The sequence below is a fragment of the Marmota flaviventris genome, chromosome 3 (genome assembly GCF_047511675.1).
Source record: "Marmota flaviventris isolate mMarFla1 chromosome 3, mMarFla1.hap1, whole genome shotgun sequence".
NCBI classification, from domain to species: domain Eukaryota; kingdom Metazoa; phylum Chordata; class Mammalia; order Rodentia; family Sciuridae; genus Marmota; species Marmota flaviventris.
In genome coordinates, this window is record NC_092500.1 from 141,604,091 (window position 1) to 141,676,179 (window position 72,089).

The following is a 72,089-nucleotide window of genomic DNA, read 5'->3' on the forward strand; positions in this document are numbered from 1 at the left end:
CTATCAATGAAAACAAGAGCACATGTCACCTGTCTATAAAAGAATCACATAAGCGGGAAGAAATGGGTTGGCGTCGGAAGGAGCACACTGTTGATCAAGAGGCTGAATCAATTGTCACCCTCAGAGTGGCCGAGGCAGAATACCAAATGGTTGAAGTGCAGTGAAGTTGAAGCAGCTTTTGTCTTTGTGTTGTGGTCTTTCCTCTTCCAGTAGACTGTGATCGCACTCCCTGGTGTTTCACCAAGTGCCTTGAATGTGAAAAATGCTCCAGAAATATTTTTCAAGATAAAGGGAGAAAAGTGGGGAGGGAGGGAAGAAAAGAAGAAAGAAGGAAAATGGTTTCTTGCTGAACAAGAAATAACCCCCCCAAAAAATAAAAATTCTCTTGTCTCCTGCTGTTGTATGAACTTCCTCCAATTCTTTGGTTGTACCATTTTTGTTTCTTGTACTCCCTTGTCCCCTGCCTGGCACTGCAGGAGTTCCAGTTCTCATAAAATGCAACCACAAGACTTCCTCTTCTGGAAAGCTTTTACCACTTACCCCATTCTTGCCTAACCCCTAAGTACAAGGTTTTGATTGACATCTGAGAACACCAAGCCATTAGATCTAGGAGGGGATATAAGGTAATTTAGTCCAACTACCTCATTAAGAAAAGAAAAAAATGGAGAAATAAAGAGACGAAATGGTTTTCCTTCTCTCAAATAGCCAGCTCATAGCAGAGCCAGCATTACAGAAAAAAAAAAAAAAAAAAAACAGATTTTCAGATTTTTTTTTTCTGTTTTGAAATATTCTCAAACTTTCCATAGTTTTGCTGTCTTGCTGCTCCATTATCCCCCAAATATTTTATAATGTATTTCCTATAACTAATATCTTTTCCTACAGAGCCTCAATATGAAAATCACAATATGAAGAACTTGGATTTTATATATTCTTACCCTCTAATCCACACATAGCATTCAAGTTTCACCAGTTGAACAAGAACGTACATTTTAGTAAAAACATCCTACTTGGTCTCTTTCATGGCTTTCAGTGTCCAGTCATTCCTCAGGGTTTGTTTGGATTTCATGACAGGGACACGTCCTTTTGAAGATGACAGGCCAGTTACTCAGAAGAATGTCCTTCACTCTGGCTTTGTCTGTCTCTGTCTCCTTAGGAATGCATTCAGGTTACATACTGTGGGCAGATGCTGTGTTCTCATGGCACCCTGAAGAATGTCATAAAATTTCAACATGTCCCCATTGTTAGTGGAGTGGTTACCTTGATCACTTGATTAAGTTGGAGTCCATCAGTTTTCTTCAATGTAAGGTTACTCTGTCCCTGTGCTGAGTATTTTAAGACAACATGGCATTCCTTATCAAACTTTCTACACTACCTGAGCATCCATTGTCATTTCTAATCTCAGTTATTATTATGATGGCTAACAAATTATTCTCTTCTTCCTTATACATTAATCAGCTAGCACCCTACTATAAGGAAGAGGTTTTCTGTCATTTGTCTTGATGCTAAAATTGTCCCCAATTTAGCTACCTGACTTCTATGTCCTTTTGAAATGTACTCATAATTTTTGGGGAACTTTCTTTTTAGCATAATGAGATGAACTATGTTTATTTTATGTTTCTGATCCATCCCTGGAATAGCCATGTCTCCTAAGACTCCTAGTTCTTCTGTTAAAAAATGGATTTCAGATAACCAATATCTGGATTCAAGATGGACTCAGTGGTGCTAGAGTGCCACAGTCTGGCTGGGCACAATTCAGGAGCCACTTGTCAAAAGAAACGAACTTTATTTTTAGAACCACACACCCCAAACAAAACAGCTCCTCAGGAAAACCTTCAGAGCCCAACTGCCACCACCGGCTTCCCACAAGCCTCCCAACCTCCCCCACTCCTGCTCTTGAGGCCGATTGGCTGGGTCGCGTGGGCGGAGCCAAAAAAGTCCCCCAATGAGCAGCTCCGTGGTCTGAAAGGGCAGGGAAACAGCCCAAAGAGCATCACCGCAGAGGAGCCAATCAGCTAGAAGTTGCTGGGGCCGCTGTGACCCAATCATCAGCTGGCAGTCTGAAAGTTTGCTGGGGCCCCTTTCAGCTGTGGCTCTCAACACTAGAGGGTCACTGCACTCAGGCCCTTCCATTGACAGAGCTAGTGAATATTGGCATGTGTGTGCATGCACATGCTACACATATAAATGTATGTACACCTGCATCCCTGCTAATATTTATTTACCTATGTGTAGCCCTGTCTATATCTACATATTCAAAACCTTGAGTTTAAAGCAATACCCACAATTCCAGTCTCACACCACAGGGTTCATTGCAGTTTCCACTTCTTCCCTATTTCCAACGGTGCAAAACCTGATCTCCTTTTTCTTCTCTGTACTTATTTACTCAATATGTCCCCCAAGGAGTACCAATTCCCCACCAAACCACCATCCATCATCCGTCTTCGAGTGGATGCTATCTTTCTCCCAGTGTTGTTCTGCAACACTCCTTGTACAAATGTCCACCTCATACCACTTGGGCTCCAGTATCCATGCTGCTGCTGCCACTACCTAGGTCCTGCAGGGATTCTCCCTCACCCACTTCTCAGGTTTATGATCCATGCTGGGTCACATCACCAGTAGCCCTCCCACAGCCACCCTTCTGCTATTCTTGGGCTTCAGGACTTCTTGCAAAATCATACACATGCTCTCTGTACCCAACTAGAGGTCCAAATACAGGGGTGGGGGAGGCCCCACTCCTCCCCTCTCCACAGGTGGGCTTTCTCCTCCACCTCAGTCATCCATCCCCACCTATCACTAGGCCAGCCAAACTCCTGCTTCCTTGTAAGAAGGACCTCTTCCCCCACACTGACTCTATGAACCTCTGTTAGCATCCCATGTGCCCCTCCCTGCACAAAAGCCCCACTCATCCTGAGTAGGCTATGACACTCCACCCAGTCGGCACAGATGCCATCTCAACTTGCTCAAGCAACTGCAACTGCACTGTGCCATGGCCTTCCCCACTTCCAGGTGCCTGTCTTACTCACCCTACTCAATTTCTTTTCACAGAGAAGTGGAGGAAGAGAGGAAGAAAGAACAGACTGTGAGCTTACAGGAAGTTGCAATATTTTACCAAGTTATTGTTGGCTTCTTTAAGTCTCCGTATTGATCACACATTATCAATATGTCTCTTAAAAATCTAAGAAAAACAATTAGCCTACCTATTCACTGGAGTATATATACTCCTTGAAAATGATACCAAACACACAAGGCATAATAATGATCTTCTGATGTTCTCAACCACTATTCATTGCCTGAAGTATATGTAAATGTATATATATATATATATATATATATATATATATATATATATATATATATATATATGTAAATATATATACAAAAGATAAAAGTCAATACACACATACACACACATATATTTCTGTTACCATATACATGGCAGCTAATTGAAATTGAACTTCACATAATGTTTCATGATGGCCATGAATTATATGTTGTGATTTATAATTAATGAATTAGATACATATAAAGAATTAAATGAATAAATTCAATCCAAGTGTATTTCAGCAATTGTTCACTCCATCTTTTTATGTTCTAGCTTGAAGCACAAGAAAAAACTCTTTTCTCTTAGTATTTTTAATGAAAAATCTATACTGAATAATGCTTTATTTTGAACTAAATCATTTCAATAGGCTGGCTGACACAATTGCGGCTGAAATCTATGCCATCAAGTTGACAATAAAATGTCCATTTTTTAAAATGATTTGATTTGAAACAGCCATAACTTTCATCATAATACTGATCACTTAAAGTGAATTTCTTCTAATGTCTTGGCATTTGCAAAAGTGAAGGGAAATCCATTTTTGCAATAAGTCCACACCAAAGGAATAAAAATTTGAAATAGTCAATGCCAATGGTTGGAAGCCTAAGTCAGTATAGGCTCCAACAATTTTATTTAATTTATAATTGAGTGTCTTCTAAAAGCTTTGGTTATGATTTGGTTTAATAGGGAAGTTTTGTGATGGTTTCTGTTGGTTTCTGATTACCTAAATACAACTAAATTCTCATAAATGATGCTCTGTATACACACATAGAAAATGACAAAAGACTGATTGCCTGTTATACCATTCAGCCTTTGAGGTGATTGCAAATTTTACACACCAGGAAATGGGGAAGGCAGGAGAACTAATGGAAAAACAATAGACTGTTTCCGCCTATCTACATCTTAAGCTAAAAGTAATTCTAGTGAGACTGAGGAACCATGCATTGGAGAAGATTTACATGATAATTTAGGGATGTGAATTGCACTGCCTTGAATTTGATAAAATAGGATTTCTCTCAACACATATTAGCATATCCTTTGCCTGCCTGTCTCAAATGGACATTGCTTAAATTGTGTGGGTCAGGAGGAGGAGAGTGCAGTCATTTTACAATCCTTCTACTTTGTAGGCTCTCTATGAATTTGAAACTTGGAGAGGCAGGGTCCTACTGCCTAAAATCTTGCTGTATTTGTGAAAGCACTAGAATCAGGTTTAGCTCCCTCTACCATGAGAAGTTATGGTTTTTAACACCTTCCTGGCTCTTCTCCATTCATTGATGATCCATAATTTTAATGGTATTTCTCGAGCACAATCTCCCCACACTGACAATCCAATAGCAGCTCCAGGTGTGCGTACCTTTATCAGCCATCTTTTCTGAAAAGATGGTCTCTGCATCTTTCCAGCCGTAGTCTGGTGATTTTCTACTATCCAGTAGCCTATAACAACGCACATTGTGATTCTAATCAGATTAGCACGCTTTAATCGTTATCTTTATTTCTGTGGCTTATTTTACACTAATTAAAGCTAGTAAAATATCCACTGCTAATTTAATTAACGCAGCAACTCATCCTTGTCAGGCATCATCTTTCTTGCTTCATGTACAAATTTAAACAAAACCTCATGCTCACAGGTGACTCGCTTAAATCATCATTCTAGAAGGCAACAACTATGCTTAACTCCGACCAAAGAAAACCTTTCACTTTCTCAGAAGTTTCTTCCTATAATGGCAGCCATGACAATCATCACTAAGAAACTAGACTCTCATTCAACATGTAAAGTGATGTGGACTTGGAATAACTTCAATCTGGTGGGTCCAATTTCATATCAACCATCCCACCATAATGCAACAAAATAATCATTTCAATGAACAAGCTTGTCGGATCAGGAGACAAACAAGGAGACTAATTCCACTGTATGCACGGAATTGAATTAATCTGTTAGTTTCGCTAAGAAGTCTGCCATAGTTTTCATATAAGTCCAGATTTTTATCTATATATTCTAAAATAAATAAACTTATATTAACCTCATCATAAAAATGGATTTTATTTGTAAAAATTTTTTGCTCAGTTATTTTTTTTTCCAATTTATACGTAAAGGTTGATAGGTTCTCCTAGTTGATTCAGAGTATATTCAACTTATAAATGCTGGTCTAGTGTAATAAACTGGCTCACCGAAGCTATACCTCTTGCAGTATTTCAACTCTAATTCCAGGGCTGTGCCCAGGCTTCTTAACTTCCTCTTTTCTATCTTCTTTCAAGTCCATCCATCTGTTAAATATTTCAAATGTTTTCATAATAGCAATATCAGCAAGGAGTAACCCACATTACGCTGAGAAAAAGACAATAATAAAATAATTATGGGCGGGGTCAGCAGGGGACAGTGGCTCACGTTCCATCTTTGTCCTCCCTTCTTCAGGGTGTGGACTAGAGCTCTTGTCTCAGGAAAAACCGCGAGCGTGGTGGGTCAACCACCAGGGAGCGGCAGACCGGCCTCCGGGATACACGCAGCTTGAGGATCATGAACATTTTAAGTAAATCCAGAATTTGTTAAAAGTCAGTTAACACTCGAGGTGATGATGGTGGCAGCGCTGCCCTCGGTGGGAGTCATCTGAATCTTGATTTCCCCTGGTAAGAAAGCTCAAGGCCCAGATGGTGGAGTGAATTGTCCAAGAATTGACAGACAGAACTGGGACTGGAATCCACACATTTTGGTTCCTGGGACCCTGTTTTATCCAAGAACCTTGCACATAAAATGGCCTGACTTTGTGCTCTCTACTTCCTGCTCCTCTCAAACTAGAAATGGCTTGCAGGAGCTCCAAAGTAAAAGATCAGAGCGACTAGTCTAAGCCACCGCAGGGTGGCTTCTGTCCTGGGATTGAACTCAGGAGCACTCAACCACTGAGCCACATACCCAGCCCTATTTTATATTCTATTTAGAGACAGGGTCTCTCTGAGTTGCTTAGCGCCATTGCTGAGGCTAGCTTTGAACTCATGATTCTCCTGCCTTGGCCTCCCAAGCTGCTGGGATTCCAGATGCATAAATGGAGACTTAAAGAGGCTGAATAATTTGCCCAATATCATAGAGCTAGTAACTCTTGGGGCTGGAATTTGAACCCAGGCCGTCCTGCTCTAGCATTGGAGCTACCACTTGGTCACACCAGCATATCAGGTGTGTGTGTACCTCTGGCCAATTAGCCTTTCTGGCTGGCAAAATCTCACCTCTACCTGAACTCCAGGGAGAGAAGGCTATCTTTAAAGGTTCCCGGAAACTGCTTCTTGGTCCGGGTCCTGCTGAGGGCCGGTCAGGTCTCACCCGTTGCTTTGGTTGCCCGGCAAGGGGAACAAAATGCTGACATTCGCATAGGATACCAACATGGCAGAGATCTGATGTCAGCAGAAAGCGGCGGAGGAGAGAACTTCATCAATACCAGCGGTGACATAAGCAGTTGGTCTCCTGGTAGGGGGGGTGAGGCACAGTCACCCGAGTCTCCTCAATTTGTCGTCGAGCCAGAGGGAAGGAGCCGGGCCGCCGCCAGCGCCCAGAGCAGGCCCAGCGGCTCGCCAGCGTGGTGACCGCGTGACCCCAATTGGAGAGGGGGCGGAGCGGAGCTGCCACCCGCACCCGCAAGGTGGGCAGACCCGAGACCCAGTGGTACATGGGCGTGGTAGGAGGGGCAGGGCAGAGCCGCCGTTCGCGCTTGCAAGGTAAACAGACCTGTGACAGCCTGGCGGGTCAGGCCCAGTGGCCTGCCAGTGTGGTACACACGTCACCCCAACTGGAGTAGGGGCAGAGCAGATCCTTCTCCCACCCCCGGATCAGGCCCTGCCAGTGTGGTGGTCACGTGACCCCAATTGGAGTGGGGGCAGAGCGGAACCGCCACCCGTGCCCGCAGGGTGAGCAGACCAGTGATCAACCTGCAGATCAGGCCCAGGGGTCCGCAGGCGTGGTAGGAGGGGCAGGGCAGATCCGCCGCCCGCGCCTCCAAGGTAGGCAGACCTACAACAGACCGGCGGATCAGGCCCAGGAGCCTGCCGGCGTGGTACAAACACCACCCTAATTGGAGTAGTGGCAGAGCAGAGTCGCCGCCCATGCCAGGAACAGGCCCAGCGTCCTGCAGGCGGGGTAGTCACAACACCCCAATTGGAGTAGGGGCAGAGCAGAGCCTCCACCCGTGCCCGAAAGGTAAGCAGATCTGCGACCAACCAGCGGGACAGGCCCAGTGGCCTGCCGGTACGACAGACACGTCACCCCATTTGGAGTAGGGGCAGAGTAGAGCCGCCGCCCGCGCCTGCAGGGTAGGCAAACCTGCAACCGACCGGCGGATCAGGCCCGGTGGCCTGCCGGCGTGGTACACTCGTCACCCCAATTGGAGTAGGGGCAGAACAGAGCCGCCGCCAGCTCCCAGAACAGGCCCAGTGACCTGCCGGCGTGGTAGCCACGACACCCCAATTGGAATAAGGAGAGAGCAGAGCCGCCGCCCGCACCTGCAGGAAAGATACGCAAGCAGTATGAAAAGACAAGGAAAGAAAGGACCACAAGCAATGCAGGTCAACGCAACTTTAGAAGAGGTAACAGCTGCAGCAGATGGAATGTCAGATAAAGAATTCAGGATATACATGCTTCAGATGATCTGGAGTATCAAGGAAGACGTTAAACAGCAAAATCAGACAATGAAAGATCACTTCGACAACGAATTACGCAAACAAATCCAGGAAGCAAAGGATCAACTATACAGGGAGATAGAGGTTATAAAAAACAAACAAACAGAAATCCTAGAAATGCAGGAAGCAATAAACCAACTTAAAAACTCAATGGAGAATACTACCAGCAGAGTAGAACACTTAGAAGATAGAACATCAGACAATGAAGACAAAGTATTTCAACTGGAAAAGAACATAGACAGCTCAGCAAGACTGTTAAGAAACCATGAGCAGAACATCCAAGAAATATGGGATAACATTAAGAGACCAAACTTAAGAGTCATTGGGATACAGGAAGGTACAGAGCTCCAAACCAAAGGAATGAGCAGTCTATTCAATGAAATAATACGAGAAAACTTCCCAGACTTGAAGAATGAGACAGAATCCCAAATCCTAGAAGCCTACAGGACGCCGAATGTGCAAAATCATAAGAGATCCACACCTAGACACATTATAATGAAGATGCCCAACATACAGAATAAGGAGAGAATTTTAAAAGCTACAAGAGAAAGGAAGCAGATTACATTTAGGGGTAAGCCAATCAGGATAACAGCTGATCTTTCAACACAGACTCTGAAAGCTAGAAGATCCTGGAATAACATATTTTAAACACTGAAAGAAAATGGGTTCCAACCAAGAATTGTGTATCCAGCGAAATTAAGCTTCAGGATGGAGGATGAAATTAAAACCTTCCACGATAAACAAAAGTTTAAAGAATTCGCAGCTAGAAAACCATCTCTTCAAAACATCCTCGCCAAAGCATTACAGGAAGAGGAAATGGAAAATAACAATGAAAACCAACAGTGGGAGGTAGGACAGTAAAGGGGGGGGGGAATAATCAAAGAGGAAAACAAACCATGTTTAGTAACAGAAATAAACAAATATGGCTGGAAGAACAACCCATATCTCAATAATAACCCTAAATGTTAATGGCTTAAACTCACCAATTAAGAGACACAGGCTAGTAGAATGGATCACAAAACAAGACCCAACAATATGCTGCCTACAGGAGACGCATTTGATAACAAATAACCCAATCAACAAATGGGCCAAGGACCTGAACAGACACATCTCAGAGGAGGACATACAATCAATCAACAAGTACATGAAAAAATGCTCACCATCTCTAGCAGTCAGAGAAATGCAAATCAAAACCACCCTAAGATACCATCTCACTCCAGTTAGATTGGCAGCCATTATGAAGTCAAACAACAACAAGTGCTGGCGAGGATGTGGGGAAAAGGGTACACTTGTACATTGCTGGTGGGACTGCAAATTGGTGCAGCCAATTTGGAAAGCAGTATGGAGATTTCTTGGAAAGCTGGGAATGGAGCCACCATTTGACCCAGCTATTCCCCTTCTCGGTCTATTCCCTAAAGACCTAAAAAGAGCATGCTACAGGGACACTGCTACATCGATGTTCATAGCAGCACAATTCACAATAGCTAGACTGTGGAACCAACCTAGATGCCCTTCAATGGATGAATGGATTAAAAAAATGTGGCATTTATACACAATGGAGTATTACTCTGCATTAAAAAATGACAAAATCATAGAATTTACAGGGAAATGGATGGCATTAGAGCAGATTATGCTAAGTGAAGCTAGCCAATCCCTAAAAAACAAATGTCAAATGTCTTCTTTGATATAAGGAGAGTAGCTAAGAACAGAGTAGGGTCGAAGAGAATGAGAAGAAGATTAACATTAAACAGGGATGAGAGGTGGGAGGGAAAGGGAGAGAGAAGGGAAAATGCATGGAAATGGAAGGAGACCCTCAGAGGTATACAAAAGTACATACAAGAGGAAGTGAGGGGAAGGGGAAAAATAATACAAGGGGAACAAATGAATGTCAGTAAAGGGGGCAGAGAGAGAAGAGGGGAGGGGAGGGGAGGGGAGGGGAGGGGGGATAGTAGAGGATAGGAAAGATAGCAGAATACAACAGACACTAGTATGGCAATATGTAAATCAATGGATGTGTAACTGATGTGATTCTGCAATCTGTATATGGGGTAAAAATGGGAGCTCATAACCCACTTGAATCAAATTGTGAAATATGATATATCAAGAACTATGTAATGTTTTGAACAGCCAACAATAAAAAATTAAAAAAAAAAAAAAAAAAAAAAGAGTCTAATAGACCACCATACCATAATCATGGGAGACTTCAACACACCTCTCTCGCCACTGGACAGATCTTCCAAACAAAAGTTGAATAAGGAAACTATAGAACTCAATAACACTATTAATAACCTAGACCTAATTGACATATATAGAGTATACCACCCAACATCAAGCAGTTACACTTTTTTCTCAGCAGCACATGGATCCTTCTCAAAAATAGATCATATATTATGTCACAGGGCAACTCTTAGACAATATAAAGGAGTAGAGATAATACCGTGCATCTTATCTGATCATAATGGAATGAAACTGAAAATCAACGATAAAAGAAGGAAGGAAAAAGCATACATCACTTGGAGAATGAACAATAGGTTACTGAATGATCAATGGGTTATAGAAGACATCAAGGAGGAAATTAAAAAATTCTTAGAGATTAATGAAAACACAGACACAACATATCGGAATCTATGGGACACATTGAAAGCAGTTCTAAGAGGAAAATTCATTGCTTGGAGGTCATTCCTTAAAAAAAGAAAAAACCAACAAATAAATGATCTCATACTTCATCTCAAAATCCTAGAAAAAGAAGAGCAAAACAACAGCAAAAGAAGTAGAAGGCAAGAAATAATTAAAATCAGAGCTGAAATTAATGAAATTGAAACAAAAGAAACAATTGAAAAAATTGACAAAACTAAAAGTTGGTTCTTTGAAAAAATAAACAAAATCGACAGACCCTTAGCCATGCTAGCGAAGAGAAGAAGAGAGAGAACTCAAATTACTAGCATACGGGATGAAAAAGGCAATATCACAACAGACACTTCAGAAATACAGAAGATAATCAAAAACTATTTTGAATCCTTATACTCCAACAAATTAGAAGATAGTGAAGGCATAGATAAATTTCTTAAGTCATATGATCTGCCCAGATTGAGTCAGGAGGATATAGAAAACCTAAACAGACCAATATCAATTGAGGAAATAGAAGAAACCATAAAAAGACTACCAACTAAGAAAAGCCCAGGTCTAGATGGGTATACAGCAGAATTTTACAAAACCTTTAAAGAAGAACTAATACCAATACTTTTCAAGCTACTTCAGGAAATAGAAAAGGAGGGAGAACTTCCAAATTCATTCTATGAGGCCAACATCACCCTGATACCTAAACCAGACAAAGACACTTCAAAGAAAGAAAACTACAGACCAATATCTCTAATGAACCTAGATGCAAAAATCCTCAATAAAATTCTGGCGAATCGGATACAAAAACATATCAAAAAAATTGTACACCATGATCAAGTAGGATTCATCCCTGGGATGCAAGGCTGGTTCAATATACGGAAATCAATAAATGTTATTCACCACATCAATAGACTTAAAAATAAGAACCATATGATCATCTCGATAGATGCGGAAAAAGCATTCGACAAAGTACAGCATCCCTTTATGTTCAAAACTCTAGAAAAACTAGGGATAACAGGAACATACCTCAATATTGTAAAAGCAATCTATGCTAAGCCTCAGGCTAGCATCATTCTGAATGGAGAAAAACTGAAGGCATTCCCTCTAAAATCTGGAACAAGACAGGGATGCCCTCTCTCTCCACTTCTGTTCAACATAGTTCTCGAAACATTGGCCAGAGCAATTAGACAGACGAAAGAAATTAAAGGCATAAAAATAGGAAAAGAAGAACTTAAATTATCACTATTTGCAGATGATATGATTCTATACCTAGCAGACCCAAAAGGCTCTACAAAGAAACTATTAGAGCTAATAAATGAATTCAGCAAAGTGGCAGGATATAAAATCAACACGCATAAATCAAAGGCATTCCTGTATATCAGCGACAAATCCTCTGAAATGGAAATGAGGACAACCACTCCATTCAAAATGTCTTCAAAAAAAATAAAATACTTGGGAATCAACCTAACAAAAGAGGTGAAAGACTTATACAATGAAAACTACAGAACCCTAAAGAGAGAACTAGAAGAAGATCTTAGAAGATGGAAAAATATACCCTGTTCATGGATAGGCAGAACTAACATCATCAAAATGGCGATATTACCAAAAGTTCTCTATAGGTTTAATGCAATGCCAATCAAAATCCCAACAGCATCTCTTGTAGAAATAGAGAAAGCAATCATGAAATTCATATGGAAAAATAAAAGACCCAGAATAGCAAAAACAATGCTAAGCAGGAAGTGTGAATCAGGCGGTATAGCGATACCAGACTTCAAACTATACGACAGAGCAATAGTAACAAAAACAGCATGGTATTGGTACCAAAACAGGCGGGTGGACCAATGGTACAGAATAGAGGACACAGAAACCAATCCACAAAACTACAACTTTCTTATATTTGATAAAGGGGCTAAAAACATGCAATGGAGGAAGGATAGCATCTTCAACAAATGGTGCTGGGAAAACTGGAAATCCATATGCAACAAAATGAAACTGAATCCCTTTCTCTCGCCATGCACAAAAGTGAATTCAAAATGGATCAAGGAGCTTGATATCAAATCAGAGATGCGCCGTCTCATAGAAGAAAAAGTTGGCTACGATCTACAGTCGGTGGGGTCGGGCTCCAAATTCCTCAATAGGACACCCATAGCACAAAAGTTAATAACTAGAATCAACAAATGGGATTTAATCAAACTAAAAAGTTTTTTCTCAGCAAAAGAAACAATAAGAGAGGTAAATAGGGAGCCTACACCCTGGGAACAAATCTTTACTCCTCACACTTCAGATAGAGCCCTAATATCCAGAGTTTACAAAGAACTCAAAAAATTAGACAATAAGAGAACAAACAACCCAATCAACAAATGGGCCAAGGACCTGAACAGACACTTCTCAGAGGAGGACATACAGTCAATCAACAAGTACATGAAAAAATGCTCAACATCTCTAGCTGTCAGAGAAATGCAAATCAAAACCACCCTAAGATACCATCTCACTCCAGTAAGATTGGCAGCCATTAAGAAGTCAAACAACAACAAGTGCTGGAGAGGATGTGGGGAAAAGGGTACACTTGTACATTGCTGGTGGGACTGCAGATTGGTGCAGCCAATTTGGAAAGCAGTATGGAGATTTCTTGGAAAGCTGGGAATGGAGCCACCATTTGACCCAGCTATTCCCCTTCTTGGTCTATTCCCTAAAGAACTAAAAAGAGCATGCTACAGGGACACTGCTACATCGATGTTCATAGCAGCACAGTTCACAATAGCAAGACTGTGGAACCAACCTAGATGCCCTTCAATGGACGAATGGATTAAAAAAATGTGGCATTTATACACAATGGAGTATTACTCTGCATTAAAAAATGACAAAATCATAGAATTTACAGGGAAATGGATGGCATTAGAGCAGATTATGCTAAGTGAAGCTAGCCAATCCCTAAAAAACAAATGCCAAATGTCTTCTTTGATATAAGGAGAGTAACTAAGAACAGAGTAGGGACGAAGAGCAGGAGAAGAAGATTAACATTTAACAGGGATGAGAGGTGGGAAGGAAAGGGAGAGAGAAGGGAAATTGCATGGTAATGGAAGGAGACCCTCAGGGTTATACAGTGGAGGAGGTAGAGAGAGAGGAGGGGAGGGGAGGGGAGAGGTGGGGAGGGGGGAGGGGGGAGGATGGGAAAGGCAGCGGAGCACAACAGACACTAGTATGGCAATTTGTAAATCAATGGATGTGTAACTGATGTGATTCTGCAATCTGTGTATGGGGTGAAGGTGGGAGTTCATAACCCACTTGAATCAAAGTGTGGAATATGATATGTCAAGAAATTTGTAATGTTTTGAACAACCCACAATAAAAAATTAAAAATAAAAATTTTAAAAAAAAAATAATAATTATGGATATCATCAATTTGAAAATAAAGCTTTGTCTCCAACTACAAACCTTGTAGCAGCTTATATTGTTTTTTCTTTTCAGAAAAAAGTAAGTTTGTGTGGTTTGATTATTTATATATGATTAGTGTATGCTAACATCAAGATACCCTGGTAACTAGACTTAGTCATGCAAGGAGTAGTATCCCTTCAGTCTTGCTCTCAAGAACAACCTTTACATTTGCTCTATATGAACTACTAACCTACCCAAGACTTTAACTCTTTAAAGGTAAATTGTGTTAAGTTGGCAAAAGATGGAATTAGGGGTTCCCTAATTGGTTTTTTGAGAATATGTTTTGATGCTTTTGGTTTCCTTAAAGTTTTATGGTCCTAAGGAAAATGGTAAGGGACTACTGTATTTGGAACCATTTTACTTCCCTGTTCTTAGAAACTGAAGTTTACTGCCAGATCAGACATGGAGTCATGAGCTATAAAAGAAAAATAGATAAATTGGACTTCATCAAAATTTTAAAATTTGTTTTTCAAGAGACACTATTAAAGTTAAAAGACAAATCAGACTGATAGAAAATATTTTCAGATATAGATCTCAAAAAGAATCTGTATCCAGAATATGTCAAGATGTCCTACAATTCTAAAAACAAACAACCCCCTTTAAAAATTAATAAACAATTTATACAAATATCCAACAAGCATGTGAAAAGATATTTAATATCTAAATTCACAATAAAATACTACTTCATACTCTCTTAGGTTACAATAATCAAAATCTAGCAATAATAAGTGTTGACAAGGATATGGAGAAATTGGAACCTATATATATCATTTTGGAAAAAGTTTCTGGGTTTTTTTTTTTTTTAAAGAGAGAGTGAAAGAGGGAGAGAGAGAGAGAATTTTAATATTTATTTTCCAGTTATCGGCGGACACAACATCTTTGTTCTGCTCGTTGTGCTGAGGATAGAACCTGGGCGGCACACATGCCAGGCGAGCGCGCTACCGCTTGAGCCACATCCCCAGCCCATTTTTTCTGGGTTTTTTTAAGTTAAATGTAAAGTTAGCCTATGACTCAGAAATTCCACACTTAGTTATCTAACCAAGAGAAATGAGAACCTATGTTTATTTAAAGACTTGTACATGAATCTTCACAATAGCATATTCTAATGCCAAAAGTTGGAAACAAGCCAAGTGTCTGTCAAATGGAGAATTAACTTTAAAATTGCAGTGTACTCAAACATGGGAATATTATTCAGCAATAAAAAGGTGCAAACTACTGATATACAACAAGACAAATAAACCTAAATATCATGCAAAATGAAAGACACATTCAAAAAAGATAACTTTTCCGTGGCTTAATTTATATGAATTTTTTAGAAAAAACAAATATATAGCATAGGAAGCAGTTATTGCTTGTCTAGGACTGGAGATAGGAGAAGTGGGCACAGAGAACTCGGTGGAGGGATGAAAATATTCTAAAACTGGATTGTATTCTAAAAATGTGAGTGCTACACAATTCTACAGATTTACTAAAAAACATTTATTTGATTTGAATGTATACAATGGGTATATTTTCAGATAAACAATACTTCAATAAACCTTACCTGTTAAAAAACAACTTTGGAGTCTCTCTTGACAAATAAAAAGAATTGGGAAATGCGTCCTTAACTATGATTTAACAGTGTTAAGTTTATCAGTTAAATGTGAATTTGACTACAACTGAAATATTTAAACCTGGCCCATTGTCATGAGCATGTGGGTATGTGGGGACATGCATGCATTTTAAGGATCCATGTGCTAAAATGATAACACTTTTCTTTCCTTTGACATTTCTGTGGAAATTGAAAACTTTCATAATATAATCACTCCAAGCAGGGAGGATTAAATAGCAGGGGACTTATAGTCGCCCAGGGCGAATCTGGGAAAAGGACAGAATGATGCATGCATAACAGCCTATGCCGACACAGTTGCAACCATATCTGTCCAATCATTCTCCCCACTCCCTCCCAGAGCCCATCCTGTCTATGCCCATCAGCATCCCAGTGTGGTCAGTGCTCTCCATCTGTCCAGATGTTCTGCTTCAGATTCATGAGAGGAACATGAAGGTGGTCCTGATGAGGCATATGGTTCGGCTTTGCTGATTTGGTCCAATTGTTTGAAAAGATACTGTTTTACATTGCATGCTGTTCATCACATTTCACTATCTGTGGTACAAATTTGAGGAAGGGGAAAACATCGTATCTGTTCCTGATTCGATTTTACTTTCTCGAATTTGAGAATAAACCATTCTATTACTTTACCATGGAAAAGAAGATTGCACCTGATTTTTGTTTTACTACATCCATAAAAACATGTATTGTTGTGATAAATTAAATCTGGCACTGATTAAAGGAAAATTCCCCCATTTAAGTGATTGTGCAGCTTACAGCAACATCAAGAGGTCAGTTAAACCATCCCTCTGCCAAAGACGAACTGTGCTTAAACCACACCCAGACGAATGAATAAAAGTTTATTCTATTTTTAAAGATTTCCAGAGAAGAGGATTATAGGAATTTTTGTCCCTGAAGGCATTTTGCCTGTCTGAGAAATCCATTTTACAAAGGAACCTCCTAGAAACAATGGAGGCAGGATTGTCTGGCCTGCCAACCCCTAGAAATTTTTATTATTATTATCATTCTGAAATACAAAGGACAAAGTGGAAGATAAAATTCATGCACTGTGTCTAGTGTGTTTCTGATTAATGAAACAGAGCCTTATATTTTATTAAGGTTAAGCAAGCAAACCCAGCCAAGAAGTTAAGCTTTTGCATTTTAATTTGGAGAATTTCAACGAAAATAAAACCGCTAAACATAACGCAAAGAAACCAGGAACAGTTTTCCCTAAAATTCTACTATCCTTTTCCTATACTGAAAGAATTGTAGTTAGCTAGTCTCGTAAATTCAAAGTATTTGAATGGAGTAGTCTCAATTATTATTCCAGGATATAGAATATCCTCCAGTGTTTTGAAATGAGAAAGAAGACTAGGTGACAAAAACGTCATGTGAATATATATAAAATACAAATAAGCTTTCAGGCATATTTTGGTTTAAACCAATCAATGCTTCTCTAAATAATTTTAATTACTCAAATTGCCCATTGTCATCATCATTCCTTGTTTTTATAATTAAGCGTGATCCTTAGCTGAGATTGTCCTCCTCTCAGTGGGTAATGGTCACAAACCCAACTTGTGAAAAGAGCTGACTCACCCCAAAAATAATTATTTCTCATTACTTAAGTTTGTGATTTTAATAAAAATAAAAAGTGAGGTTGTAATGGTGCACTTGAGACTAACCAACTTTCTAAATGTCCATTGGCAGCAAGAGAAAATGCTTAATCTATCCACATCTGATTCAAGTGCCAGAGGAAAGAACTGCCCAGGGGAAGCCTGTGTGTGAATGAAGAGATAGTCACTTCCCAATGCAGTTCCAAATGGGGCCTCCAGGCTCTAGAGGAAAAGAGTCTGCAAGAATCCCTCACTTCATTCTCTTCACTACCACCTCCTCCCTTCGTTTTCCCTTACCCATGGCCAAGTGTATAGGAACTAATAAATAAAGGTCTCAAACAAGCAAAGTCAAGTTCCATCTAAGGTAAATATTTAAGCTTTGTCTCCTCCCTTTGTGCCACCTCACCTGAAAGGTATCAGCATCCATATCACTTACTTTCTTATATACCATATATGGTACCTTGAAAGAAGAAAAAGTACATGCTGGGAATGGAAGACATGTGTTAGTCTACAGTGATGACAATCATGGGCAGAAGGGGTGGTCCTGCATGGTGGGTGGAGAGGATGCCAAACATTCCAAGGGAGGAAGTTACCCAGACAAACATTTTTCAAATAGAATGGGAATGTGGTCTTGAAGGAAAAAGAAGGTGACTATGACCACAATCAACTCACACCCCAAAGAAAAGAGAAAGCAGTGTTGCCATCAGCTCACTTGGAATCCAAGGGACTTTGTTCGCTACAGGTACACTGGAGAGAAGAGACCATGAAACGATGGGCATTGGAATAGGCAATCCTATGCCTTTTGCAAGGGCACAGAAACTATGCGCCTGAGACAGTCTTAAGATACCACAAAGGACATTCTGGAGTTCTGAGAAGGTGTGGGTATAAACCGGCATGGATGTCTCTGATTGCTCCAAAAGCAACACAACATTCAGATCATGGGGAAACCAGATAATTGCTGGTGTTTGTTCTGGTTTGAAAACATGTGCTCCTCCAAAAAACCATGTTGGAAGTTAAACTTGAAGGTGATGGTATCAAGAGGTGGGAACTTTTTGGAGGTTTTCTATAATTGTGACAAAGTACTTGAGAAAAATAATCCAAAGAAGAAAAGATTTACTTTGTCTCACAGTTTCAGAGCTTTCAGTCCAGGGCCAGGTGTCCATTTTTTCTGGCTTATAGGGAGGCAGAGCTTCATGGCAGCAGGAGCATGTGCTGGAGGAGGCTGCTCGCCTTAGGACAACCAGGAAGCCAAGAGAGAGGAAGAAAGAGACAGGGGACAAGATATAGTCAGTCCCCAATCGCATGCCCCCAAGGACCTACTCGCTTCAACTAGTCTCACCTCCTATAGTTTGCACCACCTCCCAATAGTCCAATCAGCTGTAACTCCATGAAGAGGTTAATCCATTGATCATGTTAAAGCCGTTATGATCAATGCACCACCATCAATGCTTCCCCAAAACACCACCCCTGAACATTGCTGCATTGGGGACCAAGTCTTCAATACATGAGTCTTTGGGAAACATTCAGATCCAGACCATACCAGGAGGTAATCAGGCCAAAGAACACTACAGTCGTGAATGGGATTAGTGTCCTTTTTGAGGGTTCAAGGAAATGCCTTTTGCCTTATGGCATGTGAGAACACAAATTCTACCTCCTCTACCATGTCCGGTACCACCTTGGAAGTAGAGAGAAGTCCTCATCAGACACTGAATCTGTCAGTCCCTCCATCTTGAATGTTCCAGCATCTAAACATGATTTGGGGTAAGTAATAGACTTCAGTTATTTCTATCTTACCCAACCTGTGGTATTTTTTCACATCAGCCTGAACAGACTAAGGCAATCTTTATAAGTTTAATCATGATTTTTTTTTTTCCTAAATCAAGATAACCCATTGAACAGAAATAAAATATCCTCTTCAGAGTTTGGTCAATTCAGTGAATATTTTGCTCCCTCTTCATAACTATTGGTAAAAGAAAGTGTTCAATAAGCTGGAAGAAAGTTCATACAAAGAATGGGGACAGCAATAAAGGAGGAATGGCCAGAAACCACTACAGAAGATTTTGGGTTATCCAAATGAAAACTTTTCTATGATAAAATCTTCTTAAACTTAACTAATTTGAGAGGGGATTTTTAGGTAAACCTGCCTTATAAAGTCATTGAGCAAAGGGTAAGTGGTGCATACATCCCTTAGTATCAAAACCTATGTTCCCTTATATAAAATGATGTATAATTCACATAAAAGTTATGCATATCCTCCTGGACACTTCAGATAATTTCTAGATCACTTATAATACCTAATACAATGTAAATGTTACATAAATAATTATTATAATCTTTGTTCAGGGAATGATAACATGAAAAAAATCTGTATATCCAGTACAGATACATTTTTTTTAATATTTTTTTTTAATCAGTGGTTGGTTGAGCCTGCAGACATGGAAGGTCAATAGTGTCTTTAAACAGGTATTATAATCTCTTAATTTAAAAAGTCCTATGTGCTCTTATATACTTAGGTATTTTGACATAAATTTTGCATAGACCTTCTATCTTAGACTCACAAGAGTTATTTGAGGTGAGTGATAAGATATTAAAAATTAGACAGTGATTCTTAAAAAATCATAATGATGAAATAAAGGACTTAGTATCATGGATCTTATAATTATGAAGAATTCGAATACTAAGTTTACCCGCAGTTAGAAAGTTTTGATTTTCTTTTCTTTCTTATTTCTGAAGATCTAAAAATTCTGCAATTCTGGAAGATCTGGGTTTCTATGAAGATTTTATGGGCCTTTGTTAAGAAAGTTCCCTGTTGTCATGAATAAATGACTTTAGCCTACAGGAGAGTAGGACTTAGGCTAAAGCTGATGTCAGAGTCCTGCCCTCCATTTAAGACTGGAAGGTTCAGTGTCCCTAGAATAAACTTGTGCCTGCAGAACTAGCTGCCAAAAATCTGGAGGATATCAATCTCATTCCTTCCCTCCTTCCCTTCTTCATTTATTAAGTTTAGGTACACAAATGTGTTAGAGTTGTTGCTACCTGTTTTGAAATGTTTTAGTCAGAGTTCTCTAGAGGAACAAAACTAATAGGACATGTATATGTAATGCTTATAAAAGGAGATTTATTCGATTGGCTTACACCATTAGAAACTGGGTAGTCCCACAATGGCCATCTGCACACCAGAGAGCTAATGGGACCAGCAACTGCTCAGTCCAAGAAATCAGGAGCGTCAGAACAATAGGGACCAATTATGCAGCCCCCGTCAGAGACTGAAGGCCTGGGAACTCCCTGGAGAATCACTGTTCAGAGTTCACATTGGAAGACTGAAGGAGTTGGAGACCAATGTCCTTGGGCGATGGCAGTGACAAAATACATATGCCCTGAAGAAAAATCAAGCTTCCATAAGCTTCTGCTTTCTCCTTCTTCCACCTTTTATTACATCTGGGTCCCCAACCTATTGGACTGTACCACACATATTCAGAGAGGATCTCTCCACTCAGTTTGCTGTCCTACTTGCCAGTCATCTCTGGAAACGCCCTCATAGACATACCCTGAAGTCTCTTAATTCTAGGTATCTCTCAACCCAATCAAGTTGACAACCTACGTCCCCCATCACAAGTGGTTCCTCCTCCTTCCTCCTCCTCCTTCTTCTTCTTCCTCTTCCTCTTCTTCCTTTTCTTCTAATATTTTTAGTTGTAGATGGACACAATACCTCTATTTTATCTATTTATTTTTATGTGGTGCTAAGGATTGAACCCAGTACCTCACACATGCTAGGCAAGCACTCTATCACTGAGCTACAATCCCAGCCCACAACTGGGCTTTTCGGAAACAGATTCAAGATGGAGATTTTCATGCAGGAATTTTAATGGGAGGTCCCTTATAAATCAATACCCAGGGAGAATTAAAAGAAATGGAATTGGGTGGCTGAAAGAGTTGAATTGTGAAGCACTTGTCTAAGAGCCTGGCCAACAAACACTTTGGCTGCCAACCTTCTAGAAGCTGGGAAAATAAGTGTCTCTGTCCTAAGGAGACACACATGATCCCCACAGCTTCCAATACACCTATGCCTTCCATTTGTTTGCCTAGACCAAGTTGACTCAGGAGAGCAGAGTCTGGGCTCACTCAGTAAGCTGTAGACTCTCCCTGGGCAGGCACTTTGCCAGCAGTAGCCACCAGCAATCCTGTCTTACACTGAGTCATATCTCCAAGAAGCAATGCAACTCCTGAAGTACTGCATTTCTTAAAGATCTAGGCGTGGAAACAGAGATTCAGAAAGATACCATCATGTGCTTAATGGAACAGATTATAGAAATCAAGGGATGGTGATCTGTGCTCAAATTAGAGGTGGTCCTTGGCAGTGCAACCCTGCACCCTACACCTATAACAGGCACCCAGGGGAAAGGTGGGAAAGGATGAAATGAAGAAAAAACTATCTGATATCAACCCAGAGTGAGCCAGGCCACCACATCCCCATCTAAATTTTGGATATAACACACACCTCCATATCACACTAATGAATTAAAATCTCCTCTATCAAAGAATGTCAGTTGCTATACTCCATTATGGTTGGAGAGTTTTCACCATTTTCCAAAAGATGGGTTGTTCATATGATTATACCCATGGCAATCACTAGCAGTCTTTGTCTGCTAGTGATTGCCATGGCCTGAAGAGCTTTCATTCATTCGACAGAAATTTATTGAATTCCTACTATGTACTCAGCACTATTCTAGTCACTGGAGACAAAAAAAATAATTACTGAAATAGTATTCCTTGTCGTCAAAAATTATATGCATTGAAGACACACAAACAGCTAGTTACAAAGCAATTTGATAAATTCTACAATACTGTTATGTACAAATTGCTATGGGAGCTCAAAGGAAGAAGTAATCAGAGGCATGACAATACACACTTAGAAACAGTGGCAGGTGTTGAATTGAACACGGCGAGCAAGGTTTGAACTCTAAGGGCCCTGTTGTCTAGCGGCCCTGCTTGCCTTATTAGTTTAAGCTAACATCACTGCCATTGACGCTGTCATCCTTGCAGGGCAGAAGGGGTAATTCTAATTTATTGGTAATTGAAGGAGAGAGGAAGAAATATTCAAGTAAGGCTGGTCTTCTGAAACGCTTTTCTACAAAACCTAAATAGAATGATATTTTCCTTTGAAGAATGCGGATATTTTTAAAAAAGAACAGAAGCACAGTTTAACCATCAAATTCTTTACATCTTTTCTAAGTCAGATTCACACATATCTTATCATCAACAAACATTGACCTTGATTTCAAAACAACAAATTAAGAGTTCATCTCACCACCACCAGCACACACACACCTTTCTGAAAACACCTTCCTTTTTGAAAGGAGAGCTAGTTCTTGCCTAAACATGCTTGCATGCATCAACAGCTTAATTTTATTTCAGAGTTTTAAAAATATCAGCGATAATAAATTGCTCACCTCTTTGAAAAGTGATGTAATGTCAGACTAAATGTTTATTCTGTCACCTGGGAAGATTATTGCAGACGGTCTATTGTGGATTGCTCAGATGTTCTTACCTCTGTCCCACTCATGGGCAAAGCATTCCTTGCCTGGGGCAAAAGATGGAAGGTGGAGAACTGTGACATATGACATTAGAGGCAGTGAGCACCTTTCTTCCTTCCACGCTGATTTCCCGTTATCACTAGGCATTTAGCAGTGGGTGTTTACAGACACCCTTTCCCATGAGGGATAGGAGCAAAACTGGAGACTTTAAAATGGAAATCGAATATGATTACTTTAACCCAAAAGAAAATTTGACATAGAGAAGGAAGGAGGTAGAGGATAGAAAAACACATCTATGAGCTAAAAACTTTGCATAACACTTTGAATGTTGCCAGCTCCTAAAAATTGAAAACAACTTTCATAAAGTTTTAGATAAATTGTTAGTGTCACAATTAAATACGTGATAGTGGTACAAGAAAACCCCTTTTTTTTTTCACCCTGTATTATTGTGTTATTTGATTTCTATGAAACAAGGTTGTCAAAAGAGTGAAAATCTGCCAAGAGAATGATGAATAGATACATGAATATATTCTCATGTGGAATACCCACTATGTAGAATAACATCTGTCCTGCGGCATCTCTACCACAACAATTATGCCCTCTGTTTTCAGTATGTGGTGAACGATCATCCCGTCCTCCTGAGGTTAGAATGACCTTGGCTACGGTCTGAAGGCAAAAAGGAGACCAAGCATATACAGAAATATAAATTAGAGGAAAGAAATTAGAATTCCAAGGCAATTTGGCAAGACCAATGGAATGGCCACAGTGCTGCCTCCTGCCCTGTGTAATGCAGTGGGCTGCCTCTGACCAGTACATCCCACATTCCTGTTTAAACAGAGGCACACATTGCAGTAGTTCAGCCACACTCCCCCCCATGTGTGCTGAAAGGCCAAGGAGAAAGTAACTATTGGCAAACATGTTGGGTAGAATCCTGTGGGAACTGTAACAATGATAATATTACTATTTCCATTGGCTGGGATTCTAAAACATGTCAGACACTACATAGGGGACTTATGTCTTAAAGACATTATCTTTAAAGGGGACTTGAAAGACATTATCTTTAGCTACAATTCTGTAAAATAAAGAACTTCTTTCTTAGAAAATGAAATTCTGAGAAGTGAAATGGCAACTATGTTTACATAGCCAGCAAGTACCACAGGTTCTCTTTCAACCTAGTTTTATTCACATCACTCTGGATACTTTAAATAATACACTTGGGTATCATTTATTGAGCACTTATTGTATACCTAGTATCATGCATTATACATCTCTCTATCTCTCTCAGTGTGTGTGTGTGTGTGTGTGTGTATATATATATATATATATATATATATATATATATATATATACTTATACTCAACACAGTCTTTAATATCAAATAATATTATTTTCACTTTACAAATTTCATATGAAAGTAAAGTGCTTGCTAACCTAGGTATAGTTTTCAGATAGTTATCACTATCTCTGTTACAATAGGCAAGCTGGGTGTTGGCTACCAATCTTGTTCAGGGAGCAGATGGAACTTATTGCTGTCTGCATCTTGACAATCCCACAAGGTTCTCTAGAAATATTAGCTTACTCTGTGCTCCTTGTGCATTTTATAAATCATGTGTGAGTCAAGAACACCATCTTTTACCCACAGGGAATACTGAAAGCATTAAATTGATGATAGTGATTGAGAGAACAAATTTTGGAGTCATCCCAACCTGCTTTGGAATCCAGGCTCTATCATTTAAGACCTATCTGATCTTTTTGGTGCTACATACTCTTTCTAAGCCTCCATTTCTTCATTGTTAAATATAGATAATAATACCTAGTTTGTAAGTATTTTTATTGTGCACATTAAATAAAAAGATGTACATAAAACATCACAGTGGCATCTATTAAATACAAGGTAGTTGGTAGCTGTAATTGTGTTAAGTCCACAAGTAATCACATTTTATAGATTGCACCAGTTCAGACCTGATAAAGCTGTGTTTAACAGGAAAAAAATAATTAGCAGTGGCCCAAAGAAGATAGAAAAGTATTTTTCTCTCATGTGACGGTAGCATGAAGCAAACACACTGGGACATATCTGATGTCTCTGCAGCATCATTAGGGAGACCAGATCTGTTGTCCTGGTTCCATCATCTACACAATGACTTCTATTCTCAAGGTCAACTCCAAGGTAGTGCCTCAAGGAGAAAAAGCAAGACAAAAAAATACATCCCTTGAAGACAAATCAGGTCCCTTTAAACCACCTTCTCCAAAGTCCCATGCAAAAAAATTGGTCTGCTTCCAACTATAGTTAATGAACATACGATGCTACAGGAGAACTGAGAAGTGTCATCTTTTTTTCTAGGAAAAATTATGCTAAAATTATCAGGATTTGTTTCTAAGGCAGAATGGGAAGATGGATGTTGGAGAAGGCAATAGGTAGTCTCTGCCACACTGAACAGGAAGGCAATACCCTGATCAAAGCTCATCATAATAAAATAACAGTGATTGCTTCGTTCCATCATTTTATTATAAACACAAGTAAACTCTCATTCGGGAAGTTACACAATGTAAGCAGGGTGGCATAGGGGTCAGTGGAAGTGCCTACATAGAACTCAGACCTTCTGACTCCCAAATAGTCCAGTGTACTGTCCATCAAATTCACTGCCTTCCTAAAAAAAAATGACTTTGGTCCTTTAAAAATTCCCCCTTTTTTTAAAGAGAGAGAGAGAGAGAGAATTTTCATATTCATTTTTTAGTTTTTGGCAGACACAACATCTTTGTTTGTATGTGGTGCTGAGGATCAAACCCAGGCCACACGCATGCCAGGCGAATGCGCTACCGCTTGAGCCACATCCCCAGCCCTAAAAATTCCCCTTTTGAGGATACTAGCTATACGTTTCTTATAAGACTTTCAGTTCATTTTTGTCCACAGTTTAACATCTAATCACTATCCAACATGGAATGCATTTGCTGTTGAGTCGCTGCTTTTAATCACTCACCTCCAGTTACCAAAGGCAATGAATACAGTTCTGTCAATTGCTCTGCAGATACTATTTTTTAAGTCTTTAATTATTTGGCTATCATCTTCTGAGTCTTTTTTATTGTTATATCAGCCTAAAATTATCATATGAAAATGTAGTTTGCCTTCCTTGGGGGTATAAGCATAAAAACATTATTTTTTAATTTGTAAGCTTATGTTTTTATTAAAATAGATTTAGTTCACATGGTTCTACCTCATTTAAACAAAACTCTGCAAGCTACCAGAGTGCTATTTGATGTCTGTTCACTCTTTAGGGTCTTTTAAAATAAGATCATAAAGAACTTCTTTTTTCTTAGAAATAGGAAGCTACACATTGCTAAAGACACCCATTACATAAACACAAGCAGCAAAACATGAGAATTGTTAAGTCTAGGGCAGAGAATTTTAACTGAATCTTAAATTAGAGTGAATTCTGTAGCTCTTGAGAGGTTAAATCTTAAACTTGAGAGGTTTAATCCCAGACAATGAATAAAAGACAAAGAAGAACATGTGACACAAGAAAATAAATCATATTATTTAGAAGGGAGGAAGCCGAGTGGGAAAAAATCTGTGTAGTTGCATTAGCTGAGCTTACTCCCCAGGATGGTTTTCAAATGGAAACCTAAGAGCTTACTTCTGTTCTCTAGAAACCTGCATTTGCCTCAATCAGGGATTCCTTTGATAGTGACTCAGTACAGAATTCCAAACTTTAACATGTCTTCTCATGGATAGATGACAATCCTAAATTGGTAAGTAGAAAAGACAATAGGTTATAAACAAGGCCCAAGATAAGATCTTGTTTGTTTGTTTTTTTTAAATAGTATATATATATATATATATATATATATATATATCACAATGTTTATTTTAAAAATTCTTTTACAATATACACATAGATATTAATAGCAAATATCTTCAATGATAGAATTGTGAGGTTTATTTTTTCTTTTACATATATATGCATATATACACATATATACATGCAACATTTGTATTAAATATGTACCATTTTCCAAAAATTGCAGATTTATATTTTAATTTTAAAAAACACACCTTTTTGATAATGAACAAGTACCCTTCAAAGCAACAAAATGAACTAATTTCTAGTGCACATTTTCATGAATGAATCAAATGCATATAATCACAAGTTTATATTCTTCAGATTGATTATTTATTATATCTGGGAAAGTGACGGTTCATTTATTCAGCAAAACTTTTACCCCTTCAAAGACATCACAATTATTTAAATTCTATTTTTACAGAATTTGAAGGGGAAAAAAAAAAAAGCTTCATCTTTTTCTCTCGATGTCCACATGATAATACTAGTACTTTAATGATGGCATCCTGAGAAACAAAGGACAAACAGAAGAGTAGCATGTTCATACGATCTTTGTGAATTTATATTCTGTCATATTGGAAAAACAGTAGCACAAATCATCTGGCATATTACTTATTCAATCTATAAATAACTGTAATGTTTGTATCATACTGATTGATAACCACTCGTGATAATTGCAAACTCCCAGGGATCTGAGACCCACTGACTGTGTATATGCACTTAAGTCTTTGCCATCTCAACTGCATATACAAGCCAACGTATCTGCACCTATTACAATAAAAGGAACTTTCCTCAGAAGTCAGTCTTGCTCTTGTAACTTTATTCCCATTCTCACGTGCTTTCTGTCACCTGCCAAAGAACTAGAAGACAGTGATAGGAGACGGAGATCCACCAAGAGCTGAGGAGCAGGCACTGATTTAAAACAAAACAAAACAAATAAACAAGGAAAGATCCAAGATGGCAGACTGGAGGGAAGCTGCATTCTGTGTTGCTCCATGATCTGGGATTTAAGTAATGGGAATCGTGTTTCTCTGTGAGTTATTAGAGGACCCCTGCTTCTGTGCAGGAATCACAGCTTCCATGGCTGCATAAGTCTCTAGGCCTCAGCATCATCACAGGACTCCCGGCCACTTGCCCATGCAGGAATCCCAGCTGACCAGTCAGAGCAGGACCACCAGTATCAGCACAGGCACAAGACTCCTGGCCACCCACCTGCTGCAGGAATGCTGGCTGCAACTCCCATGAAGGATATCTGGCCACGGCACACAAGCAGGACTTCCAGGCTCCACTCCCAAGTGGACACCCATGTACCAATGTGTGGCTCCCTGAGTTGCTTCCATCTTGGGAAAATGCAACCACTGCCATGGCTCCCTGAATGTGGTAGCCTGAACCTGGGGTCACCTCAGAGGTTGTGGTCGCCAGCCACAACATTGCATGCCACAAGTTACATGTCTGAACAAGCTGCCAAACACCACTGTCCAGCCCCACCCAACCCAATACCCCATCCCGGAAAGCAGCCGCCTCCATCTTGGGACACTTTCGTCACCATCTTTAGCTGGGGCAACTCCCATCTTGGGGCACCAACTGGGGCCTTGAAGCAATATCAAGGTACCTATAGTCTCCAACTCCCTTCTCTCCCCAGCAGACACTAACCTGGCACAGTGCTTGCATCTACTTGGCCAGTCCATTGCTAACAAAACCGGGTCCTGAACTGCCCAATATAAGACAGATGACAGGTGCACAGCCCCCAGAGTGCAGCCCACAAGACCTCCAGAGAGAGAGTTTCCTGATTGGGAAGTAGAAAGGGAGAGGGTGAGTGAGATACAATTTACAGACTAAATTAGAGAACAGGAATTGTGAGGTCTACAGGTGATATAAGGAAATAAGGAGATCCTTAGGTGCAGTCTCCCATTGGAGACCAGCAAGTGCTAAATCCCACCTCCAGGAGCTTGACACCCAAGATTAGCCCTCCCACCCTAATAACTTTCACCATCCTGAGGGTGGATATACCAGCAAACTACAGACAACCCCACCTATTGGAGGAGAAGGGACGCTGGAAAGATACTGATCTCCAACAAAAACAATCCTGTTATCTTCCTTCCTTCGAAGTTCTCTCTCTCTCTTCTCTTCTCTTCTCTCTCTCTCCTCTCCTATCCCCAACATTTGCAACATTTGTGAAATCAAGTAATTTTTCACAAATTAGGTTACTGAGGACTGGGATGTCTGAATAGTATATTAAAGTTGTGTTGCATATTCTTTTATCTTCTGCTTTTACATTTTTTATTTTTTTCTTAATATTTATTTTTGTTTGTTTCTCTCTATTACCTTCCCACTTACTTGTCGCCCAAAATCACTTTCTCTCTCTTTCCCTGCTACTAACCAACTTCTTTAGATTCTTCTGTCATGCTTCCTAAGATCTAATGACTCTATATTTCTCATTTCCTACCAGCTTAACATCTAATCCTACACCTCACCCCAGTTCTCTTTTTTCCACCATCAGAAACCGTAGACCCTTATGAAAACCTACTGTTTATACTATAGATAATAATTGAACTCACCATTTCTGTATATTGTACAAAACCATAAATTTCCTAATAGCAGTTACTTGGTTTAAGGCTGTATATTGTTTGAATTGGAATATATTAATATTGTTCTCCCCCTTAAAGGAGAGGTATTGGAACCCTGCAGGGACACTAAGCTATACGGTAAAAACTGTAATGCCTCAGATCCACAGTGATATAAGGGAAGACACATGAACAACATGAAAAAACAAGGGAAGGAAGTGCCCCCAAAAAACCAAGATAACACAATTTTAGAATCCATGGTCAGCACAACAGAAGAAATGATAGAGGAAAAGTTCGGGATGTACATAATTAAATGTTCTATGAATTAAAGAATAATATAAGACAGCAAATACAGGCGGCTAAAGATCATTTCAATAAAGAGTTACATAAGCAAATACAAGAAGCAAAAGATTATTTCAATAAGGAGATAGAGATTCTGGGGAAAAAAACAGAAATCCTTGAAATGAAAGAAACAATAAACCAAATTAAAAACTCAATAGAAAATAGCACCAACAGATTAGAAGACAGAACTTCAGACGATGAAGACAATGCATTTAATCTTGAAAAGAAAGTTGTCCACACAGTGAAAATGGTAAGAAACCATGAGCAGCACATCCAAGAATTATGGGATAACATAAAAAGACCAAATTTAAGAATTACTATGATAGAGGAAGGCATAGAGTTCTAAACCAAAGAAATGAACAATCTATTCAATGAAATAATATCAGAAACTTTCCCAAACATGAAGAATGAATTGGAAAATCAAATTGAAGAGGATTATAGGATGCAAAATGTACAAAATCACGACAGATCCACACCAAGTTACATTATAATGAAAATGCCTAGTATGCAGAATAAGGAGAGAATTTTAAAAGCCACAAGAGAAAGAAATCAGATTACATATAGGGGGAGAACCAATTAGGATCTTTGCAGATTTTTCAAACCAGACTGTGACAGCTATAGAAGATCCTGAAACAACATATACCAAGCTCTGAAAGAAAATGGATGCCAACCAAGAATCTTATATCCAGCAAAATTAAGCTTCAGATTTGATAATGAAATAAAAACCTTCCATGATAAACTAAAGTTAAAAGAATTTACAAATAGAAAGCTTACACTACAGAACATCCTTCGCAAAATAATCCATGAGGAGGAAATGAAAATCAGCAAAGGGAGATATTACACTAAAGGAAAAACCAATCAAAGGAGAAACTAAGTCAAGCTAAATACCAAAACTAAACAAAAATGACTGGGAATACAAATCACATATCAATAATAACCCTAAATGTTAATAGCTTAACTCATCAATCAAAAGATATAGACTGGCAGATTGACTAAAAAACAAAACAAACAAACAAACAAACAAAAAACAATATGCTGCCTTCAACAGACTCATCTCATAGGAAAAGACATCCACAGACTGAAGGTGAAAGGTTGGGATAAAATATACCACTCACATAGACTGAGGAAACAAGCAGAAGTTTCCATCCTCATATCAAATAAAGTAGACTTTAAGCCAAAGTTAATCAAAAGGGATAAAAAAGGACATTTTATATTGCTCATAGGAAACGTACACCAAAAAGACATAACAAATATATATATATATATATATATATATATATATATATATGCCCCAAACAACGGAGCATCTAGGTTCATAAAACTCTTCTCAACTTTAAGAGTCAAATAGACCATAACCCAATAATTATGGGTGACTTTAACACACCTCTTTCACCACTGGAGTAATCTTCCAAACAAAAGCTGAACAAAGAAGCCATAGAACCCAATAATACAATCAATAACTTAGACTTAACAGACATATATAGAATATTTCACCTATCAACGAGTGAATAACTTTCTTCTCAGCAGCATATGGATCCTTCTCTAAAATACACTATGTATTATGTCACAAAGCAACTCCTAGAAAATGCAAAACAGTAGAGATACTACTCTGAATTCTATCAGATCATGATGGAATGAAATTAGAAATCAATGATAAAATAAGAAATAAAATCCACTCCAACACCTGGAGACTAAATAATATGCTACTAAATGAACAATGAGTAACAGAGGACATAAAACAGGAGATTAAAAATTTCTTAGAGGTAAATTAGAACACAGATACAACATATCAAAATCTCTAGGACACTATGAAGATAGTACAAAGAGGAAAGTTCATTTCATGGAGTTCATTCCTTAAAAGAAGAAAAAGTCAACAAATAAATGACCTAACATTACATCTCAAAGAGAAGAACAAATCAACACCAAAAGCAGTAGAAGACAGGAAATAATCAAAATCAGAGTTGAAATCAATGAAATTGAAACAAGTGAAAAAATTTACAAAACAAAAAGTTGGTTCTTTGAAAAAATTGATAAACCCTTAGCCATGTTAATGAAGAGAAGGGGAGAGAAAACTCAAATTACTAACATATCTGATGAAAAAGGAAATATTATGACAGACACTACAGAAATGCAGAAGATAATTAGAAATTATTTTAAAAATTTGTACTCCAAAAAAATAGAAAATATCAAAAGCATAAACAAATTTCTAGAGTCATATGATATGCCCAAACTGAATCAGGATGACATACACAAGTTAAAAAGATAAATTTCAAGCAATAAAATAGAAGACGCCATCAGAAGCCTACCAACCAAGTAAAGCCCAAGACTAGATGGATATAGAGCTGAGTTCTACCAGACCTTCAAAGAAGAACTAATACCAATACTCCTCAAATTATTTCATGAAATAGAAAAAGAAGAAACACTTCCAAAATCATTCTATGGGGCCAACATCGCCCTGATTCCAAAACCAGACAAAGACACATCAAAGAAAGAAAACTTCAGACAAATATCTCTAATAGACATAGACATAAAAGTGCTCAATAAAATTCTGGCAAATTGAATACAAAAACCTATCAAAAAGATCATACACCACAATCAAGTGGGGTTCATCCCAGGGATGCAAGTTTGGTTCAATATATAAAATCAATAAATATAATTCATCACATCAATAGTCTTAGAGATAAGAATCATATGATCATGTCAATAGATGTGGAAAACACATTTGACAAAATACAGCACCCCTTTATGTTCAAAACACTAGAAAAACTAGGGATGACAGGAACATATCTTAACATTTTAAAAGCTATCTATGCTAAGCTCCAGGCCAATATCATTCAAAATGGAGAAACACTGAAGGCATTCCCTCTAAAAACCGGAACAAGACAGGGATGCCCTCTTTCACCACTTCTATTTAACATGGTTCCTGAAACTCTAGCTAGAGAAATTAGACAGATGAAAGAAATTAAATGGATATGGATAGGAAAAGAAGAACTCAAACTGTCACTATTTGCCAACAACATGTTCTATACATACAGAATCCAAACAATTTCATCAGAAAACTTCTAGAACTAATACATGAATTCAGCAAAGTAGCAGGATATAAAATTAACATTCATAAATCAAAGGTATTTCAGTACATCAGTGACAAATACTCTGAAAGAGAAACTAGAGAAACTACCCCATTTACAATAGCCTCAAAAAAAGAAAAAAATCAAATGCTTGGAAATCAACTTACGGAAAGAGGTGAAAGCCCTCCACAATGACAACTACAGAATGCTAAAGAAAGAAATTAAAGATGAAAAGATGACTTTATAAGATGGAAAGATCTCCCTTGTTCTTAGATAGGCAGAATTAATATTGTCAAAATGACGATACTACCAAAAACACTATACAGATTTAATGCAATTTCAATCAAAATCCTAATGACATTCCTCATAAAAATAGAAAAAGCAATCATGAAATTTATCTGGAAAAATGAGAGACCCAGAATAGCCAAAGCAATCCATAGCAAGAAGAGTAAAGCAGGTGCTATCACTATACCAGACCTTAAACTATGCTATAGAGCAATAGTAACAAAAACAGCATGGTATTGGCACCAAAAAAACGTGTAGACCAATGTTATAGAATAGAAAACATAGAGGCAAACTCACATACATACATATCGCATATTAGAAAAAGATGCCAAAAACATATTGGAGAAAAAATAGCCTCTTCAACAAATGGTGCTGGGAAAACTGGAAATCCATATGCAGCAAAATGAAATTAAGTCCCTATCTCTCACCATGCACAAAACTCAACTCAAAGTGGATCAAGGACCTAGGAATTAAACCAGACACCCTGTGCCTAATAGAAGAAAAAGTACTCCCAAATCTTCACCATGTTGGATTAAGCTCCAATTTCCTTAGTAAGACTCCTAAAGCACAATAAATAAAACCAAGAATCAATAAATTGGATGGATTCAAACTACAAAACTTCTTCTCAGCAAAAGAAACAGAGAGGTGAATAGAGAGCCTAGAAGATAGAAGGAAATTTTTACCACAGGCACATCAGAGCACTAATCTCTAGGGTATATAAAGAACTCAAAAAACTTAACACAAAAAACTCAAATAGCCCAATCAATAAATGGGCCAAGGAACTGAACAGACACTTCTCAAAAGATGATATACAATCAATTAACAAACACATGAAAAAATGTTCAGCAATCTCTAGCAATTAGAGAAATGCAAATCAAAACTACTCTAAGATTTCATCTCACTTCAGTCAGAATGGCAGCTACTAAGAATAGAAAGAACAATAAGTGGGGCTAGGGATGTGGCTCAAGCGGTAGCGCAGTCACCTGGCATGCGCGAGGTGGTGGGTTCGATCCTCAGCACCACATAAAAATAAAATAAAGATGAAAGATGTTGTGTCCACCAAAAACTAAAAAAATAAATATTAAAAAATTCTCTCTCTCTCTCTCTCTCTCTCTCTCTCTCTCTCAAAAAAAAAAAAAAAAAAGAAAGAAAAGAAAAGAAAAAGAAACAACAATAAGTGTTGCCAAGAATGTGGGGTAAAGGCACATACCATACATTGCTGGTGGGACTGCAAATTGGTGCAACCAATCTGGAAAGTACTATGGAGATTATTTATAAAACCTGGGATAGAACCTCTATTTGACCTAGGTATCCCACCCCTCAATTTATACAAAGGATTTAAAAATAGCATACTACAGTAATACAGCCACATCAATGTTTATAGCAGCACAATTCACAAATCAGTTTGGTGGAACCAAACTGATGCCCTTCAGTAGATGAATGTATAAGAAACTGTGGTATATATACACAATGGAATATTATTCAGCATTAAAAGAGAATAAAATCATGGCATTTGCAAGTAAATGGATGGAGTTGAAAAATATTATGCTAGGTAAAGTAAGCCAATCTCACACACACACACACACACACACACACACACACACACACATAAATGCCAAATGTTTTCTCTGATATGTGGATGCTGATCCACAATGGGGAATAGGTGGGGCATAGGAAAAATGAAGGATCTTTAGATAGGGCAAAGGGGAAGGAGGGAAAGGGAGGGTGAATGGGGGTAGGAAAGATGGTAGAATGAGATGGACCTCATTACCCCAAGTACATGTATGAAGACGTAAATGATGTGACTCTACTTTGTGTACAACCAAAGACATGAAAAATTGTGCTCTATATATGTACTATAAATTGAAATGCATTCTGCTGTCATGTATAACAAAATAAATAAATGTAAAATTTAAAAGCAAACAAACTTAGAGCGTTGAGTGATGTCAACATAGATCAAAGAGGAGTGTTCACCTTGTGCTTCAAAGCCTCCACCATTAACTCATGTCCTTGAGCAGGTTTGATAATGGACTAAAACCAGCACCCATGGCAGGCACTGCTGGTTCAAATCTTTTTTGAGCATTGTCCTTGTTTATACATGTTAAAGGATACTGTGTCAATCATTGACGATGTCCTCTCTGTGTTCATTTCTAGAGCTTATGTATTTTTGGTCAAACCTGGTAAACCCATAGCAGAGCCCAATACAGCTCTATATCCATTAAGCTGAGACTCTTCTTGGGAAATTATTCAACTAAATTGGGTTCACACACTTTGCTGTAGATGTGAAAGATGCACAGAACTGCCTTGTAGACGTTTGTTTGAATAAAGAGCCAAGGAGACTTTCAAGAAAGAACAAAACCCAAAGCTTTATGAGCTGCCTGATTGCCGCAGTCCGGCTGCAGCAAAATAACCGGGGGGGGTGAGGAACAACTTGTGTACATTGATACAGCAGGAGTGGAAGCCGTTTATTGCAGGACAGGAGCAGTATTTATACATTCCACACAGCTTATCTAATTAGCATAAACTAGATACATCAGTCAACCAATAAGGAATCTCCACACTTAATGGCTCGCTTTTGTTACTTCTCAAACCACTCCCTCTGGCATTTTGCCAGGCACCATCCAGACTTGTTTACGAACTCTAACATTTTCCTGGCAAAATGCCAGGCGCCATCCTGACTTGTTTACAACTCTAACACCTGATCACAATGTTTAAGAGATTCATAAAGGAGTTATGCTTGAGTGTTATGTCTGACAAATTTGTTCTCAGCCTGTTTTCCAAAGAAAAAAAGACAGCTATGAGTCAAAGTTGAAAACTCTGCATTCTGAAATTTCTATGAATCCTGGGGTACAGCAAGGTCACCGCGGGAGTCCCTTAAGTAAATTTTGACTCCAAGGAGAGAAAAACACAAGGAATCAGTTATATCAAGCAAAGACCAGAGTGCCCAGGGGTAAGTGGATTATTACCTGGAATATACTTTCTGCTTACAATTTAGGTTTTGGGGGGATATAGACCAAGTTACCAAGTCATAAGCCACCAAAAGGGAACTGAGAGTTTCCATTTCCACCTTGATAAGATCAAGCCTCTTCGTAGCCAGCCGGCTTGCTAACAGAGTGGCTGCTCATGGCCAGAATTCTCTTGTCATTCTTGACTTTTGAAAAGCCTTAGAGAATGCTTTACAGGGGAAATAAAGCACAGGTTTCCAAACTTCGGGTGTTACACTAACTATCCTCTTAACTACTTGTCTTTTAAAATTCACTAAAGAACTCATTTTTAAATTATGCTACATTTCTTCCCTGTGTAATTTCTGGGATTCAGAATATCTATATCCTTTGACCAAATGATTGCAGGGATCTACTGCATTTTGTAAGAATACTTCCCCTGAAATGTGAATTTTCTTCTTGGTTTATCTGTCTATCCACTGTATACACTCATTAGTGAGTGAGCAGGGGAAAACAAGGTTCTGAGCACCAGCCTAGTCATTCCCTCCTGGAGTCCAGCCACTGACCACCATGTACTCCCAGAGGAATGCCCCTCTCTGCCTTGCCCAGAGCCAAATTCAATGCACAAAGCTTTGTTTTCTCTCCCTTGAAAACCTTAAGGAAACTTTGAGTGAGTTTCTGTGTTAAAGATATGTTTACTGGAAAATATACTTATTTTTAAGAGAGAAGTTTTAGATTTACAGCAAAACTGACCAGAATGTACAAAGATTTCCCATGTACCTCTTCCCCATACACACACAGCCTTTTCCTGAACATCACAGAGTTGAAATTATACAATATGAAGCCTTCTCAAATTGACTCAAAATATTTTACTTAGTAATAAGCCTTTAAGATATTTCCATGTCATCTCATGATCTGTAACTAATTTATTTTTAGTGTTAAGTAATATTTCTTTGCATGATGTAACAGTTTATTTTTTTATTCACCTACTGAAGGTCCTTGGTTACTTCCAATTTTTGAAAATTATGAATTAAACTGTTATAAGAATTACTCTGCAGGTTTTAGTAGGGGCATATATTTGACAAACATCAAAGTGAATTATTGCTGTATTATATAATAAAATGAAATACAATTTTATTAAAAACCTGCCTATCTTCCAAAGTGACTGGACCATTTTGCATTCCCACTAGCCATGAATGCAAGTTCCTGTTATAGCACATTTTCACAAGATTTGGCATTGACAGTATTCTAAATTTTCACCATTCTCATAGGTGAAATAGTGGTAACTCATTATTGTTTTAGGTGAGTAAGATTTTCATTGAAGTCCAGGACTCCTGCCTAACACCTATTCTGTATGACTCCTCTAAGAATTGTGGGGCTGGGATGTCTAGAAATGAATCCATCATATGGAAACCTCTAACAGCCACAGAGCATAGGGATTTTTATCAGGAAAAAAAATAGATCTAAGTATATAACGGGCTCCATCTCTGTATAATTTTGTATTTCTGTTGTAATAAATTGCCACCAATTTCATAGCTTAAAAAATGAAAATCCATTGTCCTACAGTTCTCAAGATGAATAGTTCGATATCAATCTCAAAAGGCTGAAATCGAGGCATAGCAGGGCTGGTCCCTTCAGGATGCTCTAAGAGACAATCCATTTCCCTGTCTTTTCCATCTTCCAGGGGCCACATACATTCCTTGATAAGTGCCCCTCTGCCACCTTCAAGACCTGCAGAGAAGCATATTACTATTGTCACTTTTTTGTCTTTTAATTATGTAGTCAAATCTCCCTCTCCCTCTGTCTTATAACCCTTGTAATTACATTTAAGAACCAGCAAGATAACCCAGGTATTGTGATTTGAATTTTCAATACCCCCCAACCCCCAGCCCCACTTCCACCCCCATCAGAGACGAGTGTGCTGAATGCTGGGTTGCCTACTTCTTTCCTATTTTGCCATGTAAAAGATTTGTCCCACTCTACATACAGAAGATTAGTCCTGAATTATTAAAATCTAAATGAACACGTAGCCATTGACTTGTATTACACAAAAATCTATAATTCAGTAGGCACCTGCTTGTGTTGGTTGGAGTGTGATTAGGGTTATTGTATACACAAACCCAATGGGCTATCAAATACATAGAAGTATTTGTGCCACACCACAAAATTAAGATTTGTTGATTAAAATAAGAGTTAAAGTGGAAGAATTAGAACGTATAGTACATTTATGTCAATAGAGACTATGACTTAATATTATAGAACCTAACTAATCAACATTAATATAATCGAGGTTTTTAATTACATTTTTAAAGGCAAACTGTATTAACATTTTAAAAATTGATAAAGGCCATTCAAACATTATGTACTTTAAAAACCAAATACTTTGGTCAATACTGTCTTTTTTTTAAAAAAAAAAAAAAAAAAGCAAACTAGTAGAGTAATACATAGAAAAAAAACAAACATTGTAGCAGAAAAATCACAGAATTTTAATTCAGATCATACTATTGATAAACTGTGTATGTTAAGAAAAACTGACTTCTCTGGGCCTCAGATATCTTATTTATACAATATAAATTGTATTACTTTCTTCAAAAGACTGTTGAAATAGGTCAATAAAATACTGCAATATGAGAATTGCTTTCTATACAAAAAGATGTTATTATGGAGAGCCTAGCATGAACTATACCTTGCTTATAAATACACACATCACTAATTATATATATATATATATATATATATATATATATATATATATATATATATATATATATATATAGTTGGTTTAAAGTTACTTTTAAAAGTTTGGGTTGTTTTTAAAGTTAAAAGTTGTAACAAACTCATTTGCGGCCCCAGAGGACATCTCTGAACCCACCATGCTGTTAAAGTATCTCTGTCATCTAAAGAAACACCAACTCCTGGAAATAATATCAGATTCAGAAAAAATAAAAGGTCTATAATGATGGTGGCAAGATAGATGGAATGAAAGATATCTCATCCAGCTATTTCATTTGCTGTAAAAGTGCTCTCAAGAGAAATTGCAAAGATATTCCCATGACTAGGAGTTACAGTGGCAAACCTGAAAAGAAACAGCAATTTGAATAATAAAAACTGAAAAATGCTGTCTTTAATATACAGTCTTTTAATTTAAAACATAATTAGTAAATAAATTGTCCCATAACATTTTCTAAAATATGAAGAATTCATAACAATAAATACTACAAATATTGACCCTAGAAAAGAGTATTCACCTCCTCGATTTGATGTAAGAATTTAGATCATAGCTCACTGAACATCCCCAAAATCAGGCCTTTGCCTTGTGATATCCCCACCCCTAGCTCACTTCTACCCAGCGACCAGAGGGTTAGAATTGCCATCAGTGGACTCCCCAGGACTCTAGTACCACAGTGTGTCCCTTCTGATTGGTCAATGCCTACACAATACATATTTTAAATATCACCCTAGTTTGCATGTAAGCTAATTACTAGTCCAACTGTATCCAGAAGTCTGTTTTCCAGATCATGGACAAATTCTAACATCTAAATTCACACCTTGCATCTTTTATAGTTTACCATAAATCCAGGGATTCTGTTCATTACCATTCCAGTGGCACATTATACATAGTAGAGACTCTGCCAATATTTATTGCAGAATCATTCCCATATGCCCTACTTTAAATAAGAAACCTAAGCTTCTTTCTCTTCTCAGTCAGGTAGTTTGTGTTATGGTTTAGATATGAGGTGTCCCTCCAAAAGCTCATGTAGGAGACAATACTAGAACATTCAAGACGAACTGATTGGGTTATGCTAGCCTTAACCTAATTCAGGTATTAACCCATTGATAGGGGTTAACTGGGTATAGTAGGTAGGATGTGACTGGAGGTGGTGGGTCAGTGGGGGCTTGCCTTTGGGTATGTATTTTGTCCCTGTTGAGGAACTCTATCTCTCTGCTTTCAGTGGCCATGTTCTGAGCTGCTTTCCTTCTCCACATCCTTCCCCCATGATGTTCTGCCTCATTTTAGGCCCAAAGCAACAGAATCAGCCATCTATAGACTGAGACTCTGAAAAGGTGAGCCCCCAATAAAGTTTTCCTCCTCTAAAATTGTTCTTGTCAGGTCTTTTGGTCATAGTTGTCAAAAAAGCTGACCAAAACAGTGTGCTTTATTTGTTAATAATGTAGCCATAACTTTTTAATTTTGGAATCTCCAAATTCAGTCTTAATTCTCTTTAAATAAGCAAATTAAACCCATTAACAATTCCTAATAGTCACAGAACCTAACCTGAATATACCATGGATTATTATGTTCTGGCAAAGCAAGCAAACTACAGTTTTGTTTTGTTTTGTTTACTTTTTTGTTAAAAATTAATACAGGCTATAAAAATTTCATATGTACCATTTATTAAACTTTTCATATGCCTCATCATATTTTTCAATATGGGAAATGAAGGGTTTATTATTTATGTTGCTCTATACCTGGCCTTTTCTCCTTTAGTAGGTTTTTGGGCACCTCTTGTCATATTCATAGGTCCAAAATCTTATTGATGATCAGTTACTTATCCAATTACAAACAACATTTTAGGAGTGTCCCTAAATAACTTCTAAAGAAAAATTGACAAGGATGCTAAAATATTAACAATATCTATATTTAAATTTTTCTCTATTCGTGCTTTAGTAATTGGGTGTAATATTTATTTTGTGACCTGATAAGTGTTCTTTATATAAAGCAGCAATACTATAGAAAGTTATGTAATACATAAGTGACCCAGCCAACATTTGTTGAAAGCCAGTCTTGTGTTGGGTACTTTCCTATTATATTCAAATAAAATCTGAGTCATGAGGATTTCACAGTTTAATCAAGGACACAATAAATTGGACAATCTCTGGTAGAGAGGAAGATATTATTTTAGAGCTGTGTTTAAGAACCAAGAACCAAGAACCAAGGGATGACCAGGAAAGATGCCTTAGACGATGAGAGAGTAGGAGGAAGCCAGAGCCAGGAGGGAGAAGAGAGCCAGGAGAACAGGTAACTGCCCAAAGTCCCAGAGGTACCAGCAACCATGGTATATTCAAGACCCTGTGAGCAATTAGTAAGAGAAAGTCAGTGTATTTAAGAGAAAAACCAGGGATGATACCATAAAGGAAGAGATGCACTCCTCATTTCCTGATGAACATATTTCCCTACAGATTAGAAATATAAATATGACTTTGGAGGAAAAAGGCTTATTAAAATAAGACTTGCACAATATAATATTATTAGTAAATTTGTTCTCCCATAGAAATGCATGGATTATAAAATGATAAATTACCAAAATTGATTAATGTGCAGGAAAGAGATTATCCTAAGATGATCATGTGAGTAAGCACTGGAACAAATTTTATGAAGAAAATTTTTAGACTATTTGGCTAGAGTATTTAACAGTTCTTCTAGTTTCTTATCCAAGCTCTGTTCTTAGGAATTTGACACGATTTATAATCATATTACATATTACATTTGCTTAAATATTTTTATAATTAAAAAAGAGCTAGCAAGACTTAAGTGCACAAATGTTCATCAAAGAATCACTTATAATAGAAACCACAAGGAAACTACATAAATATCTAACTCTAGAGAGCTAGAGAAATAAATTTTGTTACATATGATTTATACTTCTATTAAATAAATGCGATATAAATGTTAAATTAGACATCTGTGTGTACTGTTTAATTTTAATCTTATAATAATAAGATTTAAATAAACAAAATAAATACATATAAATACATTTTTATCTAAAATTATCTAAACCAAAAATGTTTTCAACTTTATATTTTCTTCTTATTTTCTAATTATTTTACAGTGAACATGTATTGATTTCATAATCAGAACAAAACCTCTCTAAAATTGAAGTAAAAAAAAAGAGGAAAATAACTAAATATCCAATGTACCAAAATCTAATTCCATCTCACTATAATAAATTCTCTCTTAGTCAATGCTTTTATTGTATACGAGCCTCTGTGGATTGCACAAGGTCATTACCTATGTACCATTTATCAAAATGAATGTTTAAAATATCTTTCTATTTAATGCAGTCTCAAAGGAATTTGGCAAAATGCCTGCTTGAATGCATTATTAAAGCTGTCCAGGAAGATACTGTTTTGATTTTAAAAGTCAACTTTAGAAGACAACGAATATGGGCACCACAACATTCTTAAGTAAATTATAGCCAGTTTGCTTCTAGTCAATGGTAACTTTATGGTTCTTGTACATAAACTGCGTCAATACGATCACTCGCAAAGATCTCCATCATTTGAATTTGACTCATGGGAAAAATATTGTATAAATATTTTCAAATCATATCACCACTTTATTTGTTTGGCTAGAGATTTCTCAACCTCTGAGGAAAGATTTTACCTTCCAGCACTCAATGGCCACTAATGCTTTTATTACCATTTAGAAAGTTTTAACAAATTAGAAAAAAAAATAGTGTGCTTGCTTCAGCTAAAGATACCTTGAGAAAAATAAACAGTGACTATGAATTGGGTGGTGCAGAATTCCAAGGATTTATTAGGCACAGTCCCTTCTCAAGATGAACTCACATGTAAATATTTATTTCAGGTCCAGCGGGAACTTAAATGCAACAGATGGCTCTTAGGAAGGGTAAGGAGTTGTAAATTCCTTGGAGAACCATGAGGAGCCAAGGCTGGTTTAACATGATACCAGGAAAACAAGGAATCCATTGAACAGGAAATGAAATTGAACATTCTGATAGAATTTTGAGAAACTCACATATTATTGCATTTTATTCATGAAAACATAGAGTAAATTTTCTTATCTTTGATTCCCTCTTCCTTGTCCATTCAAAGCATTTTTTTTCAGCTTTCAACTAATTTCATCAGTGCTCTAGAATCTCACGATTTTAGAAACTGCTGTGTCTACCTAATTGTATTTTATTGCAAAATATTCCCTTATGTGGAAAGTAGTTTTGTAGGATTATTAAAATGTGAAAGGTTTTCTAGGTTGTTACAATAATTTCATGACTAGAGTCTAAAATGCACCTGGGATTGTCATATATCAAGAATGCTTGTACCAATGGTTAAATGGAATAGATGTGCTGCTCAAATAAAGTATCCCTGCCAGCAGCACTACCTCATTTGATTGTGTTTTCATTTTATAGAATATTGCAAGCTTCTGAATTGGGTACAAAATGACAAATTGTTCCATGACTACTTTTTATCTACAAGACAAGGGAGTGGAACAAAATTATTTCTAAGTTCCCTTCCATTTTAAAAATACTATGATTCTACCTTTCTCCTCACAACATGACAGTAATGGCTGCCCAATGTTATAGCAGCATTTCAAGAATGCTTTTTAATGACCATCAACTGCCAACTATCATTTTCCGTGTCACTGGCCCAGAAAAAGGCTTGAGGTCCATTTGGAATTTATAGAAAAGCAAGGCTTCAGAGGCACAGAATAAAGTGAAGTTACATTTCCTGTGTTGCTTCAAAAATGCGTTTGTATCAAATAGCTAGAGAAAGCATTTCTTAATAGAGACTCAATATTTTGGCCTAACCACACAACTCTTCATTATCCTTTCAAACAGAAGTGATTAATTAGAGTAAGGATAACCAATGTTTCGCGCCAATTCTCAGAAAGTAAAACGCATCTCAAAATATTCCTAAGCGGTTATCTTGGCTGGGCAAAGATGGAGCATGAGTGTTTTTTCAGAGGTGGCAGATGAACAACACTTTCTTCCTCTGCAAGTTATCCATTTTCCCTAGAGTATTTTCTAGAAAGGAGAATGCTTTGAGAGACTAAAACAGAGGAGAAATAAAAGGTAGGAAAATGAAAAGCCATTAGATAGCATCTGAACACGGCACCTCAAAGATTCCATGAAAGGATATGAACAAGCAATGGTACTGTGAGCCCAGGAAGCACTCTGCCCATGCCCAAGTAACCACACAGAGAGTAGCCACAATCTCCTTCTTTTCCACATACCAGACAGCAGCCTCTTGAAGCAACACCTGAAGGGTGAGAGGCAATATAATGTCAGAATAATTTGGGGGGGGGGGGGTAAGGACATTAAGACTGTGTTTCTAAATAAGTCATTATCACTTTGGAAAGTCCAGAGATCCCTTGGAAGAGAATTGTCCAGATGTTCTGCCTGGGAATTTGGGTAGGAATTTGGAGATAAGCAGTTTTATGGTTTGGATATGAAGTGTTGAAAGCTTGGTCTCCACTGCATCTATATTCCAAGGTAGAGCTTTTTGGAAGTGATTGGATTAGGAGGAATCTGACTTCCTCAGAGGATTAACTATTGATAGCTGAATGGATTCATGGGAGGTGGTGGGAATTGTAGATAGTGGGATAGGGTTGGAGGAAGTTAGTCCCTGGGTGTATGGTTTAGACAAGGTGGGCCCCAAAAGCTATGTGTGAGACAAGGCAAGAAGGTTTGGAGGAGAAATGATTGGGCCATAGCATTAAACTAATCAGTGAATTAATCCCCGATGGAATTTACTGAGTGGTAATTAGTGACAGGTGAAATGTGGCTAGAGGAAGTAATTCACTTCGGGGGGGGGGGGGGGTGGCTATGGGGTTATATATTTGTGTCTGGCAAGTGGAGATGACTCTCTCTGTTTCCTGACCACCATATAAGCCACTTCCCTATGCCACACTCTTCCACCATGATGTTCTACTTTACCTGGAGCTCCGAGGAATGAAGCCAGCCTTCTGTGGACTGAGACCTCTGAAACCATGAGCCCCCAAATGAACTTTTCCTCCTCTAAAATTGTTCTGATCAGGTCCTTTAGTCACAGCAACAAATAAAGCTGGGGATGTGCCCTGGAAAGCCTGTCCCCTTTCTGTCTTTCCTGGCTGCCGTGAGATGAACTGCTTTCCCCAGGATGTTCTACCTCACCTTACCGCAGGCCCAGAGCAAGGTCAACCATGAACTGAAACTTCCAAAACAGTGAGTCAAAATAAACATCCTCCCTTAGGTTGTTTTTTTTTTTTTTTTCCGGGTATTTGTCACAGCAAAAAAAGCTAATTTACAAAGGAAAGTGGATTTGGATGCCAGTGTCAGTATGATCACATTCTTACCTGAGAGATAACAAGGGCAAAATGTTTGTACTAGCAGGTGAATGAATTTCAAAAGTAATTGAGATCACCTCCGTGGTGATGCTGATAACGTCTATGTTAGTAAATAAGATTAAATTAGAGGCTAAACTGAAATTCTTATTACAGAGTGAATTAAAGTTACATATGAAATTTTAAAGTAGAGATATAGAAAGATTATTACTTATGTGCCAATGTAATTAGTATACTTTAAGGAAAAGTTATTCCCAACTAATAACTATGAAGCCCGGGCAAATCAATTCATCACTCTGGCCTTAGACTTTTAATTGCAAATTAGGGGGATAAATAATGTGATCCATAAGCCTTTTAAAAATTCTAATAGTCTACTATTCTCTGACTCTGTCAACTACTTGTAAGGAAATATATATATATATATATATATATATATATATATATATATATATATATCATATAAATAATATTCATAAATAGTTGTATCAAAGAGGTTTGGTAATTTGATTGTTGGGGGCTTAAATTATTTGATGACTTTTTATCTTTAATGTTTTACATAGCAGTTTTTTTTTATCAACAGCCCTATTGCAGTTCATAAATTCCTATTACAGTTTGTCTGACTTTCTGAGCTATTAAAAAAGGATATGAATCAAAAGATATCAATCAAAACTCTTAGCTACAGACATATTAGAAATCAGTACGTTAACATTCTGGGTTTTGTCTTTAATTTTAATTGGTGCCTCCATATGAACCTATTGAAGTATGAGAAATTTCCTATGTTTACCCTATTATACTTCCTACCATGACCTTTTTATTGTAGTCCAGATTAAGATGAAACAAAGTGTTCGCCTTCTCTCTGCCAACCAACTAAAAGAGGCCACTAACCCAAGCACTGGGCTCTTCCAGGAATCACAGGCCCCAGAGTGGATTCAGATGATCTTTCTCTGTTTTGTCACTCATTCAATACAAATCACTTCAATAGACTTATTGTTCCTTGCCTATGCTGGTTTATGTAGCAATCAAGCATATTGAGTCACACTGAAAATGAAATCTTAATTTGCTTCACTAACAGAACTCATTTTGTTTCCTTCAAGCTCTGTCTTTGATTATTACCTTATGACACAGGAAGAGCAGTGATAAAGCACTGTAATTGATGATAGCCCCATGATATCGGTTACACCTGCTATAAAGTAATTAGTTATTCAACTATAATAACTGCTTATTAAAAGGAAATGCCATAAATACCAGAAAAATCTGTAAGCCAATTTAGCTACTTATGAAAGCTATGGTCCGTTAAGCTACCAAAAGCAAAGATCTCTGAGTGTGTATATGTGTGACCAGCAGTACATTCCTGTGCTATTTTTTTTTAATGCCCTGTGTTGCAGTACCTCCAGTTCAGTTATTAGTGAACAGGTGTCCTCGTTATACAAAAAGTATAAATGGCCATAAACAACTCTCCTGAGAGTAGAGAAACCAAAGACTCCATTCTCATGGAGAATCATTCCACATCATGGAGGTGATCTTTGAGCTCCAGCCTGAGCAGAAAGGGCTTTTCTGCTGTGCATAATGCCTGTCTGGGGAATCAACTTGACTTTGGAGACATCCTTAGGCATTAAATTTTGTCTAGAATGAATAAGCTGAAGGTTCATACTGGAGGCATCCTCTGGCTGACTCTGCTGATGTTTGCTTTACTAGCTGCAGGCAAAGAGTTCAATAAACATGGGAGGGATGATTCTGTAGTTAGCTACAGTACTCGTGGAGGGAGAACAATGGATCTTCATAAATAAGCAATGTAGCAGACAAACATTTTGTCTCCAGGTTTCAAAGGAAATTGGCTTCTAAAAGGAGAAAAGGAAAACCTACTTTTGAAAAATTTTTGGACCATCTAGAAAGAGATTTAATCACAAACAAGAGACAGTATAAAAGGGATGCAAGAAAACTCTCTTTTCTTTCTGTCTTCATTTTCTGAAGACACATCACCTGCCAAGCTCACTTACACTATGGTTCCCATATTTTCTAATTGTTTTCTGTTTATGATTTTAATAATAATATTGCAAGTTCCACTAGAACTTGATGCACTTGATAGAAGACCTTGATGAAAGCTTATTACACAGGTGCGTGCACACACACACACACACAATTTCACTGATTGGCCATTCATCTCTTTAGCCTGAGCATCACTTGATAATATTTTAACAAAATCTATACAACATTTGTGCATCGCTGGCCATTCAAATATGTAATATGCTCATTAGATGATAATGTAAACACTCAACTGCAGACCATCTGTTCCTTCGTAAACATTCTGAGGTTGATTTTTATAATTTGTCTTTACGGAAGAGACTAGGTGGAATCGCTGATGTAGTCAAGCACACAGTATTTCCACCCTGAAATTCTTTATGAAAATTCTGTGGGAGACTTGAAATTCCAACAAAAGTAGACCTTTTTATTTCCTTCATTAATAAAACTTCTTCAGTATATTCACAGGAGATGAATAGATGAGGGACCCTACTTGATTTACTTGGTAGAGGGACAGAGATTTTGCCCTGTTCAGTTGAAAAACAGGAGGAACAGAGTAAGCTTTCGGGTAAATAATTTGGATTAAAACTTTATGCTTTCTAAATAAATTTGGCCTTCTAGAATTGATAATCATAAGTTTGTAATTTATCATGTGTTGATACAATGGGAAAATTGAGGCTTTGACCCCTCATTTTTTAAACAATTAACTAGATGCCCTTTTGGAGAGGCACCTTTAACCAGCATTTGCAAATATACCCCAAACCTTGGTACCCCCGAAATCCAGCAACACCACTAGGGTGAGAGAGGCAGACAGAATCCATGGGTGATCTTAAAAGGGCTCATTAAAACACTGAAATGATAGGCTGAATTTTTTTCTACTTTTACATGTATTAGGTTTTCTATTTGCAAACAACAGAAACTAATACTGGTGAACTCATGTAGGAAAGGAAAATTCCTAGACTATTGGATAATTCACTGAATTTACTGGAAAGATGGAGATCCCAGATATCAGTTACAAAACCAAGAAAATCTAGGGACCCAATACAATACCACAAACCACACCACAGCAAGAGGCTGGTTAAGATCCCACCGCTGGCTGACACAGTCTTTTACCACTGAAAATATGGCTATTGTGAGCCTGGAATGCTGAATGCTGCTACCACTGATGGCTCCAGAATAAATCTAGGCTGACCCTGTTACCTTGCAAAGACAACTGTGTTCAAAGTCCTGAGATGAAGCAAAAGGTTTCAACTGGTTACGATTAAGCCGTGTGCTGGCATTCCATCTGTGCAGGCTCACAGAGGGCAGATGCCCCTTTCCAGATTCTAGATTTCATGCTGGTAGTGGGGCTTAACCACCATGAAAACTTGCACAATAGCCAAGTCCTCCACAGAAGACAGAGGGCAGCTTGTGGGGGTGGGGATATATACATATATACATATGTGTTATGTGTATGTGTGTGTATACACATGCATGAAATTTGATATAAGTAATATAGCAATATAAATGTAATTATATATACATATTTTTTAGGGAACTGCTTTTTACTAGGAAGATAGTTCACAACTTTTATCAGACTCCTATCAATGTCAGTTACCAGCCAGGCTAAGAACTACACAGACCTTTTTACTTCCAGAGGGAACCAGAGAACCAAGGAGATTAAGAGGTCACATACACGCTGCCACTCGTTAGCAAAATCAACACAAGGGCTGGAACAGAAGGACATAGGAAGGTGAAGCTGTTTTTTGCTTTAACAAATTTCACCTCACTTCTAGGCTTTCCATTTGAAATGTATGTTTCATTTTGTATTTCCCCAAAACTTTTCAATTTATGAAAAGTAGCAAATTCCTTTGCTGGTCTTCAGATATGGAAAACTTACTGATAAGACACAGAAAAGATCTTGATCTTGTGAAAAGAAAAAACGAGATTATTAAAAACTGGGTGTCATTACTTGGTGGCAAGTTGCTCTTCTTCTCATGACCTCTTTCAAAAGACAGATAACATTAATCATATCCACTCATCATTAGTGCTGAAGAAAACAATTAGGTTTCTGGGGGGTCTATATGGTTATTATGAAATATTCTATTTTCAGATCAATACTCAAGTAAATGAGCCCCAAGAAAATTTGCTAGCAGATTCATTTTTAGAGGATGGCTAATAGGGACTAGTAGAGCTGTGCTCTACTATTAAGCAACATGCCCTGCCTTATTTATTTATTTATTTATTTATTTATTTATTTATTTATTTATTTATTTATTTTGGCACAGTGTCACACTAAGTTGCTCAAGCTAGCTTCCATCTTGAGATCTTCTTGCCTGAGCTTCCTGAGTAGCTGGGAACACAGGTGTGCACCACAGCACCCACCTTCTAACAGATTCTCTATCATTTGCTTTGTAGAATTTCTTTGCTTCCCTTTTTAACTTTTTTCTTTCCTTCTTTACTTGACAAACATGACTGCACACATGAATTTGAGTTTGAAGTGATAAAGAGCATTAATTTATTTAGTAGCAGGATGCAGCTCAGAATGAAACTATGACCTAGAGATCGAGATTTCAGGGAAAGTTAGATGAACTGAATTTTGAGAGATGACATCAGTTCTTGCAGTGAGTAGCTTTACGGGTGGCTTACTGGGGGAAGGAGACAGAGTCACAATTCACAAAAATCTGGAACTTTTTTGAACTTTTAAACCTGTGCAACAACAGAGAGGTTTAATCAAGAGATGACATTGGGTTTTCTTCCAGAATTGGCATAGTGACCACACGAAGGTGGAGGGATAAAGAAGTCAATGGTATTGGTGAGAATTCCACTAAATGTCTAGCTAAGGAAGCCTCACCTGGAGGGGAAGCCCTAAGAAGCCTAGCCCATTGAGAGAAGTGAAAAGAAATGAAGATCCAGAAGGGTGAGTGGCAAGAGCCTATACCAGGTAAGGTAGACAGAGAACAGCTTGACCAGGTGGTCAGCCATTCATTAATGGCTAACCCAAATGCTGAATGGAGCTACATTGGTATGACCACTTGATTCTGGAAGAGGAATTCTCCAGCACCATCACTGAGCTTCAGAGAACACTGGAACTCCCAGCTATTTAGTGATACCTCCTTTGTAGCCTGTTGGTCCAGCAGCTGGCCACTGGCATCAAATCTGAACACTGTTTTTGCTAGCTCTGGGTCACGTAAACCCTAGATGAATCATATGCACCCCAGAATCTAGAGTCCAAATCTTCAAATAGTTTTAAATCAAAAGTTTAGCCTCAGGGGACATAAGGTTAACTGAAAGTCAGCTTTGCAAAATCCATATAACAGAATGAATAAAATAAAATGAGAGGCAAGAAAATACCAGTCACTGGGAAAAAGAATTTATGTTCTCTATGATACATAGCCCAGATGCCAAAATGAAAAACAAAGACTTGACCAAAAAAAAATTTATTTTCTTTGAAGAAAAGTTTTTAGCAGCCATGATGCTTGGTCCTGGTTCCCAGTTTTGCAATCCTATTTAAAAAAAAAAAAAAATTAGTAAGGCTGTGGGAGAATTGATGGGGAATTTCCAAATAGCTTCCTCCTTTTTCTTTTCTTTTTTTTTTTTTTGAATGCTTGGGATTTAACCCAGGGGCACTTTCACTGAGCTACACCCCTCAGCCCTTTTTATTTTTTAATTTGAGACAGGGTCTCACTAAATTGCTGAGGTTGACCTCCAACTTGCAATCCTCCTCCCCCCATCCTCCTGAGTTGCAAGGATTACAGGAGCGTGTCATTGGGCCTGGCTCCAAATAGCATTCTTAATATAATTGTTAAGGCCCAGTAGAGATGGTGAGCAAAGAAGGAGGAAAGGAGTGAGGAGGGAAGGTGGGCAGACAGGCCAGGAAGAGAGGAAGGGAGGGAGGAAGTAAGTCCCATTCACCAAGAATATACCTGGAAGTTCTCTCAGCAACAGTCATTTGAAATATAATTGGTCAGGGTAAAGCCATGCAGGGAGCCACAGTCAGGTTCTCCTAAAACCTTACCTCAGGGCTTATCTAATTAACTTAATATTTCCTTTAATTATGACCACCCCCATTAAAAGGTATTCAGTTTTTGGACAGTGGGATGATAAATGATTATTATTTTGTCCATATGTGTAATACCAACTGAAGAGCTGCCATGCTTAAGTTCTTCATATGCACAGTTCATAAGTTCAAAAGTAAATTTTCCTCCTCTCCCACCCATCCAAACCTCAGGCCTTTACCCAGCAAGCATTAGACAGGAGCAAAAAAGCATAAAGGCAGCAGGAGCTCTAGAATACTCTAATGTGGAGCAGAATCTTTGGAAGGGAGACCTGCACCTGGACTTGTGTACCACTTGTCTGCCCTTTCACTCCGGTGACACATGTGTCAAGTAGCTTCTGTCAGGGACCCTACAGGAGCTCTGATGGATCAAGGAAGTCATGCTTTTGCTTTCTGATGAAGTACACATGCCTATGCAGGTGCATGTACACACACATGCACACACAGGCACACAGGCACATACATTGCTTTTCTTTTTAAAACAAAAAGGAGATACATAGAAAAGTGAACCTGTTTCTAGAGAAATGTTCACAAACTTAAAATGAAGAACAAGTCAGAAAATGGTTAAGAACAAGAAGGGATTTTAAATGGAAAATTAGAAGATGAAACAACTTATATGGTAGTATTTTTTGTTTGGTTGGTTTGTTTTTTTTTCACTAATTTAGTGATATGATTAATGAATATACAGTTGTCTGTGGATATAATCACATTTTTGTTTTTATATTTAGTCTACAGTTTAGAACTCTATTTTATTTGAATTTCTGAGTTCTCATAACCCTAGTAAGTTATTTCATACTACTTCCTGTGCAGATAAATGAGAAGCAGAATATTATTAAATAGGTCAACATTGTTGCCTGCTAATTAGTTTCAAAGGAGTTTGCTAATGATAAAAGACAAGGTTCCATCTCATTAATGAACTGAGAGCATACTATGAAACTGATCATATAAAAATTACAGTGTGATACATGCCACAGTAGAAGTATGTAACATGTACTCAAAAGAGAAAATGGTTTTTAATTCTGTCTGCAAGGGCATCAGGTCAGGTTTGGCAGACTGAGATATGAGAGCTGGGTAATATAGATGGTGAAGGGCATGGTGAAATCCAGACTAAGGAAGACTATATTCATAAAGTTGTACAGTGGAGACCCCAGGTGTGGTACCCATGGAGGATCTTTACATCTAGAGTGGACATCCATCAAGAAGCACCTACAAGGCTATAGCCACTACAGCAAATTATTACAACTTACTATTTTTTAGCTGTAGGCCAAATATCAGCCCTCGTGTTGATATATGATAGAAGAAAAATATTTTGTGCTCATTATAGTTCCATTTTCAAAAGAAAACACAACTGAATTTGATTTAAAAAGAAGGACATGGAGGTTAAATTTTCATTTTCTGACCAAGAAGCAAGAGTACCATGTATATACAGAGAAAGATGGGAATTTTAAAAAATTTCTATAACAAAGTACAAGAATAACTAGACTAAAAACTGTGTTCTCCATTCATTAGGTTCAAGAGACAAAAATATATATAACATATATTTTTCAATCTATATTTCGGTGTTATATAATTTAATGGCATTCCGTGAAAAGCTCAGATTTTCTTCAGATTAGTCTCAGAAAGTCTTCCTTGAATCAAAAGAAACAAACCCAATTACTTGGTATGTCATATCAAATTTAACCAACTCAGTACATAATGTTTTCTAGGTTTTTCGCAAACTCCAATATTCTAGAAATGTGTCTGGAATGCTTAAATATATCCTTACTTCAACAAGGTCTTGTCTAGATTCATAAATAAATTATGAATGCCCCCCATGATCACTTTATTTGTTTAGAATTACTTTGCGTGATCGATATTTCTATAGCATAATTATATAGTATAGATGAATTGCAAACATATTTGCATGTGGGGGAGATACTGATTTCCATCTCTTCAGAATTATCTACCAGCTTCTTTGACTCCAGTTGTTTTCTCATACAAATGTTTGCTTTTCCTGAACTCAACTGAACCATGAAATATAGCCTATATTTGAGGTGTTTTTTGAATTATAAGTAAACAGTGTATCAAACCCTCTGACTATGGCTTTTATTGAAAATCCTAACTTGTTTGTTGAAAGCATGACTGAATTATACTCTTGAGCAATTAAATGTTTGCTTTTTCCTGCCTATCCCTCTGGAAGGATAAGTTTTCTGAATATCTTACAAACAAGTAGTGTACCAGTGCGGATGGAAGCATAACAAATATCATAGACTCACTGACCAAAAGGTATGAGTTCTATTACTGAGCTGACTAAACACAAGAGACATTACCTTAAGCAAAATTTTTACTTTGAGTCGTAGCTATGTAATTGGTTCAATATTAAGTATGACTTTCTTCCAAAATTAACCTTTACAATTTCACAAAAAGCAGGATTCCATAGGTAATGAAGAGCTTTTTTCTGCCTATTCTCCACATAGTCAAAAAAATCTTCATAATTTAAAAAAAGGAAAATTCCATGAATAATCAAATCTATTAAGATATAAACTATGTGTGAGAGAATCTGAGATATTCATCCCTTAGTCAAAGTCCTTTGAAAATGAACTTTTTTCTACTTGGTTTGCAAAATATTAGTTCTATTATTAAGATCAACTCATTTGCTACTTTAATCCAGTCATGGATATATTTCCCACCAAAAAAAAAGTGAGTTTCTAGCTGGGTACAGTGGCACACACCTATAATCCCAGCAGCTCAAGAGTCTGAGGTATGAGGATCGCCAGTTCAGAGCCAGCATCAGCAAAAGCAAGGTGCTAAGCAATTCACTGAGACCCTGTCTCTAAATAAAATATAAAATAGGGCTGGAGATGTGGCTCAGTAATTGAGTGCCTCTGAGTTCAGTCTACACACACACACACACACACACACACACAAATGGGTTTCTACTGATTCTGCCCATCAGAAAAACTCAAATCAAAGATTCTATAGGGCTCTATAGAAAAAAAAAGATGAAAAAAACTGGTAGCATTGGGAAATGAATGGTGTGTGGTAGCATCTTTTGAAATACAATGTCACCTACAAACTAACAAATTACCACATTACTTGACTTTGATTAAGTTTTAAGTGCCACTAGCCAACTTATATCCAGCATTATATAATTCCTGAAATTTTGTACCCATTCAAGTAAGCATATATTCTTTATAGGACTAGCTTTTTAAAAAGGTAACCAAATTCAGCTGAAATCAACTATTTTTATCTAAAAACAAAAATTAAGTGGGCTTTTTGTCTATGTTCTGAAGACTCAATATGGGAAACAATTTTGCAGTTTATTCAAGCTAAAGCACGTTTTCCTAAAGGCTTAATCATTATTCTGTCATTTCCAGGGATTGCTAATATCTCTGAGCTTTATCCAAGGGCTATAGTTGCATTTACAAGCTTAGTTTTAAATTTTCATAGGCATGGCTAACATACTGGATTTCAGAATTCTCTCTGGGTCCTCAGTATTTTGGATCTCTGAACCTTTGCAGAATCTTGACAAATACCTTGATTAGAAGTCTTACCTTCTTTTTGTGATTCTCTGCCCCTTCATTTGCATGTATCATAAGCTAATTTGTAATATCATTAACTACCTGTATTTGCTTCTAGACGTTTTTTTTCCTTACAAAACCAAGCTGGTGCAATGGTCTAGCACACAGCCTGGCATCTAACAGAAACTCATTAAATTACTTTGTCAATTCAGTCAGCATCTTTGGTGTAAATTATTTATCATAGTTATCTTTCATTTTATGAAATGCCAGTAATCCTAAAAAATACCTTTTCTAAAGTATTTCTATAAAACAGCATTTTTCTCCATTGAAAAAGTCAAATCTTTCACTAAGATAAAATCTAAAATTGATTTTGTTGAAATTTTTCAGACACATCAACTCACTCCATCTCGAGTGCTATATTCCAAATGTTCTGCCTCTGTTTCAAAATTCATGGTCTAAACAATATTATCAACTCCAAGAAACTTTCCTTTGCCCACACCTTCCTCTAAAATCTTATTCCATTTAGAGTAAGAAATTTGGGATAATAACTTATAAAAATTGTCTGCTCCATATGACACAGTATTTTGTTTTGTTTTCTGGTACTGGGAATTTAACCCAGGGCCTAACACACTGCTTTGCCACTGAGCTAATCCCCAGCCCTACACAATATTTTCATAAATGATAATTATTTAATATATATTAATGGGTGGATTGGCTGTGAAATCATGACTTCCACAGAGGGAAGCCAATATGCCAGATTCTTCCAGAAGATGCAACTATATCAAGATAAATTCTGAGCAAATGCAACAATTTTAATTATTACCTGATATAATGGTAGTCTACTTTGTTCATTCTGCCTTTCTCCAAAGCAATATTCATATGTCTATATTTGAAAATAGGTGCTAGTCCTAAAGCCGACTGTGAGTTCCTGTTCTTTAGAGTCTAAACTCAGGTAAGAGAAGCAGTTTCAGCTCATTTAATGACTCCTGCCAACTGTCTTGTTGCCTACAGAGCTGTGAAGAGCAGGGTTGTAAAAACTACACCAAGATTCTGCAGGAAATGTCACCATAATCAATGAGGAATATCTGCCAAGAGAGGTGCACCTATCTCTCTTGTGCATGATCCAGCTTGGGTCATTCACAACTCGTATAAGAGATGGTAATACATCAGTGTAGATTTCTCCATGGAGCAACTGCTGTGCTCCAACTGACTCATTTGAAAGTCCAAGACCAGAGTTAAAAATACAGGGAATCTCTGAGGTTTAGAGAAATCACAAATTTAATCTCAGGCAAATGAAAAATCAAAACCAGAATTTTAATCTGGTCCTTTTCAAGATGCAACTATTTAACACATCTTTCAAAGATTAAAAAAAAAAAAGCAAATTTTCTCAATACCAAAGGTCAAAAGCTTTACAAAGATGAAACAATTATAATTTTCTAAAGCAGCCTTTCAGTTTTCTCTATGAGGTTTTTGTTTTGTTTTGTTTTGTTTTGTTTTCTCTGAGTCAGATACATCAAGAAACTTTGAAAAGGTTAGAAAGGCAACAGAATGGAAATGGAAGAATTTCATTCTATTGAATTCTTGTTTCAGAATAATAAGTCCAGTGTTACGGAACATCTCAGCTCAGATTCTATCAAGCCAATGGATAAGAATATGCTTCATGAAATCAGAGTAAACAGCAGAATGAGATATTTATGTCGCCTTCCTCCAAATTATGAAATATGCTCAAAATTTAACTAGACATTATATACATATGTTTTTAACATTTAAAATTTCTAAATTTCAAAATATTACCATGACCTCACAATTGAGAAAAATGTATTATTTTAACCATGATTGCTCTGTTGGAGCTGGGAAGCATTAGTTGAAAGTACCTAAGCAAATTTGCTTAATATAGCACTACCAAAGTAGTAAAAGTAACCCTTTGTGTTTTCATCCAAAGATTTTAAAGAACTCGGAAAACATCAATTCAGTAATTTTTACAAATCCCTCCAATTTAGATTAAGATAAATCTACCCTAATGTGACCTCTTTTCCCCATTGCACATTTTCACTCATAAGAAGAAAACAAAAAGAGGCTAATTTCAGCCCACACATTGCAAATATTGACAGCCTAGACCTTTACACTCTGGCTGGGAAAATAAGCCAAAGGTCTTAAGGAAGAAGTCTGGCAATTTTCAGATGCAGGAGATGCACTGGAGAAGTGGAGAGAAAATGACAGTGAGTAGTTTTCTAAAGCATCATTTGTTTTGTTCCCTAAGAAAGTACTGAACTGATGATCTAAGAGAGACTGACAAATGGTTGTGTTGCTCAAATCTCAATGAATTCTTTCTCTGGGCTAATAGTCCGGGTGGGAGGTAGAAACTTTTCTTCAATAAGACAGTGGGTAGTTTCAGAAAGTCAGCCTTTGCCCACCAAGGGGGGTGCTGTATTCTTATCTGTTTCTATATAGCAGGTTCCTACAGTTTATCAAAAATCAGAGAATTAACCCCAGCAGCTGGTGAATCTGATGTGACCATTAATTTAGGGATAATCTATATAAGTGGCATGAGAACACGTTCAAGGAAATACAGTGGCCTGATTGTGTTTACTGTATTGGAGGAAGATTCACAAAGGCCAATCAGAGTCCAACTATGGAGAGCCACACCCAAAAGGATCAGGATTTGACACTTCCACTGTGTGCTCACCTCTCAGTCTCCCAAATCAGAAGCTGGTTCAGATTAACCACATGTGAAAGCTTGTGACTTTAAGGAAAATAAATTGAGATAAAGGTAGTAGAACCACCATTATCCAATGAGTAGTTCACTGAGAGTTACATGATACATACTTGCACAAATTCATCCACATAAAACAAAGTACAAAGAATCAGACAACTAGCATTTAGGCTATTTATTTCTCTATTTATTTTCTTAAAAGTGCTCTTTAAATCCTTGGTTTGGAGTAGACTAGAAAATAACCTTGCCTAGATTTAAATTCATTTCATGCTTTGTCTCATTTAATTTCTCTGCCACTTCCTTTACTAAGGTAGTTGTATAACTTCCTGCATCCCATTCCAGGGTAGTTTAATAATAGACAGCTTTTGTACCAGCCAACCCCGCCCCCTTGCCTTTAAGCTTTGAAAGGTTATTGTAGAGAATTCCTAACCAATCTAAGCTTTTCTAAATGTTCAGACTCCTTAATCACAAGCCACTAGCTCATGATTCTTTTTTCCCAATAGCACTATCAGAATCCATTCCATGGTGGATACATAAGGGGAAGAGTTTCCCCCCAGTGCCTTCTGCATTTGTCTTCTCTCCCTGAAAGATGCTACAGTATTCTAGACTTTAGAAATAAAGGGAAAACCTTCAGGTTGAGGTTTACCTGAAAGAATCTCCCCCACTGTTCAAAAAAGTTTTACGTCTGCAAAACATGTATTAAAATTAAATCCTCTTGTGGCACCAATAAAAGTTGAATAGATCTATCTTTTCTTCCCTTAAATTTTGTTCCACGTAAGTTTTACGGAACATATCATCCCTGATTTATCTTTCTGTGTATTGCCTTATATTAAAACAGTAGATTTACAGAATGAATTTAAGTTTGCGTATGAATCTATTTCAAAAACCAATGCTTGAGATGTGTTTTTTACTTTACACATTGACCATTTTATATATGTTGATATATTGCTGACTTTTGTATTAATGCTTTATCTCTTTGTGTTTATGTGTCCACTTTTGTGCTATCTCCTTTGTTAGAGGCTACCAAACAAGAAGTATTTAGGTATTCGTAGTTAATACCTGAAACAAACAAAAAAATGAAGTACTGAAAAAATTACTTAGAAATGAAGAAGTTTACTACCTGTAAATTAGATTTGGTAGTAGTCAAACTCCTGGTGCTGGGAGCAGGGTGAAATTGTCCACCTCAATTGTTCACCTCAAGGGGTACTATGTCACTTAATAGTAAGTATTCAAAAAAGTGTCTTTAATTTGTTATGTATTTTCAAATTCAAAGAGTGTTTGCACTGCCTTCTTGTTTCACCACATCATTATCATGCCATATCAGTAAGTCTTACTGCTTTTGCATTTGCAATTACTATTTGCCCCAAAGATCTCTCAGCTTTTTCCCTCATTTTAATCAAAGTTTATTCTCTTATATCTCTTCTTTCCTAGAGAAGCTACCCTAACCCATCTGAGATATTGCTGTTAGCTTTGCTATAGATAATCCCTCTGACATCAGGTCCCTGTGGTAACAACTGCCTGAGTTCCTTTTCAGGAACTTAGAGACTACCCTTAGCTATCTCTCAAACTTCTTGAAACCACCCTCCTACCATTTGGACGTGTGCAGGTATCCCAGCAATGAAGTTTTGACATCAAGGGATGAAACCTCCACCCTCAGATCATGCCTTAATACCACCAATTTTCTCAACATGTGTCCTATGAACAGCCAGGAAGTTTGATCATGCTTGTGAGGGCCTCCTTACCTCCAAACACCTTTTCTCACACTTCGGATCACCTGCTGCTTTATCCCACAAATAAAACCTAAACCACATCTTGAGGGGAGTAGATTTGAAACCTTTTTTTTTTTCCCAGACAAAAGGAAAATATTCCTCAAAGATAGATTTCTTTTTATGAATGTTAATTATATGTGGGTGTATATAGTTAATTATATTTTTACAAATTTACACCCACACACAACCTATTGGTTCTGTTTCTATGGAGAACCTTGACTAACACACTCCTCTTAGCCAAATACCCCTTATCATTTTTAATGAATGCTTTTCCAGACTCTTCTTAACTTGGATTCAAAATAATTTCTGTGTGGCGCATGCCTGTAATCCCAGCAGCTCGGGAGGCTGAGGCAGGACATCACAAGTTCAAAACCAGCCTCAGCAAAAGCGAGGCACTAAGCAACTCTTTGAGAACCTGTCTCTAAATAAAATACAAAATAAGGCTGGGGATGTGGCTCAGTGGTTGAGTGCCCCTGAGTTCAATCCTCAGTACCAAAATAATAATAATAATTTCTGCATCCAGACCAAACCAAGGTCAACTTGTTCCATTAACATAAAGAGCCAACAAAAAAACTGAAGCATTCATGTTTGGGGGCCACAGCCTCTGAAGTTAATATATTATGTACCAATCAGGTTTATTTATAAAGAGGGCTGAGGATAAGGAAGGAGAATAGGAAAAGAAAAGTAACTAGAGAGATTTTCACAAACAGTTTAAATCACCCACTTCAAATTTCAGGCACAGGGAGATTACTTGCCTGCTTTGGAGAGAAGACTCTCATATTGATCATGTAGCAAAAATCCTATCTACTAAAGGAAGTAATGCCAAACAAGTAATATTATGGAACATATTTGATAAATGTGTGTCTCCTAGCAATTTTACATTGTGAAATGAGATTGAAATGCACAGGAAATGGGATTAATAGCCCCGCTTCAAACGTGGCATCTTGAAAAATGGCTGATGACCATATCAAGTATGACTGCAATTCTTAATAAGCAGCCTTCCATAGAAAACACTTGTAATTTTTTTTTATTAACTATGGCTAGTTGATGGCACTGGGCTCTTTTATTATGGTGGTTGTTGTCATCATTTGCATTTTATTATCAAACATTATAGATTGGAAAAACTGCTTAGGAATCTCATGTGGGAGACATTCTGTGATTTCAAATGTAACTACAAAACATTTATGAGCCCACTCTTTCTTGAAGAAACCTAGGTAATAAACTTAGTAATCTCACTAGACTGATATAAATTATTTCTCCCTAGCGTCAAGCTTCGTAAGAACCTCTATTTCTTTTTTGTCTGTAAAAATATCTACATCGAGAATTATGATGAAAACTAAACTGTGTGTTGCATATAAGGAACACAGTATCATGTTTAGCACTTATGTATGCAACAAATGGTAGCTATTATTATTATGACTCCCACCTACCTGTGAGTTCTGTCAGTGCTGGTGATTGACAGAACTCTGCAGATGCCGCCGCAGTCTGGCTGGGCACAAAATAACCGAGCCACCACAAAGCCTTGTAGATTCAAACAGCAACTCTTTATTCCCGAACTCTCACCGACACTCTACTCGCACTTCCCGTGAATCACACTGCCTCCACCTGGCTCCGCGCACCACTTCTCCCAGAACCCCGCGAGAACTCAAAAGGAACTCCAAAGGAGCGGGGCGCCTGAGGCAGCAGGATACGCCCCAATCCCAGCAGGATCCGCCCTAATCCTGGAGCCGCCCTATTCCCAGCAGGATCCACCCTAAACCCGGGGCCACCCTAATCCCTGAGCAGGGTCACCTTTCAACCCAAAAATGCCATGCGTCATTCCTAGTTGGCTATGGCTCTCAGCATGCAGCTTTTATAAGATTGACACCCCCCACTTGGGCCTGTTCTGGACATTAGAGCTGCATTTAATTCTGGGAATGGCTGTTCTTCCACGTGAGTCATAAATTTGTGTCTGTTCATCTTACTTTGTCCTGGACTCTCCACAGAACTTCAGTTCTCACTGTTCCCCTACATTCCAACGCACCTGAACTTCTCACTAACCATCAAACATGCTCCAGGATTTTCCCAGCTGTTATCATTTGTCTCACTGTCATAGATACATACCTAACTAAACATCATACACCCCAAATAATTCTCTGTCAAAAGTCTGTTCTTTCTTTGAACCCAAATCAAAGGCTACCTCCCCCATGAAGCTGGTGTGCTCCATTCTTTTAAATAGCTGCAAGATGACTTTGCCCCTACTCTCCGTCTTTGTTAAAGTTTACTAACATACATCAAAAGCTCTTTGAAGACAGGAGTTTTGTCCCATACATCTTTCGATCCCCACTATCATTTGGCATAACATTTTATTTACATGAAGTACCAAATATTTGTTGAATTCAAATTCCAGGAATAAGACAAGATTTTACAATCAGGATATTGTCTTATATCATCCAACTTGGACTTCAATTCATAGCATCTGGTTCACAGTTGGTGATTATTAATGTTAAATAACATTAGCAATTGTCTCTAAGTAGAAGGTCTCATTCACCAAGTACTGGTCACCATAACTTAAAATATTTTATTTCTGACATGCCATGCTATATATTTTTTTCTTAACAAAATTAATATTTTAAAGCTACCTATTTCATAGCCTGAATTTCTGTTGCAGCTCTATGTGAACTTCAACTATGTTAAATCTCATTCAGTTCCCAGTTCTCCTACCTTTATTATCTTTCCTTCTGCTACTCTCATAAAGTCAAATGAATTGATTTATCATTGGAAAAATAATTGTCCATGGATGAAAAAGAAATAGGAAGAGAATTCCAACAGTACATTTTCCTCTTTGACTCAGCTTCAGGTAGAGAATTTACTGTATGTGGACTCAATAACTTGGAAAATCTGATTATGAGTAGTTCTGGAACTTTTATCAGTCTCTGAGTCACTTAGCCCACAAATTGTCTCTTCAAATTTAACATCTGACAAAACCTTTGAGACAATAACAAGGATGTTTTTACCAACCTCCCAATAGGTAAGCATAGTGTCTTCTTCACATGAGCAAAGCCCCTTGGTTGATAAGAGTGTCACCCTAGAGTCATTCCTTTTCCATTCTCCTTTAACTCTTTAACTCTGAATTCTTCAAAGAAGCAGTCTCCATTGGGAACAATACCTTTCTAAATAAACTCTCTAACTATGCTAAACTTCCACTTAATAAAAAAGATGAGCAAGCCTCCGGTGTGGAAGTTTTAGGTAAACAACAGAAGACAGGAAGAATATATTAGGATTGTTTTGTTTGCATTAGACTTATTTTTATAATAGCCATCCTATATTTAAGGATTGGGGTTTTCCATTCAAATTTCTAAAATATATTTGTTTAAGTAAAAATAATTAAAGGAAATCATTAAGTGCAGAGGAAAACATTAAGTACATGGGGGGGGGAGATTTAAGATAAATATCATGGATATTATTCACTATGACTATAAATGACCAAAGTGTGGGTAAGACTTTTCTAAAGGCTGTTCCACATGGTATCTGGAGGAACCTTAGGGGAAAAAAATAAAGTCTTAGGATTTAGAAATAGTGAATGTGCTTTAAAAACAGAATTCTACCACACACTGTGGCTAATCCGAGCTACTCAGGAAGCTGAGGCAGGAGGATTGCAAGTTTGCCAGTCTGGTTAACTTAGTCTGAAAATAAAAAGGTCTGGGGAATGTAGCTGAGTGGTACATAATCCCTAGGTACCATAAACCAAAAGCACAAGATTCCTGATTCTTCTCCAGAATGGTTTCTTCTTTTCTAAAACTCTTGCTATTTCCGTTTTCATAGTAGCATATTGTTATTTCAAGTCTCAACTATATCTAGACTCCCATGAAAGAAATTATGAAACAATTTTCAACTCATCCTAAAATCCCTATGTTGATTGTGTTGTTTTGTATATATCTTTTTATGCATTAGATTACAAGTTCCTTAAAGGTAGAGACCACATATTATACTTCAAAAATATCTGGTTTTGTGGGTATATTCATAGGTGCTGATTGATTTCAACTATGCTTACAACTATTCAGGTAAAAATATATGTAGCCATATCAAAGTGATGTAATTTCATTCAACAACTAGCTATTACATGACATGACACAAGACACTGAGAATGGAGTTCAGTCCTCACAGGTCTAAACCTGAACATAAGCTGTATCATTCAGAAGCTAGAATGGGCTGGAAAGATACACCAGCCAAATTTATAATAAAAAAAATTGAAGTCTAAGTAAGTTAAGATTGCAGATCATAGTTCCTGAAATGATCCTAATCTTTTAGAAATAGAAGAGAAAATAATTCACAGTTCAAACTATTTCTTCACTATAGGGTTATTTATTCAATAAATATTTATTGAATACTTGCTGAACGAACCAGGCATTCAAACTAATTACATGAATTCTGCCTATAAGCTGCTTAAAGTCCACAGGCTAATACATGCTACTATTAGGTAACACCATGAACAGAATGCTCAAAAGACTTTTAGAGTTGTTTTAATAACAGAAAGCCATATGAAATGTCAAAGTGAGTCAAGTCTTCTGATACAAATCCCTTATCTTGAGAAAAGCTGGTATGATTCTCCCAGAAGGTGTCTATAAACTTTCTTCGAAAGGTCTGCCAATAACCCAAACACTATGCCAATTCAGGGTATTTATGTTTCTGAAATTTCAAGCAGCAAAATAGTTCTTTGTGTGTGGTGTACTTATTTCAAGAGGTAGCAAATTTAAACAACCTCCTGCCTCTGAAGTTGGGTCTGCTATTATCTGTCTTTTTAATGTTGACAGGAACCATCTAAACATTAACATTATTTCTACTCAAAAACGAATTGATATTCAGTTCAGTTATTCTCATGCCTCTTTTATCACCATCACTCAACGGTTCATCAGACGTTACTTTCAATCTGTCTTTCTGAACACCTTTTCTGATCTACACCATCTAGAACTAATGTATTCATGATTATGATGTCGATATTTGTATATAGGAGATTTATATGTGATATGTAAGCTGTGCCTTTCTATTTTCAAATCTAGTTAGTTGTATATCTGAATGATCTGTTATGTGCATGTTAGTGTGCATGCATATTAGAGAAAAACCTTAACTAGAGTTTTGAAAAGTTTTTTTATTAACATAAACTCAACAACTTGGAAAAATGATGAGTCTAAGTAGGAGAATAAAATCATAGAATTATTTATCGATATTTTCTCTTTCTAGTTTAAACAAAATTCCAACAGATTATTGTATGTATTGTATTACTTACATCTAAAATTTTATACTTTAAGATTATTTGTCAGTATCTGCCAATTTTTAAAAGTGAAGTCCTAAAGATGGTTTCCCTGGTGGATACCAAGAAATACTTAAAGAATTAATATCAATACTTATCAAACTCTTCCAAAAGGAAAAAAGGAAAGAATACTTCCTAAATCAGTCTATAAGGCCAGAATTGCAGACATCAGTACTAGAGAAAAGTATCTCTCTCTCTCTCTCTCTCTCTCACACACACACACACACACACACACACACACACTACAGAGAAATATCCCTGATGAATATAGGTAGATGCAGGAATCCAGAGCCTAACACTAGTAAACTGAATCCACTAGTGTTTCAAAGAATTATACATCATGAACCAGTGGGAATTATTCTAGGAAAAAAGGGTTGGTTCAACATACAAAAAATCAATTACCATAATACCTCACATTAATAAAGGGAAAAATAGACATGGTAATCTCAGCTGATACAGAAACAGCTTTTGAAAAAAACTAAATCCTTTCCATGATAAAAAAAAAATACATCATAAAATAGGAATCAAAGGAAACTTCCTCAAAAAGGATAATGAGCATTTATGAAAAACCCACAGCTAACATCATAGTCAGTAGTAAAAGACTGAAAGCTTTTCCTCTAAGATTAATAACAAGATAAAAGTACTGCTTTCACCACATCTCTAGCACTGTACTGGAAGTTCTAGCCGAGACAATTAGGCAAGAAAAATAAATAAAAGACAAACAAATAGAAAGCAACAACTAAAACTGTTCAAAGAAGATGTCATATATGTATAAAAATTAAAGAAAATACAACCTATTAGAGCTAATAATTTTAACAAAGTTGCAGAATATAAGATCAACACACAGAATAAGTTGTTTTTATAAACTAGTAATGAATAATTCAAAGTAAAACTAAGAAAACCATTTCATTTACAATAGCATAAAATATAGTAAAATATTTATAAATAAATTTAACCAAGGAGGTGTAAGACTATGCTGAAGGCTACAAAACATTACTTAAAGAATTAAAGATATAAATAGTGATAAGACAACCCCTGCTCATGGATTGGAAGATTTAATGTCATTAATATGACATATTCCCCAAAAGATCTACAGATCTAATTCCTGTCAAAATCCCAATAGCCTTTTTGGCAGACATGGGAAAGCTGATTCTAATATTCATATGGAATAGCAAGGGACCATGAAGAGTCAAATAATACTGCAAACTAAAATAAAGTAGTAGGAGTAGCCCATTGAAAAACCTACAACAGTAGTTTGCAGGAATCAAACAGTACTGGCATAAGGATAGATATTTTATGGGATAAAATAAAGTTACAAGAAATAAACAGTCACATATATTGTCAAGAAATTTTAATAAGGGCACAGAAAATCCTCAATGAGGAAACAATGTGTCCTCAACAATAATTCCGAAACTGGATATACATAAGCAAAAATATGAAGCTGGATCCTTACTGCACACCATATATACAAAATAACTCAAAGCGTATCAAATAAATAAATATAAGAAAAAAACTCTAAAAGAGAAGAAAATATAGGAATAAATAGTGATGACCTTGGATTTGACAATGGATTTTTGGATATGACACTAAAAGTATAAGCAACAAAAGAAAAGACAAAACTTCATCAGAATTAAAACTTTCGTGTGTTAAAAGACAATAACAAGAAAGTGGAAAGACAACCTACAGAGAAAATACTTGCAAATCATGTATCTGATTAGGTTTCATATTCTGTGTATGTGTGCATTATTTATATATACAAATATATATGTATATATGTATATAAAAATCACAATTCAACAGCAAAAAAACAAACAAACTGATTTAAAAATGGGAAAATAACTTGAATACACATTTATCCAAAGAGGATATATAAATGGACAACAAGCACAAGAAAAGCTATTCAAAATTATTAGTCTTTAAGGAAATGCAAATAAGAACTACCATGAGATACTACTTTATACCCACTAGAATAACTAGAACAAAAAAAATCTAAAATAACAGGTATTGGCAAAAATGTTGAGAAATTGGAACCCTGTTTATTACTAATATGTAAAATGATGCAACCACTGTGAAAAATGCTTTGGCTTTATCAAAAAAATTAAACATAGAATTATCATAATACTTATACCTTTCATTCCTATGTAAATACCTCAAAAGAATTGGAAACAAGCATTCAAGTGCTTGTACATTAATGTCTAAGTGACTTAAATATCCATTTTATTTATCCATTTGTCTTTTGAATAAAACACACATTTTCATCAATAGACAAATGGATAAATAAAATGTCATGCATTTGGAATATTATTCAACTATAAAAAGGAATGAAGTACTAAAACATGCTAATACATGGAGGAATCCTGAAAACATTATGTGAAGTGAAATGAACCAGACAAATATTACATGATTATTTATATGAAATAGGTAAATCCATAGGGACAGAAACACGGATTAGTGATCACTAGGTCTATGAAGTAAGGGAACAGAGAAGGCATGCATTCAATGGATACAAGGTCTCCTTTGGGCTGATGAAAATGTTTTAGAACTACATAGAAGCTATGGTGGCATTTAATACATTGCAGATGTATTAAACTGTACACATTACAATTATTAATTTTATATAATGTGGATTGTAACTCAATTTTTAAATCTGCTCTTGAGAATTTTTAATTTAATTTTTATTTTTTCATATTTTTATTAGTGCATTATAATTATACATAATAGTGATATTTTTGTTATATATTCACACATGCACACAATATAATGAAATATGGTTTTCATTAATTTAAATTCAGTTGCATATCAAAAAACTCTCAATTTCTAAAAATGCTCCACAATCGTTTATCCAAACTCTGCTTCTCCTATGTCTTTGTTGATTTTTCTGTTTCTTGTCTTACTTTTATTTAATTTTTAAGTCAAGATGCACCAGGTAGTGAGTTGACCAAACCCAAAGTGATCTTCTAGGAGACAGGTAACAAAATAGGGCTACCAATCTGAGCTATGCTTTAAAACCCCATCATTTGACTATTTACTCATCTAATAGCTTTGCATACTATTCTAATTTTACCAATTAAATCCCAGTTTATGTGAATAAAAGCACAGTACCTTTTACTTCTCTTAGGTTTCCTTATCCTACTCTAGACATACAGCAGGTATTTTAAAATCTGTTTTGTTTGATAACCTAACTTGCTTCTATTTTTAAAATAGCTAAATTTAAACTGGAACCTCTCAGATCCATGGAAAAAGTTTTGGCATGATTTTTAAACTTTTGTTCAGAAAAATTTTAAAAATAGGAATAGATCTACATTACTGTGACCTGAATTTGCCAGAACTCTTACTTAGACAATGGAAATTTTTAAGGTCATTTCTCATATACAGTATTACTAAAGAATTATTGACTTAGATATTTAACCTTTAAAATCATGCCCTTCAGAAGCTCTAAAATCACTTAAGCAAAACTAGAGACACCCTTTATGTAATCAGCAGATTTATTTACACATTCACCTTCTTAATTCTTCAACAAGTTTTGAAACACTAAACTTGACAGTTTTTGAAAAGGCACCTTGTTTCAACATAAAACTATGAGAACACCCATAACGTGACTGTTTCCTTTCAAAAGAAGGAATGCAGGGGAATTTTTTTTTCTGTTTAAACAAATGCTATTGTTTTATTGCCAATTTTTCTTTAAAGGTACCCATTAATGAATCCAGCAAACTTTTTAGGTATTTTTAATCAGTGAACAACACTGTCAGAACTTGTTACAAATTCTTATGCCCTATGCAAAAGCTCCTTCATCTCTAGTCATTCTTTGAACCTGACAATTTATTTTCAGAAAATTGCTTTCATGTTGTGTAGTTCATTATGTCATGATAGAATTTTCTTAAAACAGAAAAATAAAGTTTCTTCAGCTTCATTTTATTAAATTGGTGATAGATTCACCCTACATCATCTCAGTACTTTTCCAACTTTGAAGTGTGTACGTCTGTTAAATGGCACATTAAATATTAACTCTTCTCAGTTGTGAACACTTGGAAATAGTATATTCCTCTTACAGCCCTCATACAAAAGAGATTCTTCCCAGAAACTAATCATTCTGAAGTTTATTTAAACACTAACAAATGACATTCCATTCATTTGGGACATTGTAGTACGTTTGTACCATTTTGGCTTTCAAAAGTTTTAGCTCAGTTACTTGAAACATATTATCCAAAAATGTTTGATTTTTTTAATGCTCAATTAATTTGTTATTGTAAGAAACATAAAACTAAAATGTGACCTGAAAGTCACCAAATAGAAATTTAAACTGCTAGGTGTGCAAACTAGAATCTAATAAAACTGTTATATACGTGTATCCCCCCAAATATTACCTATTCCTTCAGCCTGTGTACATATATTTTCTATTTTTTGCTGCTTTGGCTTATAATCATCACCTACGGTATAATCATGGTTTAAATAAAAACAAAATTGAGAGTCTGAAACTAATATTTCAACAAAATGCTTGATGCCCTTTCTCATTTTTTCAAAACAGAAAACTAGAAAATGAGTTTGACAAATTAGAATTTAGGTAATTCATTGCCATTCACTTAGCCCCCAAATACTTAGGTGGTACATTCTTTCCATGTAATCAATTTATATTAACTGTTCTGGGGAATATAAATAAAGTAGAAGATGTGGTCTCTGCCTCAACCGTGCCAGTTGTAAAATTATTTTCCCTTCTATAAACACTGGTTTGAGGTTGATACTAATGAATGATGGAAAAAGAAGTAATCTTGTTCCTATATACAAATACTGCATAGATATTTTCAGCAAGTACACCATAATTTAAAAAGATGAAAATACTAACAATCATCAAAATTGTATGAAAATTACCCCACCTAATCTTGGCTCCACAAGACGTCAACCTTCCCTAGCATATGTAGCCATCTCCACTTTGGGGAGGCCATTAACCTTCCCAATAGAAGTAAATTTCCACATTGCATACTGCTTAAAAGACTTTACCTTGAGTGTTATAGCCTAGCAGTCCTTCAATGCCAGGTAAATAACATACCATCAATCAACACGAGTGATAAAAGTCAAGTATGAAAAGGCGCTAAGACACGCTGCATTTATAAGAAGCTGAGCAACCATTCATCACTTGTCTTTGACAGATGTAGCAACTAGTAGCAACAACATCAAACTGAGGGGTGGAGGAAGAAGAGAAAGAACTTCAAAATAAGCAATATGAATCTTTGCACATGAAATTGATTTTTTACTATAAATTATAAAAGACAGGAGAGCACACAATCAGCAAAAAAAAAAAAAAAACAGAGACTATCTCTTAAATTTTTTTATCTCATCATATCTGTAAATTTTACTTGAATTCTGTTTAGGTCGGCTTTTCGTTGCTGTGACAAATATCTGAGGAAAACAACTTAGAGGAGGAAAGATTTGTTTTGGCTCACAGCTTCAGAGGTCTCTGTCCATGGTTGGCTGGTTCCATTGCTTTGGACCTGAGGTGACCAGAAAAACATGGGGGGAGGGGATGGCAGAAGAAAGCTGCTGAGCTCATGGCCACCAGGAAGTAGAGAGAGAGAGAGACCAGAAGATAGGTTCAGGGACAAAATATACCCCTCAAATAGTGATCTGCTTCCTCCAACCTGTGCTATCACCTATAGTTTCTTCCAACTTCTAGTAATCCATTCAGGTACCAATGGAATAATTCACTCATGAGGTCAGAGCTCTCATGGTGAAGTCACTTCCCAGAAGCCCCACCTCTGAACACCACAGCATTAGGGACAAGGCCTTCAACACATGAGACTTTGGGGGGTCATTCCAGATCCAAACCATAACAATTTCTAATGTAGTTTGCCAATGATTCTGGTAACAACCTATGTCAGAATTAGAAAATCTCAGATTTTCTAATCTCAGAAACCTCATTCTAACTCTAGCAAACGCTGATAAGGTATTGCTGGGAGCCCTTAGCCAAGTAGGTATGACAATTTCCTTGCCAGCGTACCCCATGTTGCTTAGTGGAAGGACTCGTGGAAATAGGACATTTTGCAGTGACATTGAATGTAGGTGACCTTGCTCAAGGACCAGGGCGGATTAGGGTGTTCCCGGTTTAGGATAATCGGGTTTAGGGCGTTCCCAGTTTAGGTTCCAGGTTTAAGGTTTAAGATTATTCCTGCTGGGAATAGGGCGTATCCTGCTGCCTGAGTTCCCTTTGAGTTCTCACGGGATTCAGACAGTATATTTTGGGAGACAGAAGCCCAGTGGATGTGGATTTGGGCAGAGAACGTGGATTTCCCCAGAACGTGATTGTAGACGGCTGGTGTGAGTTCGGGAATAAAGAGTTGCTGTTTGAATCTACAAGCTGTGTGGTGGCTCATGATTGTGTGCCCAGCCAGACTGCAGCATTTGTGCCCAGCCAGACTGCGGCAAGGTATCATTACACAAACCATGGTTAGAGTGTGGTCATTATAGACAAAGTTTGTATTGCCAAGCATATATTTTAAATAATACAGGAAAAGTAATTGTCAGCAATCCAGTTTATGAAGTTTGAATTAGAAAAGAACTAGAAATATTCATTCCTTTTAGACACCAAAGAAGCAGCATTAGATTATCAGCATTTCAAGGTATAAATCTGTGTTTAAAAAAAAAATTCAAAGCAGTTAAATAGAATATGACTCCCTCTGTATTTGTTGTGCTTACCTTTCAAATTCACTAAAAGAACATGACTGAGAAATTTCTTGTAATTTATGTGAGGGCAAAAAAATAAGGCAACCACCATTCAATTCTCACAAAGTCTATTTCCCTTCTAAATGCTTGATATATATTCATGTTTTCTCCATTACTTAAACACTTGGACTATGGGGTTCACCATAAATTAGAAAACTTGAAGATGAGCCTTTTTTAAGAACAGTATCAAAGACATTCATATAGCAAATTCTATATTTCTGCTGAGAATGTTGACTTAGTACCAAACACCTAGAGTTCCTACCTGCAAAGACAGAACATGCCACAGATGTAGATGCTAAAGGAGACGTTTGAACTTGAGCCAGGAGAGAAAATAGAGCCAGGGAACAAAAGACGAACTCTTGATCCAAAAGGCCTAGTGCCAATTACTCTTTAACAGCACAAATGAGACAGTTCATATATAAACACATTCATGAACACAAAAAGCTAAAAGGAATTTTTGCTTCCAGGGTTTGGGATAGTATGGAATAAAGACGGAGATGAAGAAGGAAATTTATAGAGAAGAAAACTAAACCTCCTTCTTTACAAAAAATCTGCCAATGTCTTCAGTTAAAAAAAAAAGTAGATAACATGCTATGGACAAATCACTGCAACAGGAAGTATTTACAGATTTATATATATATATAAATTCAACAGAAGTCCCACTAACGCTTATATGAGATGCAAAGCCTACAATCTTCGAATGAGTACATGCGTTCAGTCATGAGTCATTCAAGGTCAAAGTCAAAGACTAATTTAAATTAATAGATTTGTAGTAATGTTTCATACTTTGAAGATTAAGCACATTGTGACATTCCCAAGTACTAGTTTTTATTTAAATCAGAACAAAATGGTCTTTAACACAATTATTTCACAAGCTACTCATGAGCCTAATTGCTATTGTGCTAAAAGGTGTGACTATGCCAAGGGCTGAGAACTGGGCCCATACTTTCCAGGACTAAAAGCTATTGCTACCCACTTCTCAACATTTCTTTTGTGCTGTGTCTTAAATGAAAATGTGAGGATATGGGGCGGGGGAGAACTTGTCCTAGTCATTTTATTCAAATTTATTTGGTGTAAGCCAGAACTGTGAAATTAATACAAACAATTCTGCTTTCATTACTCTTACAAAATTCTGGGGAAAATCAATGAAATGGATTATTTTCTACCATGAAGTTGTTTTTTG